The sequence below is a fragment of the Ranitomeya variabilis genome, chromosome 1, assembly GCF_051348905.1.
Source record: "Ranitomeya variabilis isolate aRanVar5 chromosome 1, aRanVar5.hap1, whole genome shotgun sequence".
NCBI classification, from domain to species: domain Eukaryota; kingdom Metazoa; phylum Chordata; class Amphibia; order Anura; family Dendrobatidae; genus Ranitomeya; species Ranitomeya variabilis.
This window is the reverse complement of record NC_135232.1, coordinates 1,107,416,114-1,107,488,202: the sequence shown is the minus strand read 5'-3', so window position 1 is coordinate 1,107,488,202 and position 72,089 is coordinate 1,107,416,114. Positions and strand designations below refer to the sequence as shown.

The window sequence follows — 72,089 nt, the reverse complement described above, 5'->3', positions numbered from 1 at the left end:
ACATGACCGCAGCGTCTCGGCGGCACAGGGAAGCATCGCGCAGGGAGAGGGCTCCCTGCATGCTTCCCTGAGACCGTTGGAGCAATGCGATATGATCGCGTTGCTCCAAGGGTCTCCTACCTCCTCCTCCCTGCAGGCCCCGACTCCAAAATGGCCGCGGGGGGACTTCCGGGTCTTGCAGGAAGGTGGCTTTCAAGCGCCTGCTCAGAGCAGGTGCCGGGAAGCCTCCCTGCAGTGCCTGTCAGATTGCTGATCTGACACAGTGCACTGCAAAGTGCCAGATCAGCGATCTGTTACTATACAGTGATGTTCCCCCCAGGGCAATGTAAAAAAGTAAAACAAAAAAATGTGCATGTGTAAGAAAAAAATAAAATTCCTAAATAAATAATATATATATTGTTCCAATAAATACATTTCTTTATCTAAATAATAATAAAAAAAACAATAAAATTACACATATTTAGTATCACTGCGTCCGTAACGACCCGACCTATAAAATTGTCCCACTAATTAACCCCTTCAGTGAACCCCGTAAAAAAAGAGGCAAAAAACGCTTTATTATCACACAAACAAAAAGTGGAATAACACGCAATCAAAAAGACAAATATAAATAACCATGGTACAGCTGAAAACATCATCTTGTCCCACAAAATACGAGCTGCCATACAGCATCATCAGCGAAAAAATAAAAAAGTTATAGTCCCCAGAATAAAGCAATGCAAAAATAATTATTTTTTTATACAAAATAGTTTTTATCGTATAAAAGCGCCAAAACATAAAAAATGATATAAAAGAGGTATCGCTGTAATCGTACTGACCCAAAGAATAAAACTGCTTTATCAATTTTACCAAACGTGGAACAGTATAAACCCCCCAAAAGAAATTCATGAATAGCTGTTTTTTGTTCATTCTGCCTCACAAAAATTGGAATAAAAAGCGATAAAAAAAGTCACATGCCTGAAAATGGTACCAATAAAAACGTCAACTTGTCCCGCAAAAATCAAGACCCACATGACTCTGTGCACCAAAATATGGAAAAATTATAGCTCTCAAAATGTGGAGACGCAAAAACTTTTTGCAATAAAAAGCGTCTTTTAGTGTGTGATGGCTGCCCATCATAAAAATCCGCTAAAAAGCCCGCTATAAAAGTAAATCAAACCCCCCTTCATCACTCCCTTAGTTAGGAAAAAATAATAAAATTTTTTAAAAATGTACTTATTTCCATTTTCCCATTAGGGTTAGGGTTAGTGTTATGATCTGGTGACATTGGACGTACTCTGGAGAAGGGTATCTATACTGACTGCGGACCCTGAACTTAACACCGCAACTAGAAGTAGCCGTGGGATGTACCTACTGATCCTAGACACCTCAACACAGCCGGAGGACTAATTAACCCTATAGATAGAAAAGGGAAAACTATCTCGCCTCAGAGAAACTTCCCCAAAGAATAGGCAGCCCCCCACAAATATTGACTGTGAGAGGAGAGGAAAAAACATACACAGGCTGAAAACAGGATTTAGCAAAGGAGGCCAATCTAGCTAAATAGGAAAGATAGGACAGAGAACTATGCGGTCAGTATTAAAATACTAGAAAATATCCGCCACAGAAAATACTAAAAACTCCACATCTAACTAAAGATATGGAGGGTATATCTGCCTCTCCAGAGATTCCAGCTTGACTGCATAAATCCTTACACAGATTAAGCTGGACAAGAAAAAACATGAAATGCACTGAACAATGAGGCCCACAAAATGTGGGCTGCAAAACAAGCAGAACTTATCTTGGTGAAAAGACCAGGAAGCAGGAGAAACCATGAAGGGATGTGAATCCTCCAGAATACAATGGACAACTGGCACTGACTAAAGGGTGAGGCCAGACTAAATAGCCCAGTCCAGAGTGGAAACACCTGATAACTGCTGTGAAGGACAGACAGCAGCGCTACCACTTATAACCACCGGAGGGAGCCCAAGAACAGAATTCACAACAGGTTAGGGTTGGGGCTAAAGTTAGGGTTAGGGTTGGGGCTAAAGTTAGGGTTAGGCTAAAGTTAGGGTTAGGGTTGGGGCGAAAGTTAGGGTTAAGGTTGGGGCTAAAGTTAGGGTTTGGATTACATTTATGGTTGGAATTAGGGTTAGGGGTGTGGTTAGGGTTATGGTTGGGATTAGGGTTAGGGTTGTGTTGGAGTTAGGGGTGTGGTTAGGGTTGGGATTAGGGTTAGGGGTGTGTTGGGGTTAGGGGTGTGTTGGGGTTAGGGGTGTGGTTGGGATTAGGGCTAGGGGCATGTTCAGGTTAGGGGTGTGGTTAGGGTTATGGTTAGGGTTGGGATTAGGGTTAGAGGTGTGTTTGGGTTAGGGTTTCAGTTAGAATTCAGGGGTTTCCACTGTTTAGGCACATCAGCGGCTCTCCAAACGCGACATGGCATCCGATCTCAATTCCAGCCAATTCTGTGTTGAAAACAGGGGTTTACCCCAACATATTGGGTATCAGCCTACTCAGGACAAATTGGACAACAACTTTGGTGTCCAATTTCTTGTGTTACCCTTGGGAAAATACAAAACTGGGGGCTAAAAATAATTTTTGTGGAAAAAAAAAGATTTTTTATTTTCACGGCTCTGCGTTATAAACTGTAGTGAAACACTTGGGGGTTCACAGTTCTCACAACACATCTAGATAAGTTCCTTAGGGGGTCTACTTTCCATAATGGTGTCACTTGTGGGGGGTTTCAATGTTTAGGCACATCAGGGGCTCTCCAAACGCGACATGGCGTCCCATATAGGGTATTGGCGTACTCACGAAAAATTGCACAACAACTTTTGGGGTCCAATTTCTTCTGATACCCTTGGGAAAATAAAAAATTGGGGGGGAAAAGTTCATTTTTGTGAAAAAATATGATTTTTTATTTTTACGGCTCTACGTTATAAACTTTTGTGAAGCACTTGGTGGGTCAAAGTGCTCACCACACATCTAGATAAGTTCCTTAGGGGATCTATCTTCCAAAATGATGTCACTTGTGGGGGGTTTCAATGTTTAGGCACATCAGGGGCTCTCCAAACGCAACATGGCGTCCCATCTCAATTCCAGTCAATTTTGCATTGAAAAGTCAAACGGAGCTCCTTCCCTTCCGAGCTCTGCCATGCGCCCAAACAGTGGTTTACCCCCACATATGGGGTATCAGCATACTCAGGACAAATTTCACAACAATATTTGGGGTCCAATTTCTCCTGTTACCCTTTGGAAAATAAAACAAATTCAAGCTGAAGTACATTTTTTTTGTGAAAAAAGTTAAATGTTCATTTTTTTTTAAACATTCCAAAAATTCCTGTGACACACCTGAAGGGTTAATAAACTTCTTGAATGTGGTTTTTGAGCACCTTGAGGGGTGCAGATTTTAGAATGGTGTCACACTTGGTTATTTTCTATCATATAGACCCCTCAAAGTGACTTCAAGTATCATGTGGTCCCTAAAAAAAAATGGTCCAAAATTGTGCTGATCTAAAGTAGACATGTGGGAAATGTTACTTATTAAGTATTTTGTGTGACATATCTCTGCGATTTAAGGGCATAAAAATTCAAACTTTTTACCACTATCATGAAGTACAATATGTCCCGAGAAAACAATGTCAGAATCATCAGGATCCATTGAAGCGTTCCAGAGTTATAACCTCTTAAAGGGACAGTGGTCAGAATTAAAGGGGTTAAAGTATTATCATAGAATAAGATTGGTTGACAACCTATAAATGACAGTGAAAAAAATAAAATAGCTAAAAGAAGGGTGTAGGGTTAGCTTAATTCTGTGAGATCTCCATTAATAAATATTAATGATATTCTTGAATTGACTATTTAACCCTGCTGTTCTGTTCCCAGTGGCTATATACCTGTACTGCCTATTAAAATCTGTTACTCTCAGGGTATTATTTTAATACCAGTTACATTATTTAACTATATGTGAACATGGGTGGTCAAAAACAAATGAAAAATAAAAATCAAAACTTTAGTTTTATTTTCTTTAGATAAAGCTTGTACTTGTTCACGTATTGCTATATTCAGGCATTCTACAAAGAAATAACTTACATGTCCTTTACATGAATATTTACCACAACTAGAACTTATAATATTTGTTTTATCACACAACAATAGACAAATGCTGCATCTTTTCCTATTGTTCCTTTTTAGTCTTTTTCCAGAGGCCGTGGGTTCACAACATTGTTGACCATGGTGCGTGACACAGTTTACTATGGCTGCTGCTCCTTCATTTTGGGATCTTATTTTTCTTCCTGAAATAGATGGCATAACAAGTGATTTTCCTTATGCTTCCAGAAAGAGTTTATTTATGCAATTTATTAGCCTTCCAATCGGGGTTTATTTCACGCCATAAAACAAATGCGTTGTAGGCCGATACATCAACAATGTTATAAAATATTATCATTGGCCACCGATAACTTTTGCGTTTGCTTGTGTACGTAGCTATTAGCTGATCTCGTGTCTCAACTGCCCCTTTCGTTGAATTATAATCTAATATCATCTGTGACTTTTTGTCATCTTGAATGTTTAGTGCATTGTCATGGAGCATCGTGGTCATCAGTATAACCTATTTCTCTTTTTTGGGAATGTAAGAAACCACGGTCGTATTTCCAGAGAAGTAAAACGTTGAACTAAGAACATTTATTTTACTAACGACACGTTGTGGCAGTTCAGGCTTGCTTTTCCTCACAGTGCCCACCATTGTAAATTTTCATTTTAGCATCAGCTGCCCCAGTTTGGTGCGATGTAAAAAGTTGTCACATTTTGTCCTCTTAGTCCATGTTAAATCTGAAACTCGTATACCCTGATTCTTTTCAGGTTTTTCTCCAAGCTTTCTTCCTGCTTATACCTGAGTGTATGAACGGCTGTCGACAGTGTCCATATCTTGATGCCGTATTTTACTGGCTTACTTGGTATATATTGTATGCTCGGGCACCTACCTCCAAATGCCAAAAGTCATTCATCCACAGTTACATTTTCACCAGTGTTGTATAATTTTGGAAAAATCTCTATTCACTTATCCCAAACGTCTCTAATAGCGCCTAGTTATTAGAGAATTATCTGATGCTATCAGAGGACAATTTTCATGCATGTCAGAAGGCTACAAGTTCCAAATTACATTTTTGTTTTTAGACTGAATTACTTACATCGGAATCGTTGACTGGGTCTCGTGCCTCATCAGATGCAACTTCAGAATCAGAATTCTCGTAATCACTTTCCCCACCACTTATGTGGTCCTCATCTTCGGACACTTTCTCCAGTTGGAGATCTTCTTCAGAATCCGAGGCGCTGGCAAGCTTTTCCAATTCAGTTTCACTCAATGTACGTCTTTGCCACATTTTTATCCAACTTTCCAAATAATAGACACTCACAACTTTTAAGTGGTAAAATCAGCGCTGTGGAATAAATTAGCACGATATGGATAAACAACAATAATAGTAACAATAATAATAATAAAACTGCAGCAAACACTAACCAGTGTAGCAACAATAAGAGCTTCTACACTACAGCGAAATAGACCTGCACAGATCAGTACTCAAAGCCCATCCATCTACAGTAACTCACAAATATATCAAGCGCATGGACCAGCAGGAACTGGAGAAATCGATAAACAATAGTAGATGCAATAAATAATCCACAATGATACTATAAACTATTTGTGACTGAAAATATGTCAGGAGAACTGTATAAAAAAAACCATTCATAATAACAACAACTATCCATAAACAAACTCACCTAATCACGATTTGCAGATCCTCATCTGCAGCTTCTTAAAAGGGTCAAATAGATGCGACGGGTACAGCAGGGTTAAAAGGAGCACTAAATAGGTGTGGAAAGTAGTAAAATTGTTTTCTAAAAGTTCCTTTAAGTGGAATGCATCAATAGAATGAACCCTCCTTTTCTGGGGGATGGCCCACAGAACCTCAACTATCGAACCAATCAAAAAGCAGGAGAGACTGCTGCATGACTTGGAGCTCAGACTGCTTGACTTATTTACAAGGGCGTGAGGTGGAAGCCTAATGACCATGGTCCTCATGTGCCAACTCTGCACTTTCTTCAGGGGATTGGGCCAAAGATAATGAGAAGCAACTGGAGGCTCTCTCAGCCATCCAAACTAATACCACCTCAACATGTTCTGGCCTCTCTATTCGTTTAGCAATACTCGGCCCTATGAAATTACACAGAACTTTCTGCCGCATGCACCAGAGGAAGGTGTTACATTTGGGCACATAGCAGGAGAGAACGACCACGTCCTCTCCTTGCAGCAGCTCTAAAACTACCACCAGCAGCAGCTATGACAGCACCACCATGGCCACAGCCACGTGTCCTATTTGAAGCTATCCTCATTTTTGGAAATGTTTACTATGCACACTGCTCACACAGACATGGTTGCAGAGTAGAACAATTTGCTTTTACGAATACTACTCCCACAGACTCTGCTGCAAAGTATAAAAAATTGGTTAGACACACTACTCCCACACCCATGGGTGCAGAGTATAAAAACTGGTTAAGTACATTACTCCCACAGATGATGCAAAGTATAAAAAATTGGATAAGCACACTACCTCCACAGACTTGTGTGCAGAGTATAACTATTTGTTAGGCACACTACTCCCACAGATATGATTACAGAGTATAACAAATTGGTTCAGCACATGAGTTCCACAGACACGGTTGCACAGTATAACAAATTGGTTCAACACACTACTCCCACAGACATGGGTGCAGAGTATAACTATTTGTTAGGCATACTATTCCCACAGACACAGGTGCAGAGTACAACAAAATGGTTTGGCACATTACTCCCACCGATACGGGTGCAGAGTTGAAAAAATAGGTTGTAGGCACACTACCCCCACAGATACGGGTGCAGAGTCCACACAGAGAGGCTTTTTTGAAAAATACACATGCACTAAACCTAATATGTCCCTCACTCCAGCTTCGTCCTCTCCCTATGCTAAGCAGAGTGGAATGTCGGCGGCACCTGTGAGCTAGAATTTATACTGTCCGGGTCACATGGTGCACCGACCATTCACAGACATGCCAATACTTGTCATGATTGTGATAGCTCCGGAAGTGCCCACAGCCTAAAAGTTTGTTAAAACATGAGAAGTCCAGCTCGACGAACTTACAAACAAACCTTCTTTATTCACCAAAAAGTGCTCATGATTAAGGGTGCGTAGTCACCTGAAACACATCGATGTTGCATATCATGTAACTGTCATCGCTGATGTTGTTTTATCCTCTGCTGAGCACTTTTTGGTGAATAAAGAAGAAGTTTGTTCACAAGTTCATCGAGATGGACTTCTCATGCTTTCTCCCTGCTCCGGACACCTAAGGATGTCTACTACGTTGAGCTGGACTTTTTTCTATTCAAAAAAGTTTGTTTATCAACAAACTTTATTTGATATCCGAACTTCATGTAAAAAGTCAGTGTTCTGGGTTTGAGACCGGACACTACAGTAGATGTTCGGTATGAACCCCAAACTTTATAGTTCGGGTTTGCTCATTCCACGTTACTGGGTATCTATAGCTTATCAGCAACTAACTTCACAATATTGCAATTATATGGCTATGTTCACATGTTGCTTTTTTGCTGTGTTTTTTTCTGCATTTGCTGCGTTTTTGGTGCAGATTATGTGTGTCATTTATCTGCAGTTCATGTTTAATAAAGTTAGTTTCATTCACCATAAAAAGCTGCAAAAACACATGATTGCGTTTTTTGCAGCATTTTTGCACTTTCATTGCTTTCTATTGTAAAAAAAAACACTGAAAGAATTGACATGCTGCAGTGTTCCAATTCAGTCTGGAAAAAAAAGCAATCGTGTTTGTGGGATCTCATAGGTTTTGTTGTTACTGCAAAAACTAGATTTTCATTTGCATAAAAATGCTAAATTAAATGCGCAGGCAAAATTGGCATGCTGCAGACTAATAACTCTGCAAAACAGGTTAATACCTGGCCTGAAGGTAAAACTAAATTTTGGATTTTATTCTTATATCCAATGCTTGCATAAATCTTGATCACATGCCAAGTGCTGCTGCGCCTTTGTGTAATTTTGCTTATGCATTGCAGTCATTGATTTACACCTGCCCATAGATTACACTTTGTTGGGATCTTTTTATTTTGCAAGTATGAAAACTTAATAGAAAGTTCAGTGTTGCCATGATATTCCTCTTTTGCTGCCCAGGATGGAAATTTATTTTACACTACTTTTGTTTTTGTTTTGAAATTCATTTTTCTATCGCCAGAGTAATTATATTTGAAAGTATTGTAGTTGTTAAAAAGATTGTGTCATCAGAACATTACCTGTTGTTTAAATTATGTTTTTATGTTAAATAAATGTAATTTTTTTAATGTTTATAATTTTTTTTTTCCATATCGTTATTTATAAAAAAAAATGAAAATCTTCATATTGGCTACAAGGCCTAATTTAACGGGAACCTGTCGTCTCAGAAAACACAATTTAACTTCAGGTTCATCTGCAGGTAAATAAAGTTAAAACCCAAGAAAAAAAAAAACCAAAAGAAAAAAAAGACAAACAGAAAATGAGTATATACCCTACAGCAAGTAAATAGTAATAATGCATGTTTATAACATAGGGTACTTAGTTAACCCATTACTTGCCAAATTAAAATTTTTTCAAGTACGGATTTTTCTGAAAAAGGGCGTCCCAATATTTAATTAAAAATGACAATGGCATGATTTCCTATTTTGAAAACATTCATTTTACAAACGCAACACAAAAAATTGGACCTAATTATAAAATCTTAGTTGCTAGAAGCTAAAGATTCGGCGTCCCAAAAAAATGACAAAAAATTCGGTCAAGTCTACTTACGACTACCGATTACAGTAAAGTAAGCTGTGATTGTAGCCCCATGGCAAAAGCAGACAGCTCCCAGGAGGAAAGATGTTCATTTTCTCCCAGTAGCCGCACTTTCAGTAAAGAGGCAATTCACGCTATTTACCCCTACATCGACCGTATATCTGCAGGTAAATAGTGATTTCCGATGTGACAGAATCCCTTTAAGGCCACGTTCACACCAAAGTATTTTGGTCAGTATTTCACATCAGTATTTGTATGCCAAAACCAGGAGTGGGTGATAAATACAGAAGTGGTGACGTGTTTCTATTATACTTTTCCTCTGATTATTCCTCTCCTGATTTTGCCTTATAAATACCGACGAGGAATACTGACCAAAATACTGCCATGTGAATGAGGCCTAAATCTCTTACTTTTGGGCACAGCGATATTACCACCGATAGACTGACTCAGACCCAATTTGCTTGGCTTATTAGAAACCATATCTGTAATGATAATGAGACTTCTGAAAACTTAAAAACAGGTTTGTGTGGCTCTATTATTTTCTTATAATGTAGCTGTGTTAGGGTTTATTTTTTGGTCATTTTTTAATCACAATTATTCTTCAGGCACTTTTTAGAGAATTTGGGGAAAGTAATAAATGAGGGGAAAATTTGGTATAAACTTTTAAAAACATCATATTATTATAAACAAAGAAGTAACCTGGAAGGAAAAACCTTCCAACCTGCACACTTCAGATAATGAGTCTCCATAGCAAAATGAATTTCTAAAGTTACAGAAAACAATATGAAATTATCAGCAGGAAAACGTCTCCACAGCAGAACATTGTATTGTGTTTTGCATTTCAGGAAGGAGGTTATTAGAAATAATTCCAAATCATTCTTTCTAATTATCAGCGTTTCGAAATTCTGTGGCTTACTGGAGTCAGTCTGTATCTTACCTACTTTATTTCTGTCTGTAATTAAAGTCTTGGCAAGACTCCCAAACAGGACACAAAAAAATACAAAGAGCAATATATTTTCTTACAAGAATATCAATCATTTTTTTAAATGTAAGAAATATTGTTTTTATTTAGTTTGAATAAAAGATTAAAAAATACATTTTTTTGTGTTGTTCCAATACACATAAAAAGAAATGAACATGTTTATTACAAAATATGCGTAAGGCCGGGGTCACACTTGCGAGAAACTCGCATGAGTCTCGCACCTCAATACCTGGTACTGCCGCCGGCACTCGGGACTGGAGTATTCAGCTGCATAGAAATACCTGCAGCCGCACACTCCAGTCCCGAGTGCATGCAGCAATACCAGGTATTGAGGTGCGAGACTCGTGCGAGTTTCTTGCAAGTGTGACCTCGGCCTTATTGCAATAATTTTCACGGAGAAATGTTTAATTTTCTGGGACAATTTCAAGGGTGCCAACACTTTTGTCCATGACTGTATATATAGCTGCTTCAAATTTAGAAGACTGAATTGCAATCAAATACTACTTGTCAAACGCAAGACAATAATACACAGTCAATGGTTCATATTAGTCACACAGTACATGCAGGGACACCATCAGGGCATTACTACCCTTATGTAAAAGGAAAAAAAAAGCTGAAAACAGCCATAGCCAGCTCACCATCCAGACCACAGGCACGGAGCAAAGGAGTTCGTCCTGATCCTGACGTCCAGCAGTAGCGATCCAAAGAGAAAGTGGTCACTCCAGCTCCAGTAAAACCAGTGAAAACTTTATTAGTCCAAAATATTAAAAATAGTCCTTACATGCGGTGGACCACATAAGTGTCTGTACATATGTAACGGCAACACGTTTCAACCTATGCAGGTCTTACTCATGCCACATACAATTTAAAATGAGAGTCATACATATAGTACTCACAGACCCAAGCCACTCCCCTATTTCGTCACATGACTCCAGGAAAGGTCCTGTGAGTATATAGTGCACAAACATGTAAAATACACATAAAAGCAATGCCAATTTTTAGCAATAATGATACATCATTTCATTTCTTTTATTTAGCTCTAGTGGGGAACCAGGCTACCAATTTTATATGAGGACGAATCCCTAAGGGAAATTTTGAGGGATGGTATTAATGTGATAGCGAGAAGAGCACAAACAATCGGTGATGTCATTTCTCCAAATAGAGCTTTACCTAAATCTGGCTCAAAGACATGGTTGGACTGCAAAGGTTTTCATAAATGCGGTACTGCAGGCTGCAGCACATGTGCACATGCACTGATAGGCAATGTATTTACAAATTCGGACAAAACTAAAAGTTACAATATAAATAGTTTTATCAATTGTCATACAAAAAATGTAATATATAAGATAGATTGCACATCTTGTCAAGTTTCGTATATAGGCTGCACATCGCGCAAATTAAAAACACGCATAACAGAACATCTTCGTGATGTAAAAAATTGTAACAACTTAAATAGGAATGTATCGATGGCAGCGAGACATTTTTATCTACATCATAATGGGAATACTGCAGCTCTTAGGGTTCATGGTATAGAGAAAATTCATATGTCTGGTCGAGGTGGAGATATTAAGAGATGTTTACTTACAAGAGAGGCTTTCTGGATTTTTAACCTCAACACTCGTTCCCCACTAGGGCTAAATAAAAGAAATGAAATGATGTATCATTATTGCTAACAATTGGCATTGCTTTTATGTGTATTTTACATGTTTGTGCACTATATACTCACAGGACCTTTCCTGGAGTCATGTGACGAAATAGGGGAGTGGCTTGGGTCTGTGAGTACTATATGTATGACTCTCATTTTAAATTGTATGTGGCATGAGTAAGGCCTACATAGGTTGAAACGCTTTGCCGTTACATATGTACAGACACTTATGTGGTCCACCGCATGTAAGGACTATTTTTAATATTTTGGACTAATAAAGTTTTCACTGGTTTTACTGGAGCTGGAGTGACCACTTTCTCTTTGGATCGCCATTACTACCCTTACTGGTGTATGGGGCCCGGTGAGTAGAAGCAAAAAATGGGGCCCAGACCCAGTCCAGGCCCCTTCCTCTTTTGCTTCTACTCGTCAGGGCCCAGGGCTAGTGATGGGGTAAAGCGCACATCTCGTTGGCGCAAGAAGTTTTACTGGAGCTCCATGGCCATCAAAACTGAATGGCAGCCCAGCTCTAGCGGGGGCTTCCTCTGCTTTTTCTGTGACATGGCCTATATGATGATGTCAGCACGCAGGCGCCGGCATGTATGTGCACTGCTGACTACCAGAAATGGAGCTACAGGGGATCATATGATAAATAAATATAAAAACCTTTTTTTAAAATAAAGTGAATTAAATGAGTGTGGGGGGAGCAAATGATGATGTATCGAGGGTTGGTTACAGGGGACAGTAAGCAAGTAATGATGTATTGAGGGTGGGGAAAATGGGACAGTCAGCAAATGATGCATTGAGAGTGGGGAATGGGGTACAGCCAGAAAATCATGATGAATTGAGAATGGGGGTGGGGGAGAGCAAATAATGAATTGAAGGTGGGGAGAGCAACACCTACCTGTATTAGACCTCTTTCACACATCCGTTTTTTTGATGGATCTGTTGAAGTAGCTGCAGCTGGAATATAAAGAAACAGAATTCTGGGAGAGAGAGAGATTTTGTGCCTGAAAGGAAAAATGGGTTAATTTAAAGGAATAGAAATTCTTCTGGGCTTGAGCGGTTTCAAAAAATGGAATCCGTCACTAGATTCCGTCTTCTGACAGACAGCGACGGATCCTGCGTCCATAGGCTTCCATTACAGCCAACGATGGATGGCACAGGATCCGTTGCTGTCCGACTTTTCGACGCACACAAAAAACGTTACTATGTCCGTTGTCTCCGGCCGACGGACAAAGACTTTACGATAGATTTGTCACAATCCATCGCTAATACAAATCTATGGGATAAAAACGGATCCAGCAGCAACATTTGCTGGATCTGTTTTTTTCTAAAAACGACGGATTGTAACTGATTCAAAAAAACGGAAGTTTGAAAGAGGCCTTACCTGAACACTATATACAGAGCTCCTGTGTATAATATCACTGGTGATTAGTGTTGAGCATTCCGATACCGCAAGTATCGGGTATCGGCCGATACTTGCGGTATCGGAATTCCGATACCGAGATCCGATACTTTTGTTGTATCGGGAATCGGTATCGGGATTAATATCAATGTGTAAAAGAAAGAATTAAAATAAAAAATAGGGATATACTCACCTCTCCGGCGGCCCCTGGACTTTACCGCCGTAACCGGGAGCCGTTGTACCTAAGAATGCGCGCTTGAAGGGCCTTAGATGACTGTTATGATCCTTGTGGCTTAGGATCACAAATCTGACCAGCTAAGTAGGAACATAGAACGAGCTCTGGGGATGTGGTAACTAGACTGACCGCAATGCTGATCCTAACCGCACACACTATAAGCAGCCGTGGAACGTACCTAGAAATCCTAGACGTCTCTTCACAGCCTGAGAAACTAACTACCCCTAAAGGGAAACAAAGCCTCACTTGCCTCAGAGAAATAATCCCAAAGTATAGAACAGCCCCCCACAAATAATAACGGTGAGTAAAGGAGAAGGCACAAACGCAGTAATGAAAACAGATTCAGCAAAGGAGGCCTGCTAATCACTAGATAGACAGAGGACAGCAAAGAGTCTATGCGGTCAGTAAAAAACCCTATCCAAAAATATCCACGCTGAGGATGCAAGAACCCCCACACCAACTAACGATGTGGGGGGAGCACCTCAGCACCCCAGAACTAACCAGCGAGCAAAAAATCACATAAAAGCAAGCTGGACTGAACTCATAATATACTGAGAAACGTTTTCAAGGAAATCATGAGCAAATAAACAAGCAAACTTAGCTTCTCCTAGCAGAAGACTGGTCACAAGGAATATTCAGGAGAGCAATGAATCAGGACTGAATACACCGACAGCAGGCAACAAGTAAAGGTCCAGCTGGCTTAAATAGGCCCCGCTTAGCAGCAAAAATGAAACAGCTGAACCCAGCCAAGACCAGCCATAAAGCTAAAGACCACCAGAGGGAGCCCAAGAACAAATTCACAACAGAGCCCAAGAACAAATTCACAACAGTACCCCCCCTTAAGGAGGGGTCACCGAACCCTCACCAGGGCTCCCAGGCCGATCAGGACGAGCCAAATGAAAGGCACGAACCAAATCGGCCGCATGGACATCGGAGGCGACAACCCAGGAATTATCCTCCTGACCATAGCCCTTCCACTTAACCAAGTACTGAAGCTTCTGTCTCGAAATACGAGAATCCAAGATCTTCTCCACCACATACTCCAACTCCCCCTCGACCAAGACCGGAGCAGGAGGATCAACAGAAGGGACCACAGGCACCACATATCTCCGCAACAATGACCGATGGAACACATTATGAATGGCAAACGATGTAGGAAGGTCCAAACAAAATGACACAGGGTTGAGGATTTCCAAAATCTTATAAGGACCGATGAAACGAGGCTTGAACTTAGGAGAGGAAACCTTCATCGGGACATAACGAGAAGACAACAATACCAAATCCCCCACACGAAGTCGGGGACCCACACAGCGACGGCGGTTAGCAAAGCGCTGAGCCTTCTCTTGGGTCAAGGTCAAATTGTCCACCACATGGTTCCAAATCTGCTGCAACCTATCCACCACAGAATCCACCCCAGGGCAGTCAGAAGGCTCAACCTGACCCGAGGAAAAACGAGGATGAAAACCAGAATTGCAAAAGAAAGTTGAAACCAAAGTAGCAGAATTAGCCCGATTATTGAGGGCGAACTCAGCCAATGGCAAAAAGGTCACCCAATCATCCTGATCAGCAGAAACAAAACATCTCAAATAAGCCTCCAAGGTCTGATTAGTTTGTTCGGTTTGACCATTCGTCTGAGGATGGAAGGCCGACGAAAAAGACAATTCAATGCCCATTTTAGCACAAAAGGACCGCCAAAATCTAGACACAAACTGGGATCCTCTGTCAGACACAATGTTCTCCGGAATACCATGTAAACGAACCACATTCTGAAAAAACAATGGCACCAAATCGGAAGAGGAAGGCAGTTTAGGCAAGGGTACCAAATGGACCATTTTAGAAAAATGATCACAAACTACCCAGATGACAGACATCTTCTGAGAGACAGGAAGATCCGAAATAAAATCCATGGAAATATGCGTCCAAGGCCTCTTCGGGACAGGCAAAGGCAAAAGCAATCCACTGGCACGAGAACAGGAAGGCTTGGCCCGAGCACAAATACCACAGGACTGCACAAAGGAACGCACATCCCGCGACAAGGAAGGCCACCAAAAGGACCTCGCCAGGATGACCCGCCAACACCGAAGAATGTACCTCGGAAATAACTCTACTGGTCCATCTGTCCGGAACAAACAGTCTCTCCGGTGGACAACGGTCAGGTCTATTGTCCTGTAACTCCTGCAACACCCGTCGCAGATCAGGAGAGATGGCAGACAAAATCACCCCCTCTTTGAGGACACCAGTAGGTTCAGAAACTTCCGGGGAGTTAGGTACAAAACTCCTAGAAAGGGCATCAGCCTTTACGTTTTTCGAACCCGGAAGATATGAAACCACGAAATTGAAACGAGAGAAAAACAGCGACCATCGAGCCTGTCTCAGATTCAACCGTTTGGCAGACTCGAGATAAGTCAAATTCTTGTGATCCGTCAAAACCACCACACGATGCTTGGCTCCCTCAAGCTAATGTCGCCACTCCTCAAATGCCCACTTCATTGCCAACAACTCTCGATTACCAACATCATAATTCCGCTCAGCAGGCGAAAACTTTCTTGAAAAGAAAGCACATGGTCTCATCACAGAGCTATCAGAGCTTTTCTGCGACAAGACAGCCCCAGCTCCAATCTCAGAAGCATCAACCTCGACCTGAAAGGGAAGAGAGACATCGGGCTGGCGCAAGATAGGAGCCAAAGAAAACCGACGTTTCAGCTCCTGAAAGGCCTCCACGGCCGCAGGGGACCAATTCGTCACATCAGAACCCTTCTTGGTCAAATCCGTCAAAGGCTTAACCACACTAGAAAAATTAGTGATGAAGCGACGGTAGAAATTAGCAAAACCTAAGAACTTCTGAAGACTCTTCACAGATGTAGGTTGAGTCCAGTCATGAATAGCCTGGACCTTGACCGGATCCATCTCAATAGCAGAAGGAGAAAAAATAAAGCCCAAAAAGGAAACCTTCTGGACTCCGAAGAGACATTTAGAGCCCTTCACAAACAAGGCATTGGCACGCAGGACCTGAAATACCATCCTGACCTGCTTCACATGAGACTCCCAATCATCAGAAAAGACCAAAATATCATCCAGGTACACAATCATAAATCTATCCAGATACTCTCGGAAGATGTCGTGCATGAAGGACTGAAACACAGAGGGGGCATTAGAAAGCCCAAAAGGCATCACCAAGTACTCAAAATGGCCTTTGGGCGTATTAAATGCTGTTTTCCATTCATCGCCCTGCTTTATGCGCACAAGATTATACGCACCTCGAAGATCTATCTTGGTGAACCAACTGGCCCCCCTAATCCGGGCAAACAGATCGGACAACAGTGGCAAGGGGTACTGAAATTTGACCGTGATGTTATTTAGAAGGCGATAATCTATACAGGGTCTCAGAGAACCATCCTTCTTGGCCACAAAAAAGAACCCCGCACCCAAAGGAGACGAGGACGGGCGAATATGTCCCTTCTCCAAGGACTCCTTAATATAACTCCGCATAGTGGCATGTTCTGGTACAGATAAATTAAAAAGTCGTCCCTTAGGGAACTTACTACCAGGAATCAGGTTTATGGCACAATCACAATCCCTATGAGGAGGTAGGGCACTGGATTTGGGCTCATCAAATACATCCTGGTAGTCCGAAAAAAATTCAGGGACTTCAGAAGGAGTAGAAGAAGCAATTGATACCAAAGGAGCATCGCCATGAATTCCCTGGCAACCCCAACTTGACACAGACATAGCTTTCCAATCCAGAACTGGGTTATGAGCCTGCAGCCATGGCAGGCCCAATACGACAACATCATGCAAATTATGTAGTACCAGAAAGCGAATCACCTCCTGATGTGCAGGAGCCATGCACATGGTCAATTGAGTCCAGTACTGAGGTTTATTCTTGGCCAATGGTGTAGCGTCAATTCCCTTTAGTGGAATAGGGAATTGTAAAGGCTCCAAGATAAAACCACAGCGCCTGGCAAATGACAAATCCATCAAATTCAGGGCAGCACCTGAATCCACAAAAGCCATAACTGAGTAGGATGACAGAGAGCAAATCAAAGTAACAGACAAAATGAATTTAGGTTGTACAGTACCAATGGTGACAGACTTAGCGAAGTTTTTTGTGCGCTTAGAGCATGCTGAGATAACATGAGCAGAATCACCACAGTAAAAGCACAACCCGTTCTGACGTCTGTAGTTTTGCCGTTCAACTCTGGTCAGAATCCTGTTGCATTGCATAGGCTCAGGTTTCTGCTCAGAAAATACCGCCAGATTGGGCACAGGTTTGCGCTCCCGCAAACGCCGATCAATCTGAATGGCCAAAGACATTGACTCATTCAGACCCGTAGGCGTGGGGAACCCCACCATAACATCTTTAAGGGCTTCAGAAAGACCCTTTCTGAAAATCGCCGCCAGGGCGCACTCATTCCACTGAGTGAGCACTGACCACTTCCTGAACTTCTGGCAATAAACCTCTGCTTCATCCTGACCTTGAGAGAGAGTCAGCAAAACCTTTTCTGCCTGGTCTACTAGATTAGGTTCCTCATAGAGCAATCCAAGCGCCAGAAAAAACGCATCAACATTTAGCAGTGCAGGATCTCCTGGCGCCAGAGAGAATGCCCAATCTTGAGGGTCGCCACGTAACAAAGAAATAACAATTTTAACTTGCTGAACAGAGTCACCAGATGAGCGAGGTCTCAAAGAAAGGAATAACTTACAATTATTCTTAAAGTTCAAAAACCTAGATCTATCTCCGGAGAACAGCTCAGGAATAGGTATTTTAGGCTCTGACATAGGACTGCGGATTACATAATCCTGAATGCCCTGTACCCTTGCAGTGAGATGATCCACACTAGAAGACAGACTCTGAATGTCCATATCAGTAGCTGCATTCAGAACCACCCAGAGATTAAGGGGAGGAGAGAAGCTGAACACAGTGCAGAGGAAAAAAAAATAAAAAAATGACCTTAGGATTTCTCTTCTCCCTCTTCTGCTGCATTTAACACTTTCGGGCCTGCTGTACTGTTATGATCCTTGTGGCTTAGGATCACAAATCTGACCAGCTAAGTAGGAACATAGAACGAGCTCTGGGGATGTGGTAACTAGACTGACCGCAATGCTGATCCTAACCGCACACACTATAAGCAGCCGTGGAACGTACCTAGAAATCCTAGACGTCTCTTCACAGCCTGAGAAACTAACTACCCCTAAAGGGAAACAAAGCCTCACTTGCCTCAGAGAAATAATCCCAAAGTATAGAACAGCCCCCCACAAATAATAACGGTGAGTAAAGGAGAAGGCACAAACGCAGTAATGAAAACAGATTCAGCAAAGGAGGCCCGCTAATCACTAGATAGACAGAGGACAGCAAAGAGTCTATGCGGTCAGTAAAAAACCCTATCCAAAAATATCCACGCTGAGGATGCAAGAACCCCCACACCAACTAACGATGTGGGGGGAGCACCTCAGCACCCCAGAACTAACCAGCGAGCAAAAAATCACATAAAAGCAAGCTAGACTGAACTCATAATATACTGAGAAACGTTTTCAAGGAAATCATGAGCAAATAAACAAGCAAACTTAGCTTCTCCTAGCAGAAGACTGGTCACAAGGAATATTCAGGAGAGCAATGAATCAGGACTGAATACACCAACCACAGGCAACAAGTAAAGGTCCAGCTGGCTTAAATAGGCCCCGCTTAGCAGCAAAAATGAAACAGCTGAACCCAGCCAAGACCAGCCATAAAGCTAAAGGCCACCAGAGGGAGCCCAAGAACAAATTCACAACAGAGCCCAAGAACAAATTCACAACAGATGACGTCACGGTGCTCTGATTGGTCCGTAGCGGTCGCATGACCGCTACGCGACCAAACACAAAGCCGTGACGTCACCTAAGGTCTTTCAAGAGCTTGAAAGACCTTAGGTGACGTCACGGCTTTGTGATTGGTCGTGTAGCGGTCACGCGACCGCTACGTGACCAATCATAAGCTGCGGACATCTTCTAAGGTATTTCAAGCGCTTGAAAGACCTTAGGTGACGTCACGGCTTTGTGATTGGTCGCGTAGCGGTCACGCGACCGCTACGGACCAATCAGAGCGCCATGACGTCATCTAAGGCCCTTCAAGCGCGCATTCTTAGGTACAACGGCTCCCGGTTACGGCGGTAAAGTCCAGGGCGCATCAGAGAGTGAGTATATCCCTATTTTTAATTTTAATTCTTTCTTTTACACATTGATATGGATCCCAGGGCCTGAAAGAGAGTTTTCTCTCCTTCAGACCCTGGGAACCATACAGGATACCGTCCGATACTTGGTGTCCCATTGACTTGTATTGGTATCGGGTATCGGTATCGGATTAGATTCGATACTTTGCCGGTATCGGCCAATAGTTTCCGATACCGATACTTTCAAGTATCGGATGGTATCACTCAACACTACTGGTGATCACAGTACACTATACACTATATACAGAGCTCCTGTGTATAATGCCACTGGGGATCCCTGTATTACATGTGCACTGATACTATACACAGAGCTCCTGTTTATAATGTCACTGGTGATCACTGTAATATGTGCACACTATACACTATATACAGAGCTCCTTTGTATAATGTCACTGATGATCCTGCATTACCTGTACACTGACAATATATACAGAGCTCCTGTGTATAATGTCACCAGTGATCACTGTATTACCTGCACACTATACACTACATGCAGAGCTCCTGTGTATAATGTCACTGGTGATCACTGTATTACCTGTACACTGGCATAATATACATAGCTCCTGTGTATAATGTCACCAGTGATCACTGTATTACCTGTACACTGACATTATGTACAGAGCTCCTGTGTATATTGTTACATAAAAAAAAAAAAATCAGGTTCCTCTCATCATGTTCTCATACACTTTATGCAGTTAATAGCACTCTGTGTCTGTACTGCTACATACTTAGGCAGTTAACTGGTTCATGCAGCTTTACATGAACACCCGAGCCTTACACTATGGCTGATCCAAATAACTAAAGCAATTGTTACCATCCACCTCTCGTGTCTCCCCTTTTCCTCATAGTTTGTAAGCTTGCGAGCAGGGTCCTCATTCCTACTGGTATCTGTTTTGAACTGTGATTTCTGTTATGCTGTAATGTCTATTGTCTGTACAAGTCCCCTCTATAATTTGTAAAGCGCTGCAGAATATGTTGGCGCTATATAAATAAAAATTATTATTATTATTATTACTGGTGATCACTGTATTACATGTACTCTACACACTATATACAGATCTCCTGTGTATAATGTCACTGGTGATACCTGTAATACCTGTACACTGACAATATATACAGAGCTCCTGTGTATAATGTCACTGGTGATCTCTGTATTACCTGTACACTGACACTATATACATACAGTAGCTCCTGTGTATAATTTCACCGGTGATCACTGTACAGTATAGGCTATATACAGAGTTACTGTGTATAATGCCATTGGTGATCCCTGTATTACCTGTACACAATATACAGAGCTTCTGTGTATAATGTCACTTATGATCACTATATTACCTGTACACTATACACTATATACAGAGCTCTTGTGTATGATGTCACTGGTGATCACTGTATTACCTGAACACTGACATTATACACTACATTATACACTGTATACTATGTACAGAGATCCTGCATGTAATGGCGTTTATGGTAATATTAGTATTGTGGCTTTTTACATATATATAATCTGTATTGTAGTACTCCATCACTATGTCTGGGTAATTTCTGATGTGGTCATGGTGTGGCGGTATTTGTTCCTTGTATGTGGTATTACTTGATCACTATGTGGTCATAATATGTGGTCTGGCCATGGGGTGATGGTATTTGTCACTTGTATGTGGTATTACTCAGTTACTATGTGGTTGCAATATGTGGTTTGGTCATGGTGTGGCGTTATTTGTTCCTTGTATGTCGCATTTTTTGATCACTATGTGGTGGTAATATGTGGTCCGTCCATGGTGTGGCAGCATTTGTTTCTTGTATGTGGTATTATTCAGTCACTATGTGTTTGTAATATATGGTCTGGTCATGGTGTGATGATATTTGTTCCTTGTATGTGATATTATTGGTCAACTCGCATCGACATTTGTTTTAATGAGTGAAGGTTGGAGTGAGCCCAGTGTAGGCAGAGGTTTCAGCTGGCTCCCACCTTCGCCAAACCTCTGGAATCTCCGGCCTAGGCGTCCGAGCCACATGAGGCCATGGAGGTGTCACGAGCGGGATCTAAGTCCCGGACCGCTCATGCACTTAAGCTCTGTCATGTCTGCCAGCAGTCAGGACATCTTGCCTCCAGATGTCCTCAGCGGTCAGGAAAACATCCCCATTTAGTGACCGTAGGAGGTGGTTCACTAGAAACAGCGGCATTTTCCTCCAAACTGTCCTTCAAGGGGACAATAACCATAGGCCCATACACTCATACGGTAGAGCTTTGTGTGGATTCTGAGGCGGAGGGCAACTTCATGTCATCTGCCTTTGCCCAACGGCATGCAATACCCCTGGTGATGCTCGCCAAACCAGTGACCCTACGAGTGGTAAATGGGTCGACACTGCCCTCACAGATAACACATGAAACCATCCCATTTACCCTTTCTATGTCACCGTCCCATCAGAAAATAATCTCCCTGCTTGTCATTCCCGAGGAAATTGATGAGTTCCTGTTAGGGATACCCTGGTTGCGTTACCACTCCCCTCATATAGAGTGGTCCACAGGGAAAATTTTGGGATGAAGTGAATCCTGTGAGGGAAGATGTCTGAGGAAGTGCATTCAGGTTGCTACTACAGAGGTACCTGCAGATCTTTCCTCTCTCCCCAAGCACTATTGGCCCTATGCGGACGTGTTCTCCATGAAGGCTGCGGAGACCCTTCCGCCTCACCGCCCCTATGACTGCCCTATTGACCTCTTGCCTGGTGCTGAGAGTCCCCGGAGTCGAGTCTATCCACCATCTCTCCCGGAGACAGAGGCAATAACGCAGAACATCCAAGAGAATCTGACCAGAGGATTCATTAGGAAGTCAGTGTCACCTGCAGGGGTGGGGTTCTTCTTCATGCAGAAGAAGAACAGAGAACTACATCCATGCATAGATTACATGGGTCTTAACACCATCACCATTAAGAACACATACCCTCTGCCCCTGATATCTGAGTTGTTTGATAGGTTGCGGGGAGCGAGGGTTTTTACTAAACTTGATCTGCGGGGTGCTTACAACCTGATTCGCATTTGTGAGGGGGACGAATGGAAGACGGCATTTAACACCAGGGATGGCCATTTCAAGTTCCTGGTGATGCCCTTCGGGTTCTGTAATGCCCCTGCCGTCTTACAGGACTTTGCAAATTACATCTTCCGGGATATGCTCTCCACCTCGATCATAGTCTATCTGGATGATATTCTCATCTAATCTCCAGATATAGACTCCCACTGGAGAGATGTTTGCAAAGTCTTCCATCTCGTACGGGCAAACTCCCTCTATGCCAAGTTGGAGATGTGTGAGTTTGAGCAGGAGTCTTTGTCTTTCCTGGGCTATATCATCTCTGCCCAGGGATTGGCTATGGATCCTGACAAGCTACAGGCTGTGATGGACTGGCAGGAACCCCATTCTCTCAAAGCGGTGCAGCACTTTATGGGGTTCATTAACTATTATCGCCAGTTCATTCCCCACTTCTCAACTTTGGTAGCTCCCTTGGTAGCCCTCACCAAGAAGGGAGCAAATCCCAAATTGTGGTCAGAGGAGGTCTCCAAGGCTTTCCTCTCTATTAAGTCCCATTTCTCTAGCGCTCGCATCCTATATCTCCCTGATGTAGATAAACCATTTATAATTGAGGTGGATGCCTCATCCGTCAGTGCTGGAGAAGTCCTCTTCCAAAAGGATGCTCAAGGTCGGAAGCATCCTTGCTTCTTTTTCTCCAAGACCTTCACACCGACAGAGAGGAATTATTCCATCGGAGACAGGGAGTTGCTAGCTATGAAGTTGGCCTTCTTGGAGTGGAGACACCTCCTGGAGGGGGCTCGTTTTCCCTTCCAAGTGTATACCAACCACAAAAATGTGGTTTATTTACAGACTGCTCAGCGGCCAAACTCTTGCCAGGCTAGATGGTCCTTGTTCTTCTCCTGCTTCCACTTCACCCTCCATTATCTTTCTGGGGAGAAGAACATCCATGCTGACTCTCTCTCCCGCTCTGTAGTGTCATCAGTGGAGGAGGAGGAGGAGCCTTGGCTAATTGTCCCCTCGGAGAGCCTAAGAACTGTGGCCCCGGTCTCCCTAAAGTCTGTGCCTCAGGGCAAGACTTTTGTACCACCTAATTTATGACCAGAGGTTCTCTCTTGGGCTCACTCATCCAGGGTGGGTGGACATTTTGGGACCAAGAGGACATCTGAGCTCCTGGCGAGGACGTACTGATGACCGCATATGGCCCGTGACGTCGGAGACTATATTCGGGCGTGTGTCTCCTGTGCCAAAAACTGGTCTCCCCAGCAATGGCCTGCTGGGCTACTTTACCTCCTGCTGGTGGTAGATAGGCCCTGGGAAATGGTCAGGATGGACTTTGTGTTCAGCTTTCCTAAGTCTCGCAGCTGCACTTTATCTGGGTAGTTATAGACCATTTTTCCAAAATGGTGCCCTTGATGCCTCTCACGCGGGTACCTTCTGCAAGGGCCTTGGTGATGTTGTTCATTAAGCACATTTTCTGCCTACATGGCATGCCTGACAAAATTGTCAGTGACCGGGGTCCCCAGTTCGTGTCTCTGTTCTGGAGAGAGCTTTGTCGCTTACTTAGCATTGAGTTGAGTCACTCTTCAGCTTACCATCCCAAGACGAAAGGGTTGGTAGAGAGGGCCAACCAGACCCTGGTCACATACCTGCAACATTTTTTTGGGGGCTAGGCAGGATGACTGGGCATCCTTGCTACCGTGGGTGGAGTTTGCACTGAATAACGCCATGGCAGACTCCACTGGGCAGACCCCTTTTCTCCTTAACTATGGCCAGCAGCGGCGAGTTCTCGTACCTATGCCGTGTCTTCCACCGACTTTAGGGTGGCAGACTGGGTGGTGGAGGCACGTGAAATTTGGGACCGCACACAGGATGCCATCCGGGCCTCCAAGGAGAGAATGAGGGTTTTTTGCCGATGCACACAGGCGTCTGTAACATCAGGCTGCGAGTTGAGTCCGCTAAGTTCGCGCCTCACCACATAAGTCCTTCAAGGTCCTGGAACAAGTCAACCCTGTGGTCTACTGGTTGGCCTTTCCTCCATGCCTAGGTATCACCGACACCTTTCATGTATCCCTCCTTCACATATCCCAGTTTTCCGGGTTATCTGCCGGGGCATCTGGCTCGCCCACGGACGATTATGAGGTGAACGCTATCATTGGGTGTAAGGTGGTCCGTGGCAAAAAGTATTATCTGGTGCATTGGAAGGGTCATGGCCCAGAGGACAGGACCTGGGAGCCTATTGAGCACATTCGGGCTCCTCAGCTCATTGCTGCCGTTGAGCGTAGCGAGGCCCAAGGAGGAGGGATAATGTTAGGTGTTGAGTTCCGGCCGCTGCACAGGGGGAATCTCGAACCATGTCCTCTGCGGTCTCCCTTTTTTCCCCAGACACAGGGGAGCCTGTTCATCAGAGACGCCAGTCCCAGCATCTTGCTCAAGTTGATGCTGTGTGTCTGGTTATTACTGTCATGCCTGGTTCTGCTATTATAACCAACAGTGGTAAGTGGCGAGCAGATGTTCCTGGGACTAAGTCCTGCTTTTTCTCAACTGAGCATGCTCGTGGGATGACCTTCCTTTGGAGGTCGGGGGTCACACGCTCAGGTCCTGAGGTGGCCAAGATTGGACCACTGGGAAGGTCCTGGAAGGATGCCGCTATAAAAGGTTTGCATGGCCGCTCGGCCATGCGCTAGTATAAAACTAAAATCGTGTGTGTGGATGAGTGTTTGATATCTGGTGAAAGCTCCTAATCAATTCCCTCCCTAGCATTGTTGTATGTGGTTTGGGTATTGGAGCTGACTAGAGCCAGTTTGTGCCACCCTGCACAAGGCATGATCATACTGCGTCATTTCAGCAGCACCAGCCAGTGCAGCACTGTGGGCATCTAGTGCGCTTTCCGGTCCCTAGCTAGAGCGGTTAGTGGCGTCCGCTAGAGCGGCGATGTGTTCACTCAGTGTGCCGAATCTTTATTTAGGTTTCTCCCTGGCACCGCAATTGCGGCGCCGAGCGCTAGTGGGACTCCTACCCTGTGCCCTAGGGGCAGAATCCAGTGACCTAACACTAGCGTTCACTCAGCGGTATTGCGGCCCTGTGAAGCAACAGAGTTTGCCTCCTTACATACCGGGTGAAGTTAACAGGTGGGTGTTCACATTATACCGCCATATTGTCCGCCATTACCGAGTAGCAGGTGTCATCTCTGTATGGTGGACCCCGGGCTGTGAATGCACCATATATCTTCCTTTATATTACTTGGCGCGTTCCGCCAGCCCTATCATCAAAAATACCCCTGGTCATTAAGGGGTTAAAGCAAAAACTGTGTTGGCAGGAAAAACACTGTGCATACGCTGCAGGTGTTTGGGAGCTGATTTTTTAGTGCTTTTTTTTACCATTCATTCGATTGGGTGAAAAACACTGCAAAAATGCTGACGAATTGACACGCCGAAGAATTGAAAAAACATGCTTCTATGGTTCAAATTTGCAATGAAAAAATAATCAGCATGTGCAGGAGATTTCAGAAATCTGATTCAAACTTTGTTGGTACTGAAAAATGCTGTTTTTTTTTTCTGCAAGGAAAAGGTGCTACATCTGATCAAGACCTAAAAAAATGGATTTTTAGGTGCTGGCAGATTTCCACCACTGGAAATGTAATGTACATCTTTCCAGTCGTTGTGAAATCACAGCGCCTATTTTTGATGGAAATTCCCAGTGACAAAGATTACACTTGTGTTCCTCAACAGAGCCCAGTCCTCACTTGAATTTACAAACTTTCAAGTGTCTGAGCAAGCAGGTTTGCACTGATGTCATATTCAGATACTTATTTAAGCATTTGGTGGAATTTACATTTTAAGGAGTGGACAATAATTGCCCACTCTTCAATAAAAACCCTCAACATTTCCAGCATGTCACTTTAACCATCAATAAGCCATAATGGCGTTCACCAATTGTCAGTCCTCTAAGAAAAAGTGAAACTGACACCAGAAAAACCTCATTTGTTAACCCCTTAAGCCCCGAGGGTGGTTTGCACGTTAATGACCGGGCCAATTTTTACAATTCTGACCACTGTCCCTTTATGAGGCTATAACTCTGGAACGCTTTGACGGATCTTGGCGATTCTGACATTGTTTTCTCGTGACATATTGTACTTCATGATAGTGGTAAAATGTATTCGATATAACTTGCGTTTATTTGTGAAAAAAACGGAAATTTGGCGAAAATTAGATGAGGTCACTGCGCTCTGATTGGTCCGTAGCGGTCGCGTGACCGCTACGCAACCAATCACAAAGCCGTGACGTCACCTAAGGTCTTTCAAGCGCTTGAAATACCTTAGAAGACGTCCGCAGCTTCTGATTGGTCGCGTAGCGGTCACGTGACCGCTACGCGACCAATCACAAAGCCGTGACATCACCTAAGGTATTTCAAGCGCTTGAAAGACCTTAGGTGACGTCACGGCTTTGTGATTGGTCGCGTAGCGGTCACGCGACCGCTACGGACCAATCAGAGCGCAGTGACCTCATCTAAGGCCCTTCAAGCGCGCATTCTTAGGTACAACGGCTCCCAGTTACGGCAGTAAAGTCCAGGCTGCGTCGGAGAGGTGAGTATATCCCTATTTTTTATTTTAATTCTTTCTTTTACACATTGATATGGATCCCAGGGCCTGAAGGAGAGTTTCCTCTCCTTCAGACCCTGGGAACCATACAGGATACCGTCCGATACTTGGTGTCCCATTGACTTGTATTGGTATCGGGTATCGGTATCGGATTAGATCCGATACTTTGCCGGTATCGGCCGATACTTTCCGATACCGATACTTTCAAATATCGGACGGTATCGCTCAACACTATCAACAATATTAAATTTGCAGATGATACTAGATTGATGGCAACAAGTGTAAATGGAATGAAGAACTTATTAAGGAGTGTCACGATGGAAAGCTCAAACATGGGACTGCTACTCAACACAAAGAAGACAAAGGTATTGACTACTGCCAGGTACGACCAGGACACATTTGAGATGGATGGCGATTAACTGGAAGTGCGAAAAGACTTCACCCTACTCGGATCGATGATAACTCAAGATGAAGCGACAACAAGGGAAGTCAATAGGAGAATGGGCAAATCAGCAATGAAGTCACTGGGCAAGGTCTTCAAGTCGAGGAAAATTTCACTAATGACGACAGCTCGTGTATAGTTTGGTTTTTTCTGTGGTAACATATGGAAGCAAAACCATGGAAGGCAAGAAGAACAAGCAAATCGATTTTGGATCAAATCAAGCCAGACATGTCACTCAAAGGAGGGATCACCAAGCTATGACTTGCCTACTTTGGACACACCATTCAAAGAGAGCAATCACTGGAGAAGGACATCATGGTTGAAAGGAAGAAGGCAAAATGGAAGTCCAGCAACTCGATGGTTTGATGCTATCAAGATAGCGTTGGAGAAGACCTTGGTGGACCTATATAGGCTTGCACAAGATAGATCTTCCTAAGATCGTTCATCCATCAAGTCGCTATGGCTCGAGATCAGGCTGAAGGATGCTAAAAAAGAAAAAAATCTTGAATGCTGCAACTGCAGTTCCATATGGTGTACTGATGGCCACAGGAGAACCTGCTAACACGATTGGTGGGAATGTCATGTGTCGGGTGCCCAGTCATTTGATATTACCGTTATATGAAAAATAAGTAATCAATATCTTAGTCCTGGACAACCTACTTAATATCAGAGGTTCATTGTCGATGAAGTTATTTCAATTTATTTTCTGAAATTACAAAGAAGGGTGGGGAGGCAGAATTTACTGTCGTCCATAAATACACTTTTCCATCTCCAATTTGGGCACAGGGAATTACTTCTAATAGAAATATGTAAAATAGAAATTCTATTTTTTATAAGTTATGTTCTACATTCTATGTTTTGGATCCAAATTTCACAAAACTATGAGTTCATCTATATATATATAATTACCTAAGGGGTACTTCCGTCTGTTTCTAACTTCCGTCCGTCTGTAACAGAAATCCTGGGTCGCTGATTGGTCACGGCCGGCTGGCCGCAACCAATCAGCGATATTGGGGCAGGATTAAACACCGCTTCACTTTTTACTATTGATGCTGCCTATGCAGCATCAATAGTAAAAACATAGAATGTTAAAAATAATACCAAAAAAACAAAAAACATTATATTCTCACCTTCCAAAGTCCGCTGCAGCCTTTCCCGCTCCTCGCGCTCCGGTCCCAAGAATGTATTGCGGCAATGCCCCGAGATCACGTGGCGGTCTCGCGAGACCGCTACATGATCACGGGTTATTGCCGCTAGGCATTACTGGGAACGAAGCGTCGCGAGGAGCATCGGTAAAGGCCTGAGCTGGATCCAGGGGCTGACGGAAGGTGAGTATATAACTATTTTTAATTTGAATTGTTTTTTTAACAGGGATATGGTGCCCACATTGCTATATACTACGTGGCCTGTGTTATATACTGCATGGGCTGTGTTATATACTGTGTGGGCTGTGTTATACACTACGTGGCTGTGCAATATACTACGTGCCTGTATTATATACTGCGTGGGCTGCGCTATATACTACGTGCCTGTGCTACATACTACATGGCTGTGCAATATACTACGTGGCTGTGTTATATATGTCGTGGGCTGTTATATACTGCGTGGGCTGTGCTATATACTACGTGGCTGTGCAATATACTACGTGGGCTGTTATACACTACGTGGCTGTGCTATAAACTACGTGGACTGTGCTATATAATACGTGGACTGTACTATATACTGCATGGGCTGTGCTATATACTGCGTGGCTGTGCAATATACTACGTGGCTGTGCTATATACTATGTGGGCTGTGTTATATACTACGTGGCTGTGCAATATACTACGTGGCTATGCTATATTCTACGTGGGCTGTTTCTGTGTATTTACTACGTAGCTGTGCTATATACTACGTGGACTGTGCTATATAATACATGGACTGTGCTATATACTGTGTGGGCTGTGCTATATACTACGTTGCTGTGTTATATACTACGTGGGCTGTGTTATATACTATGTGGCTATGCATTCTAGAATACCCGATGCGTTAGAATCGGCCCACCATCTAGTTAACAATAATCATTATCCAAAATGGAAGAAAAGATCACTTTATTCTAAAAATTCTAAAAACGTAAAAAATGAATAAAAAAATTAGACATTTGACAAATTATTTTATTCAACATTTAAAGTGTAAAATATTAAGGTATGACAATATGATAGCATGAAATGCAATAATCAAATACTCTCAATAAATACAATAACATATGTTGATTATTGCTAATCTCACATAATACAACTAAACCTGGTATCATTCATGGATGTAATAATACTAATAACATTAGGAAAATATAAATTTAACAAAATACTAGATAAAAATAAACATTCTGGAAATAGATGTAGGATTAATTAGATAGATAGATAGATAGATAGATAGATAGATAGATAGATAGATGATAGATAATCATTTTTTTCACATTAATGTGCACTCTGCACCCCATCTTGACTGAACCCCCCCCCCCAGAAATGTAGAAATTTTTGCAAATTTATTAAAAAAGAAAAACTGAAATATCACATGGTCATAAGTCTTCAGACCCTTTGCTCAGTATTGAGTAGAAGCACCTTTTTAGCTAGTACAGCCATGAGTCGTCTTGGGAATGATGCTACAAGTTTTTCACACCTGGATTTGGGGATCCTCTGCCATTCTTCCTTGCAGATCCTCTCCAGTTCCGTCAGGTTGGATGGTGAACGTTGGTGGACGGCCATTTTCTGGTCTCTCCAGAGATGCTCTATTGGGTTTAGGTCAGGGCTCTGGCTGGGCCAGTCAAGAATGGTCACAGAGTTGTTCTGAAGCCACTCCTTTGTTATTTTAGCTGTGTGCTTTGAGTCATTGTCTTGTTGGAAGGTGAATCTTCAGCCAAGTCTGAGGTCCAGAGCACTCTGGAAGAGGTTTTCATCCAGGATATCTCTGTACTTGGCTGCATTCATGTTTCCGTCAATGACAACCAGTCATCCTGTCCCTGCAGCTGAAAAACACCCCTATAGCATGATGCTGTCACCACCATGTTTCACTGTTGGGATTGTATTGGGCAGGTGATGAGCAGTGCCTGGTTTTCTCCACACATACCACTTAGAATTATCACCAAAAAGATCTATCTTTGTCTCATCAGACCTGAGAATCTTATTTCTCATAGTCTGGGAGTCCTTCATGTGTTTTTTAGCAAACTCTATGCGGACTTTCATATGTCTTGCACTGAGGAGAGGCTTCCGTCGGACCACTCTGCAATAAAGGCCTGACTGTTGGAGGGCTGCAGTGATAGTTGACTTTGTGGAACTTTCTCCCATCTCCCTACTGCATCTCTGGAGCTCAGCCACAGTGATCTTGGGGTTCTTCTTTATCTCTCTCACCAAGGCTCCTCTCCCACGATTGCTCAGTTTGGCTGGATGGCTAGGTCTAGGAAGACTTCTGGTGGTCCCAGACTTCTTCCATTTAAGGATTACGGAGGCCACTGTGCTCTTAGGAACCTTGGGTACTGCAGAAATTCTGTTGTAACCTTGGCCAGATCTGTGCCTTGCCACAATACTGTCTCTGAGCTCCTTGGCCAGTTCCTTTGACCTCATGATTCTCATTTGGACTGACATGCACTGTGAGCTGTGAGGTCTTATATAGACAGGTGTGCGCCTTTCCAAATCAAGTCCTATCAGTTTAATTACACACAGCTGGACTCCAATGAAGGAGTAAAACCATCTCAAGGAGGATCACAAGGAAATGGACAGCATGTGACTTAAATATGAGTGTCTGAGCAAAGGGTCTGAATACTTATGGTCATGTGATATTTCAGATTTTCTATTTTATTAAATTGGCAAAAATGTTCTACATTTCTGTTTTTTTTTCAGACAAGATGGGGTGCAGAGTGTACATTAATGAGAAAAATGACCCTTTTTGAATTTACCAAATGGCTGCAATGAAACAAAGAGTGAAAAAATTAAAGGGGTCTGAATAGAAACATAGATTATAGATAGAAAGATAGATTTATAGATATATACATTGATACATAGATTATAGCTAGATATATAGATAGATACATAGACAGACAGATGACAGATGCTTATAATAACATACATATGTATAGCCTTCTTCTGATAACTCTTTCATCCCCGGGCACAGAGCTCCCACCGTCTCCATCCGGCAGGTCTGCTGCCTCACAGTGCACCTGTATCCGGGACATTACGGTAGTAGAGGAGGACACCCCGCAGAGATCATATAATAGGGGCTCAGTGCTGGGAAGTGACTCCGGAGTTAGCAGAGCAGGCGGAGGAGGCAGCAGCACATGGGCAGAGGAGGCTCCGGCGGCAGCTGAGCGCCCACACACCTCACCTGTACATTGCAACACGAGCATTTCGTCAGCAGCAGCAGCGGTGGCACTCCTAGGGGAGGAGGACGGCGGCCATAGGGTGAGAGTTATGGGAGAGGAGACCTGCGTCACCGAGCAGAGGCTACAAGACTGCAGCCAGCTGATCGCGTCTGCCCGGGGCACCTGGAGGGTGACGGAGCCGGGGAGAGGAGCCAGCTCCGGCTGTGAGGGCAGCGCTGAGCCCGAGGGTAAGTGTCCTGCTGGCCGAGTGTCACCTGCCCGTGTACAGGGGGCATTCATAGCAGCCTCCCCTAGGTATAGTGTTCTTCCAAAGGTAGCTGCTGCAGAACATCTTCGTAGAGCTGTCCGCTCACAGATGACTGTACTTCCATGTTAATTGAATATTCGTATATTTATTCCTTGCTGCTAAACTAATTCCTGGCACTAGAAATGATTTTTTTTTTGTATTACAGAAAATATTATTTCTGTAGTCCAAGATTTATTTTATTTATTTATTTTTACTTTTTTGGTGTGTTGCGTGTGGGGTTTTTTTTTTTTTTTTTTTGTTTTTTTTTTTAAGTTTCGTTTTCCATGCAATAGATGCTGATCTTAATATCCCATCTCCAGCAGGACAGAAATTGGATGATGATGATGATAATATTATTATTTTACTTTATATTGGCCATTAATGAACATTAATTAGGAGGAGACGTCTGTGTAATAATCGGTGTATTTGGCAGTCGGATGAATCGGTAACAAGGATCCACTGTGCTGCACGTTCCACATCCTTTTCATCATCCTCATAGCTGTCAATAATTAATTATGGGGCACATGGATATCTGGGAATTATTATTATTATTATTATTATTATTATTATTATTATTTAGATTTTTTTTTTTTCTTATCTTGTGACCTGCACTAAATGAATCTCAGGCAATAACTCTCCAGTGATTGACGGCTCCAGTTCTTCCTCGGGGGCCACAACTTCTGCATCTTTGCTCCTTGTAGGCTGACGTCCCGGTCTCCTCCTAGCCGTGTGGCTTTTCTTGCGTCCGTCCTCCACATGTGAGCAGCAGTTGTAATAAGTGTATCGGTCGAATAATGTGTGGAAATGTTAAGCTGAATTCTGGATTCTCCAAAATTCTTCTCATAGTTTTAAGGCTGAAGGGAAAACACAAATCCATCAAGTTCAAGTTGTAACCCCACGTGGCTGTAGAAGCCAATTGCCCCATATTAGGGGAAGTTTCCTTCCCGAGTCCATCTAGTTCCCTGGATCATCATCCTCTAAGCTAAATTTGGTTCCCAAAACCTGTAATATTTAAAGGGACATCTGCGTCCTCCATCAAAACCAAAACATGTTTTACATTTTAATTAGTTTGAAGAGATCTCTCACTAGGGACATCCATGTATGCATGGACTATGCTGTAAATGTCTGCAGGTTTCCTTGGAGACCATCATTCATTAGGAGAACGTCTGTCCCGTAACTGCTGCGTCCTAGAATAGACTGAAGGAAGAAGTGGACGTCCATTCATAGTCTATAGGAGTAAATGAAGCAGCTGAGCATCAAGTTCAGAAGGAGACCGTTGGGAACAAAATCATACTAAAAGGGGTGTTCGGGTCCAAAACTTCTGTAGCATGTGGGATAAGTTTTGGTGGTGTGCCGCCATGGACCTGAGTCCTCGGCTGAAGGGATCAGAGGTTGATCATGCGCAGTACGACGCCTTAATGGGCACGTTGGCGATTGCTGAGTAACGGGTATCCAATTAATGAAAATTAAGCCATCTATTACAATTCCATGTCCTCTCTTCTCCCTCCTGCAGCCCCTAATTCATTACACTTTAATGTCCATCTGCTCCATTGGCGCCTGTTCTGTGATGTCAGCGATAGTTCGTCACCTACCATCTCTGCCTTCTCTATGGGGAGTGTGACTTTCTGACACATGGCTTTAATCTCTGTGCATCCGCTAACTCTAATCTTCTGAAAAATCATTTGAGATTAAAAGGTGGACCACCCTTAAGTTTCAAGTCTTTGGGAGGTCCACTAGCGGCAAAGGATTCATCTTACTGCTGACCATTAGGTCTGTTAGTGATGAGCGAGTGTACTCGTTGCTCGGGCGGTCTCCAAGTATTTGTTAGTGTTCGGAGATTTAGTTTTCATCGCCGCAGCTGAATGATTTACAGCTACTAGCCAGGCTGAGTACATGTGGGGGTTGCCTGGTTGCTAGGGAATCTCCACATGTAATCAAGCTGGCTAATGGCTGTAAATCATTCAGCTGAGGCGATGAAAACTAAATCTCCGAACACTAACAAATACTCGGAGATCACCCGAGCAACGAGTACACTCGCTCATCACTAGTCTATATAGCTTGTTTTCCCTAAAAATCTTTATCCCTTCCAAAAATATCTTGCTGAAATTGTGTCCAACCATGTGACCCTGACTGATCAGCAGATTGGAGAATTTCTATCCCCGTTACAAAATGGAGCAGCGGGTTGAAAGCCTGATCACTGCTCCATTCATTCTCTACGGGCCTGATTGAAGAAGCCGAACACAGAGCTCAGCAGTACCATGGTGAATAGATGGAGCGGCCGGACGCACACATTCACTGCTGCTCTAATCTGACGGGGTACAAGATTCCTATTCTGCCGATCAGTGAGGGAACCCCCACGGAGAACATGTTGTCGCCTATCTGATGCGTAGGCAATAACAATTTTTTTTTTTTTTTTTTTTACAATGTTTGTGTGGTTGTATATTAACACTGAAGCAAGGAGATCTGATACATTTATGACTGTGACCTTTGGTCTCACATTTATGTATGTGAATGTTTCTGGAGAAATAGGAGCCACAGTAAAGGGTTGAGTCCTTTGTCACCTCTTCCCCTTCCAGTTAGAAATGGCGGATACCGGGGAACAAAATCCCATTTGTATTGCCGGCTAAGGGTGTGTGTCCACGTTCAGGATTGCATCAGGATTTGGTCAGGATTTTTCATCAGTATTTGTAAGCCAAAACCAGGAGTGGAACAATTAGAGGAAAAGTATAGAAACATATGCTCCACTTCTGCATTTGTCACCCACTCCTGGTTTTGGCTTACAAATACTGATGAAAAATCCTGACCACATCCTGATGCAATCCTGAACGTGGACACATTCCCTAAGGCTACTTTCACACTAGCGTCGGGAAAGACCCATCGCTGTGCGTCGGGCCGACGTTCCCGACGCTAGCGTGGTCTCCGCCGCACAACGGGGGCAGCGGATGTATTTTTCCAACGCATCCGCTGCCCCATTGTGAGGTGCGGGGAGGTGGGGGCGGAGTTCCGGCCGCGCATGCGCGGTCGGAAAAAGCGGGCCGTCGGGAGCAAAAAACGTTACATGTAAGGTTTTTTTTCTCCCGACGGTCCGCTAACACACGCCCAAGCGTCGCAAAACGGACGCGACGTTTGGCAATGCGTCGCAAATGCGTCGCTAATGTTAGTCTATGATGAAAAAACGTATCCAGCAAGAACTTTTGCTGGATGCGTATTTTCGGCAAAACGACGCATTTGCGACGTATTGCAGTTAACGCTAGTGTGAAAGTAGCCTAAGACTTTAATCTGTACAGTTTAGATTTTGAATAGTAGTAATACTGACTGGAGCAGATCAGTGGCTTCTGATTGGCTGCAGGGTTCAGGTGACATTATGTCCTATGACCACCAGGAGTCAGTAATGAGGAAGGAGTAGGAAGTATGTGGGGCGTTTACTCCCCATGTGTTACACGGGCAATTTTAGTAGGGGGTTGAGTAGAGTACTGTGATTCCCTTTAAAATAAGACTGTCTTGTATTATATTTTTGTTCTGGAAGATGGGTTAGGGCTTATTTTCAGGGATGTTTTGTTTATTTAATTTTTTTCCCCTTTAACAACGATCCACACTTATTCTTAACAAAAAGGGGGAAAAAATAAAAAAATCAACATTTATTCAAATATAATTGTGTATCTATATCACACACCTGTGTGCATACTATACATATCAGCCTGTCTCCAGTTTCCAGTTCCTCTAGACTCCCACAGTCAGAGGACCTTTGACATCATGGTCAATGAACATGATGTCACCAAAGGTCGTTAAGCAGTCTTAACTAGAGATAAGTGAATTTGCTCAGGTTCCCTCTTATTCGGAAAGCTAGAGCACTTACCGAATAAGCTGTAGAGGGAACCCGACTTCCTGGATCGCGCCGGTTGATCGATGCCGCAGCTGTGTGACAGTCACAACACGTGCATGGAGAACCCAACCAACAGGCTCTCCATGCATGGGTCGTTACTGTGACACATTCAGCTGCGGCACCGATCAGCCGGCGTGATCCAGGAAGTCGGGTTCCCTCTGCAGCTTATTCGGTAAGTGCTCTAGCTTGCCGACCAAAAGGGAACCTGAGCAAATTCGCTGCTCATCTCTAGTCTTGACATTGAAATAGAAACGGTGTGGGCTAGGATCAGTCCACAGATCGTGACAGATCGATCACTGACTTGCTCTTTTTATTTATGACATTGAAAAAATGTCATCCTTTCCAGACAACTGTAAAGAACTGGTGGTCCGAGCTCATCAATGGTTGTCCGACTTTAGGTTTAGTTCTCAGCTTGATCCGAGTTCAATTACTGATCTATTTTCCTTCCCACAGAACTTGCCATGAGGCTTCTGTTACTTTATGGTTATGCTCTTTATTTTATTTTTATTTTTTTCCGTTTTTGTTACATAATTGAAACCTAGAAATGTAAAAGTATAACACTTCAGTGAGTAAACCTGTCTGTGTAGTTTGGACACATTGCAACCTGGGTTCTTCTAGGTATTACAAGCTCCAGGCTGGAATGCATGTGACATTCCTACATTGACGGCATTCCTGGTGGGGGGTGTACTGACTTTATTGAATTTTTGTTATAAACACAAGAGGGGGTATTGGAGGAGAAAAACACTTTAAGTTCTAAGAGCAAAAACCTGGGTAGAATAAGAGTTTTTTTTTTTTTTTACTTGCAAAAGGGAAATTTGATAACTCCCATGAACATGACTTTGATTTCTAGCTGACGGCACATGGAAGTCATTCAGTGCTTGAGCGATCTACATGTGTTTCTACTTCAACCAATTGCACTAATTAAACACTAAATAGATGGAATCCATCTGTTTACCTAGGAGATTGAGGCTACATACACATTACGTGTTCTTGCTGTGTTTTTTTTTTTTTTGCTACAATCCCATATAACATGATGATGGCTTTCCCGCGGAGCTGCCTGAAGAATGGTGAGGCCACTTTCATTTAGACACCAGATGGCTTTTGAAGCAGTTAAGAGGGGTGACAAAAGCCACTAACATTGCACCGCAAGTAGTTTTCACATTGCTGTGCATAGGTTCATTCTTACTGGTGTTTCACAAGTGCTTTTTCAGGTGGGTTCAAGGTGTAAACCTCCTGAAAAGGACTCCATGTGCACATGCAGCACCCCAGAGTCCTGGTCGTTGCAGTAGCATGGTTCAGCCACTAAGGGGGGCCATGCTGCGTTCGATGGCACGGAAGGAGTTCTCTGAGCAGGTATCACAGTCACCAAGACATTTCACAGCTGGGCCTCCGGGGGGGGAGCTAAGGGTGCTATTCATTAGGCCACTCCCCACCATAGTGGGTAAACTGGGGGTCAGGCAGGAAGTTAGAGAGAACGCTGACGGGATTGAACGGAGCAACACCTGGTGGCAGAGGGTGTTGTGAAGGGAGAGACTGTAGGGTCTCTGCCAGGGGTGGGATCCTGGCAGAGGCTTGGCATGGAAAGAACGTAAAGGGACCGTGCCTGCTCAGCATAGCGGCGGTGCCCAAGGAAGGACTAAGAAGCGAGATAGATTGTGCTGAGTGAGAAACGAAATCAAGCGAAAGGAGAGACCAGTGAGGGTTGTGCTGAAAGAGGCAGCACCTTACTGAGGCGCACTACCGGTGGCCGGAACGCCGAGGAGGTAAAGAGTTTCAAGCCATACCTCAGACCTACGGCAGGGCAGTTAGCTTGAGGCGGACTGTCTCACGCATCACCCAGGAAGGCAAAGGGGGGTACCAACAGGAGAGGGGCGCAGATAGAGTCCCGGAAGATCTCCGAGCCTCCCCGTCATACGGGTGCGTTCCTACCATAGTATCTGGAGGGACGAGGAAGATCATTGCGAATTAAGTTGTTGTGAGGGAACACGAGAAACAGACACAACAGTTGTGGGGTACTTTCCGTAAGCACAGCAGGGAAGGACTGCAACACATAGCGCTAGAAGGAAGGCACCGATTTCCACCTGCAAGGAGAGCTCTGGAAGTGCCATTGGACCGGCCGGACTTGCGCAGCCTGGTGAGCCGTATTCCGGACTGAGGACCCAGAGAGCTTCAGTAAAGAGGTAAAGAGACTGCAACCTGGTGTCCTCGTTATTTACCGCGACCTGCACCCCACAACTGCACCGCTACAACATCACTTATTGCACCGGACGTCCCCCACTGACAGACAGGGCCACGGACCGGGTCTAGCCACCGTGACAACCCCAGGACTGAGACCTAGAGGCCCGGCTCCGGGTACCCCTCGGCCCTGCGGCGGTGTGGGGGCGCTCCAACTTGGCGTCACGAACAGGATCTACTTAAGCCTGAAGAATCAGGTCATGTGTGCCTAGAGACTGTGATTTACTGTGCTTGGACTGTACTTTATTGTAAGACTGTGCTGCGCCATTAGCCGCCAAAAGTTCCCGCCAAAAGGCGCCGCCATTGCTACACCCAAGGGGAAGGAGGGCGTGTTATGGGCGGAGACTCCCAGTGTGGCGCGAGAAATGGCTACCGCCCCCTGCACTTCTGGCTGCAGAGGAATGACCTGCCCCAAAGCAGAAGAGAAACACCCCTTGATATGCAACGGCGAGTGCCTGAGCGAGGAAGAAGCGGTTCAGGCCTGCCTTTCTTCACCGGAGATGGACCGGAGGCCTGCGGATCCGATAGCGGAGTTACGTCCACCAATCCCGACCTCGAAGTTAGAGGAGGAGGAACCACAGCCAGCGGAGCCGAATCCGAGCATCCCATTGGAGGAGCCCCGGTCCGGGCTGCAGCAGACTCCAGCGTCCTCGTTAACGGACCAGAGCGACACCGATGGAACCACATTAGGCGCAGGTATGGCCGACGTCCCTGCTCCCCTCCGCGAGCCCGCTTCCATGACCCACCTCTATCGCAGTAGGAGCGACTTATCACGGCAGGGCTAATGGTGCTATCCCCCGATGACCTGGGGAGGATGGTGCCACCGCTGTCGACTGGAGTGGGGGAGCCTGTAGATGTGAGCTTAGATGGAGTAGTTCTTCGGTGGGACACCCCCTGGTTTAGAGCAGATGGATCCCGGGAGAACGGGTCCACTCTTGCGGTGCTTACATGGGAACAATATAGACAGTGCTTGATTATGCAGTGGAAAGGACGGAAAGGAGCTGAGTCGATGGGCTCATCGAAAGTACAACAACCCCCCCCCCGGCATGGGATGACAGAGACGTGACAAGGCGGGGCACTGTGTTGGCCTACCATGCAAGAAGAGGGTGGGGCCTCATACACGAGCCAGGATTGGATACTGACGTTTTTGTTGCGCATTGTAACGTGAGGGCTCCCTGCTGTGGCCGAAGTGGAGAACCATTGCAAAAGGGGGATTCGGTGACCTACAGCCGCCACCAGAACCCGCTCGGGTGGTATGCACGGAATGTTCGGCGGTGTATGTCTGGAGCCGCGACCCTTACCGCCTCGGACCTGGTCCCAGGAGCACCCGATCTTGTCACCATCGCAACGGTGCGCCTGGTTGCGGCCACCGAGTTGGCCAGTCGAGTTCATCTTCACGTTCGAACCGCGGACGCTGGCACCACGGTGGCTGGGGGGCAGGAGCCCGAGCCGCCTGAAAAAGAATAAACCTCGATACCATGAAAATGTAAATAGTTACTGTTTGTTCTTTTAAGTTGCTGCCAAACCCGCCCAGGGTTAATGGATCCCTCTGTTGACCCGGGATCCCCTTTGTTTGTTTTCCTTTTTCTGAAGTTTTTGCACAAAGTGATACAAACTGCAGTAATCATGGACTGTGCATGATTCTAACTTCCTTTGTAAATAGTTTGCACCTTCTTAAAGGTGCTCCCTACTGGTTTTAGTCAAAAGACACTTTGCGAAGAAACCGTTCCTACTGGTCCTAGTTAAAGACACTTTGTGAAGATACCGGACCGGAACTTTGCATGAGACTGGTAGGCTGAGAAGACGAACTACCTCAGAGAGACCTGGTCCCCTCTTAAAGGGGATGTGAAGAATTGTACTTGAAAGCGATACTGTTACAGAACAGTAATGTGGTAATGATGCCTTGAAAAGAAAATGTAACTGTTTTACATGCCGAGTTATATGTGTTGAATTTGTTAAAATGTGAAATTTGAATAATGTTTTGAAGACAGGAAGGATGCAGAGAGCCCGTAGGGGTAGAAGTGGAGGTCTGCATAGTTGAAAGTAAGAGAAGTAATAATGAGGGTGAGGATAGAAGGTAAACCCTGCGTCCCCATTGAAAAGTTACTTTGTTACTAAGGACAGAGTGAACCCGTAGGGGTTAGAGAGTGAGTCCTTAAAGGGGCCGAGTAGAGCTGGCTCAGAGTTCTTCAACCGAAAGGAATGTTATGTCTATACTGTGTATAGTAGCGAAAGGCAGTAGGCCCTGGCTGAACAGGGCGGTCCTGTAGAAGAAAGGAGAGGCAGTAGGTCTGGTGCCGTAGGGACAGGCGGTCCTGCAGGTTCACAAGAAGGAGAATGTAAAGTTGAAATGCCTTATAATGTGATTATAGGAAGGCCTTTGATAGACTAAGAGTGTGAGTTTCTTAAAGGCAATGTTAAGTTATTATTTCAAAAATTGCACTAAATAGAATACCCGGTTGGGTAACAGAAGTTATTTATACTCTGTAAATTATAAGGTTAATTATGTTTGTAACGTTACAAGTGTCCTCACCTCCCATAAAGGGAAGCCTACTTAAGTATACTTATTGTTATTTGCACTCAACAAAATTGTATGTCTTTTTGCTAACCTGTATTGTTGTTTTTCTTCCCAGTCCCGGAGTACTGTGTTTAACCAGGGGGGAGTGCAGCGCCCCAGAGTCCTGGTCGTTGCAGTAGCATGGTTCAGCCACTAAGGGGGGCCATGCTGCGTTCGATGGCACGGAAGGAGTTCTCTGAGCAGGTATCACAGTCACCAAGACATTTCACAGCTGGGCCTCCGGGGGGGAGCTAAGGGTGCTATTCATTAGGCCACTCCCCACCATAGTGGGTAAACTGGGGGTCAGGCAGGAAGTTAGAGAGAACGCTGACGGGATTGAACGGAGCAACACCTGGTGGCAGAGGGTGTTGTGAAGGGAGAGACTGTAGGGTCTCTGCCAGGGGTGGGATCCTGGCAGAGGCTTGGCATGGAAAGAACGTAAAGGGACCGTGCCTGCTCAGCATAGCGGCGGTGCCCAAGGAAGGACTAAGAAGCGAGATAGATTGTGCTGAGTGAGAAACGAAATCAAGCGAAAGGAGAGACCAGTGAGGGTTGTGCTGAAAGAGGCAGCACCTTACTGAGGCGCACTACCGGTGGCCGGAACGCCGAGGAGGTAAAAAGTTTCAAGCCATACCTCAGACCTACGGCAGGGCAGTTAGCTTGAGGCGGACTGTCTCACGCATCACCCAGGAAGGCAAAGGGGGGTACCAACAGGAGAGGGGCGCAGATAGAGTCCCGGAAGATCTCCGAGCCTCCCCGTCATACGGGTGCGTTCCTACCATAGTATCTGGAGGGACGAGGAAGATCATTGCGAATTAAGTTGTTGTGAGGGAACACGAGAAACAGACACAACAGTTGTGGGGTACTTTCCGTAAGCACAGCAGGGAAGGACTGCAACACATAGCGCTAGAAGGAAGGCACCGATTTCCACCTGCAAAGAGAGCTCTGGAAGTGCCATTGGACCGGCCGGACTTGCGCAGCCTGGTGAGCCGTATTCCGGACTGAGGACCCAGAGAGCTTCAGTAAAGAGGTAAAGAGACTGCAACCTGGTGTCCTCGTTATTTACCGCGACCTGCACCCCACAACTGCACCGCTACAACATCACTTATTGCACCGGACGTCCCCCACTGACAGACAGGGCCACGGACCGGGTCTAGCCACCGTGACAACCCCAGGACTGAGACCTAGAGGCCCGGCTCCGGGTACCCCTCGGCCCTGCGGCGGTGTGGGGGCGCTCCACACACAATCTTAGGAACCTCAAGATAATTTAAGTAGATGCTGAGGGGGTCAATATCCCTTTTTGGAAGGACTGGGGTCCCCTCCCCTGATCAGACACAAGTGGCAAGGTAAATACCTATTGTCCTAGTTGTCCTGCAATAGTATAACCCCATTGAGGTCAATAGGCTCCCACTGACTTCGATGTATGAGGATGCCCGAGAGAATGATTGGAGAAACCCCAATAACACGGCGAGTTGAGAGTTTTGTTCAGCAATGACAAAAAAAATAAACTTGCAGAATTACAGTAAAGGTGTACATTATTTAATTTTTATTCACATTTCTTATCGCACAATATGGTTGGACAAGACGACTTCTTTCTGGTAGTAGGTCTTCTTGTCATTGAAACTTTGCAGACATCAAACCTGACTCTCGGAGTGTAGGACACTACCCTGCATAACGCAATAACCACAGAGGAAAATTGGAAATTTATTTGCAGAACATCCATTTCATAGCGTGGGAAATGGAAAAGAGAAACTGTCATAGACTGGAGCACAAATCAATATCTGTGTTTTAGAAGTAGGATCTCTGCTCCTGTGTAATCAGACCTTCTTGTCTTGATCTTTTTGTATGGTGACCTTCAAACATGACCCATCACAACGACAATGCAGCTCAGTACAGAGAGGAACGCTGGAAACAACCGGGCAATGACGGGCTGAACTGTATCGTCTGTTAACTTAGCAGTAATGCAAGAACAAATAACTTGTCTGCAGCTCCTATCTGATGTATTTTATATTTCAGTCTTATCTTTAGATTGACAATGGCCCAAACTATTTTTTTTTTTTCCCCAGTCCTGTAAAACTAACATTTATTATTTTCTACATTTTTTTTTTTTCCCCCATTGCAAAAATAAAACTTTACATATATCTATATAATGTATTTTTTCAGTTGTACAACATTTAGACACCATATGGTAACACATAGACACAAATCTGCTCTCTTGGTAGTAAAAATGCTGCATTTTATTTTTTTTCCTGCAGGTTAGTTGTGTAGTTTGTCTAGAATAGATGTATAATGAATAATAAAGTTGGTTTTATTCTCCAAAAAAATGCTGAGTGGACATGCTGCAGTTTTCTAAGCCAGTCAGAAAAATAAAACCAGGCATGAGATTTCTAAAAGGTCAGCCTTTTGCTGCTACTATATTTGCAGAAACATATGGTGTGAACATGGCCCTAATATGCTGTGATCACTGACTGCACATCTACAGTAAAGTAGTAAGTTGTCAGAAACTTCCAGCAGGGCTGGCTCCAGGTTTTAATGGACCCGGGGCGAAAGAGTCCCGGTGGGCCCCTTTAACACATACCACAATTCATAATGTACGGATATGGCAGAGAAATATAGGTATAGTACAATGCCAAAGATTTCACTTCTTATATTACATGAGTGATATCTATTGTGCATTCTACATTAGCTCAGAAACCAGACAGTATAGTCCTCTATACAGAATAATGAGCCCTATATATTGCTCCATACAGTATAATGGGCACCACAGAGTGCTCCATACAGAATGAGCCGCATATAATGCTCCATACAGTATAGTGAGCCACATATAATTCTCCATACAGTATATGACGGGCCCCATCTATTGCTCCATATATGAGCCTCATATAATGCTCCATACAGTATATGATACATACAGAATGGGCCCCATATAATACTCCTTACAGAATGGGTCCCATATAATGCTCCAAAAATAATTGGCCCCATAAGATGCTCCATGTATAATGGGCCCCATATAAGGCTCCATATATAATTGGCCATATAAAATGCTCCATATATAATTAGTCCCATAAGATGCTTCATATATTATTGGCCCCATATACTGCTCCATATGTAATTGGCCCTATAAGATGCTCCCTATAGAATTGGCCCCATAAGATGCTCCCTATAGAATTGGCCCCATAAGATGCTCCCTATAGAATTGGCTTCATAAGATGCTCCATATAGAATTAGCCCCATATAATGCTCAATATATGGGCCCCTTGTGATGGTCCCCATATATTACTCCAAATATAAAAAAATGAAATACTCACCCCTCGTTGCTTGATGCTGCTCTGGACTCCTCACCGTCGGCGTCTTCCTGCTCTGCGCTGTGACTGCTCAGGCAGAGGGTGCACACTGTTGACGTCATCGCGCCCTCTGACCTGAACGCCGCAGTCAGAGGATGGAAGACGCTGGAACCGGGAGAGGTAAGTATCACAAGTGTCAGGGCCCGGAGCAGGTGGGGGGTCCAATCAGGGGGCCGGCACTATAGCACGCCAGTGTCCCCGACGGCGAGTGGGCCCCCTGCCTGCTCAGTGCCCCGGCACTTGCCCGGGTGCGCTGGGTGCGGACGCCGGCCCTGACTTCCAGGGTTGTCTACTAGTGATTGAACATGCTGGGATAAGGTGTCTCAGGGCTGCTAGGCAGCCGCAACACATGGAGGGATAGCCTAAGGGGAATCCCTGTATGTGCTGCAGCTGTTGAACAACCGTGAGACATACAGCCGCGGGGACTCCATTTTTGCCAGAGCTGTATATATTAAGAGATCACTGCAAAATGTTCAGTTTGTCTGATTTTTCTGTCTCCGAAGTTCCAAGCAATACATTTTGCATTTATTTTCTGAAAATGAGAAATGGTCCAAATGGCAAAAAATGATTACTGGCATACCTCAAATAATGCAAAAAAAAAAATTCATAATCATTTAGAAACAACAATACTAACGTGTTTTTTTTTTTTTTTTTTTTTTTTTTAAATTCAGGAAGAGTTCATAAATCAATATTTTGTGGAATAACCATGATTTTCAATCACAGCTTTCATGCTTCTTGGCATGTGCAACACCCGCTAGGGCTGTGGGGTACTTGGAACTTGGTTGGATGGCTCTTAAAGAGATGGTCACCGCAGCAGTGTCCCAGTCCATGGCCCTGGGTGCGCAATAAAAGGGATGAGGGAAATGTTTGTAGGGAATTACTAGTGACGCCACCTGTGGTGTTCGATTAGCGATTGCTGCTTAAGGGAACCGCTGGGGCCGGTGGTGTTGCAGCTGAGATGGTTTGACTTTCCACAGGTGGAGCAGGGCTACAAGAACAGTCTGAGGGGTTGTGGTCGTTGGGATGCAAGAATAATTGGGGCACACAGGGACTGTAGTTTTTTTACCTTTAATTGTAGGTGCAGTCCGGAGCACAGGTTACAGGTGGTATTAGAGATCTGGGCAGTTTAGAATTCCCCAAGCCAGGTGGGGTGGAAGCCTCCCTACTGCACTGCTCTCTGGGTTCCTGATGCTTGTAGTTCTCCTCAAGTCCTCTCTATCTACTTAGTGAAACGCTACATGCATGGAAGGCGGCTTGAACCTTTTCCAGGTCTCACTCCCTTGTGGTGACTCTGGGCTCTGGTATGCGGCTGTGCCTTTGGGTGGCAGTTGTGGCCAAAAGACCTGCAAACTCCTGTCCTTGGGATTTGGCTGTAGGGCGTGTCGTTCCCACACAACCACGGACTCCGGTGTCTGCTCTGTCGAGCTCAATTCTGGGGTGAGCTCAGTCGCAGCTCCACTCCCAGGCTCTTCTCACATGCTTCCTCTCTCTTCACTGTCTCACACTGAACTCCCTAACCCCACCTCCAGGCCAGAACTTATAGGGAAGCTACCCTGAAACCGGGTTTAGAGCTCCACATTCTGGTCTGGAGGAAAGATGTTGTATGCCAGTGGTACCTGCTAAGGGAATCCCTTCTTGCTTTCAGGCATGGCATTACCCTCTGTGAGGGAGGCAATGCCACTGTGGCAGCCGGACTCCTGGGGTGCCACACATGCTTTCCACCAGTCTTTCACATGGCTTTTGGGTGACCTTTTGCCACTCCTGGTACAAAAGTGTAAGCAATTCTTCTTTGTTTGATGGCTTGTGACTATCCATCTTCCTCTTGATTCTGTTCCAGAGGTTTTCAATGGGGTTCAGGTCTGGAGATTGGGCTGCCAATCACAGGGTTTTGATTTGGTGGTCCTTCATCCACACATTGATTGACCTAGCTGTGTGACATGGCGCATTGTCCTGCTGGAAAAACCAGTCCTCAGAGTTGGGGAACATTGCCTGAGCAGAAGGAATCCACTGTTTTTCCAGGATAACCTTGTATGCTGCTTGATTCATACTTCCTTTGCAAAGAATAACCTGCTCAATTCCGGCCTTGCTGAAGCATCCCCAGATCAACACCTGGTCGTCTAATGGTTAGATGGAGACCTAGAGAGGCGTACAAGCCAGTGTCTTGCACCATTGTGAAATTTGGTGTAGGATCGGTGATGATCTGGGGAAAGCTTCAGCGAGGCTGGATTTGGGCAGGTTGTTTTTTTTTTGCGAAGGATGAATGAATCAAGCCGCATAAAATTGCAAAAGTGCTAGCAGCGTGGCAGCAGGTGCAGCGATTTCAAAAAGAGACATGACAGACAAGGAGCCTGTCGCGGTTAATTTGCGCTTCCACTGGTCCATTAGAAGTGTGAGACATTCGTTGTCCGTCATGTCTTTTTGAAATCGCTGTACCTGCTGCCACACTGCTAGCACTTTGTCAACTGTAAATTAAAATTAAACAAGGACTGAATTATCTTCAATAAGGGCGAGTACTGACTTTGTTCCTTTTTGTTACTGTGATTATTAATAGTCTCTTGTGTATTCACCACTCTGAAGATTGATTAGTGGCGGTTGTAGCATCGATGTAAGGTGTCTTTGCACTGGCTTTCTATTGGTGCTTCAACACTACTTTATAAATATAATCAAATAAAAAAAAAATCACTCTTTCTTGAGAATGGAGAGGTCAGAGGGTAGGTTCAGAACGCAAGTAACCTTCCGATAACCCCATATCTGTGTTTGTGTGTGTGTGTGTGTTTTTGTTCCTTGTCCTGTAGAAGCTTACAATTAGATCTAATCTCCTGCGACGGTCACTTTGGGGTGGTCACCATGTTTTCCATTCCTGTTGTAAATAAAGAATCACTTACAATTTCCACTTAACCGGTCACAGGACGACCCGTGTGCCAGTGACTTGCGCAAACATTCCCATAAATCAATCTGTCCGCATTTATTTCTTTTGGAGTGATAATTGCGCACCTGCAAGTGGCTCATGCCCGGTGTAGAGCTTCCATGCCAAGTGTGATAATCTATTCCAGCTTTGGGGTTTTATTTCTTACGAAAGGGAATCTCTTTATCTCAGGAAAATTGATAAAAGTAAACGCTGTCTGCAAGAAAGTCCAGATGGTGAGGAATCTTCTATAACTTCACTACCAACATTTTAATACATGAATGTTGTCCTACTTCAATCTCCATAGTAGTTGGAAAACTATCCATGCAGACTGGTCCCTATTACCTGGCCGTGCTGGATCTGTGACCACCAATTTTTGCATCAGTGCTAGGAAGCATCGTTCCTTACATTGTTTTGTTTCTGTTATTCTCCTGGAAATGTAGTCATAAATTGACTGAATTTTATCAGTTTATTGCCTCTACAGACTGTCACTGCCTGGTCAATTCTGATAATAGGAGATGGGCGAATCAATTGAAAGCAAATAGAATTTGCTTCTAATCTCTCCAAAAAATAAGTGGCGTTTGAATCCTTATATGTATGATTTTGTTTTTGTTGTGTTGTTTTTTTAAGTTTAACTTTTCAATTCTTTCACTTATTAGTCTTGAGAGGCCTCAATGCATACAGGGTACTCTTTTCCAAATATGAATTCCATCAGATTTGCTCATCTGACAAGATCATCTTTAACCACATGTGTGGGAACACCCAGTTGTCAATTTGTTCATGCATTTCTAGGACTAATAACAAGGGGACTCAGCATGGTCGGCTTTCAGGAACAAAGTGAATTAAGGAGGACTTGTTTATAATTAGACAACCTGGTGGCTGCAGCAAATGCAGCAGATCATAATGTGGGACATTGTGCACCTTGTACCTTAATAATGGTGCCATGCCTGCTGGATATACTTGCATCAATATACAGCTCTGGCAAAAATTAAGAGACCACCACATCAAAACCCTGTCAGGCCTGTTTCACACGTCGGTGGCTCCGGTACGTGTGGTGACAGGTTCCTCACGTACCGGAGACACTGACACACGTAGACACGTTAAAATCAATGTGTCTCTGCACATGTCAGTGATTTTTTGCGGACCGTGCGTCCGTGTGCAAAACACGGAGACATGTCCGTGTTTCTCCAGCAGCACGGTCCACAAAGCGTCCTGCACACGGAGAACTGTTATGATCCGGTGACCTTGGAGCCGCATGAGACTTTCTCAGGAGTAGGTGGAACCTATACTGACCGCAAACCCTAAACTGACACCGCAACTAGAAGTAGCCGTGGGGTGTACCTAACAATCCTAGACACCTTGACACAGCCGGAGGACTAAATACCCCTATAGATGGGAATCCTATCTTGCCTCAGAGCAGAACCCCAAAGGATAGGCAGTCCCCCACAAATATTGACTGTGAATATTAGAGGAAAGACACACGCAGGCAGAAAACAGGGTTTAGCAAAAGAGGCCACTCTAGCTAAATAGAAAAGGATAGGACAGAATGCTAAGCGGTCAGTATTAAAACCCTGAAAATATCCACAGCAGATAATACAAAAATGCCACCATCTAACTAAAGACATGGAACGTATATCTGCGTCTCCTGAGAATCCAACTTGACTGGAAAAATCCTGACAGTCTAAGCTGGACAAGAAAATACAATGAATAGCACTGATCTGTAAAGCACACAGCATGTGTGCTGCAGAAACAAAAACCAGACACTTATCTTTGCTGACTTGGTAGCAGGGCAGGAGGACCAGACTGAGATCCAAAACTTCCAAGAACAATGGACAACTGGCAAGGACTAATGAATCCAGCAACCTTAAATACCCCAGTCAGCACTGCAATCAGCAGGGACACCTGCCCAGGATTGCAAGCCAGGGACAACTGCATTACCACCAACAACCACCGGAGGGAACCCAAGAGCAGAATTCACAACAGAGAACAGTGTGCACTCTCCTCCATGTGCACGTACCGCCCGCAGGAGAAACAGTGCTACAGTAAGCTCTGTCCCCCCCCCCCCCCCCCCCCCCTGCTTGTGGTGCTGAAGAAGGCATTCATCCCTTCTGTCCTGCTCGGCTGAAAGCAGCGCTTGCGGAACAGAAAAGATGAAAAATGACGTTTTGTTTTTTTCCTTTAAAAATAAAGTTTGGGGGTCACCTCCCACCCCCTTGTGTGCCCGTCCGCTTGCAGAAGAAATACTCACCCAGCTCCCACGATGCCTCCTCAGCGCCGGCTGCTTGTCCTGTGTGAGCGGTGACGTGGTACCGCTCATTACAGTGGTGAATATGCGGCCTCATCCCTATGGGAGGTGGAGCCGCATATTCATCACTGTAATGAGCGGTACCACGTGACCGCTCATACAGTACAAGCTGCTGGCGCTGAGAGGAAGCATCGTGGGAGCTGGGTGAGTATTTTAATGCAAGTGGGCGGGCGCACAGGAGGTGGGAGGTGACCAGGAACTTTATTTTAAACACAAAAAAAAATTAAAAAACCTTTTTTTTTTTTTTTTCTCATTCCTTCTCTCCAGCGAACACTGCTGGGGAGAAGGAATGAATGCCGGCTTCAGCACCAAAAGCAGGGGACAGCTTTTAACTCTAGCGCTGTCTCCTGCACGGTCCGTGTGGTCCTCAGTCGGCACACGGCTGCCCCACTTGTGCCACACTGATGTGCCACGTGAGGACACGGATAACTCCGGTACCAATTTTTCCGGTACCGGAATTATCTGGACGTGTGAGACTGGCCTCATGGGCAGCCCAATCTCCAGACTTGAAAACCTCTGGAATGTAGTCAAGAGGATGATGGATAGTCACAAGCCATCAAACAAAGAAGAACTGCTTACATTTTTGTGCCAAAAACCGTGTGAAACACTGGTGGAAAGCATGCCAAGACACATGAAAGCTGGGATTAAAAATCATGGTTACTCCACAAAATGTTGATTTCTGAACTCTTCCTGAGCTAAAAAATTAGTATTGTTTCTAAATGATTATGAACTTTTTTTTTTTTCCTTTATTTTGACCATTTCTCCTTTTCAGAAAATTAAAAAATATGAAAATTGCTTGGAAATTCGGAGACATGTCAGAAGTTTATAGAATAAAATAACTAACCTTTTACTCAAATATACCTATAAAGAGAGGAATCAGACAAACTGAACATTTTGCAGTGGAGATATATACCATATATTTTTTTTCTCTCCCTTGTCTTAGTCCACGAATAATCACTGACCTTGGATAAAAAGGGCAAGAGATACTTGCAGCGTCATTGCACTTATTCTTGGAAATGTTGTCTCTTTTCATTTTAAATTAATCAGAATGGATTCCTATGTATTTATTCCTATTCTTAATAATTTTTTGAAGATAAAAAGCAGTTTTAAACACTCACCAAGCCATGCAGGCGTATGTTCACACAATCTAGATACCCAGAATTGTTCAACTGTATTTTTAGATGGAAGCAGATTTGCACAAATCACATTTGTGTACTGTAGAAACTTCAGTGCAGAATATAAAATATATATTCCACAAATGGTTTACTATAGACGCACAAAACCTCTTGCAATTATTAGGTTGACGTCTAATTCCCCTGGTCCAGCTGCCAAGGAAGACCAAAGTGGACACCAAGCCAAGATATTGTTTTTCTCTAGTTCCAGATTACTAGTAGATCTGCAGCAAAATGTGAAGATTCAGACAATTGAGAAAAATTAAAACAAAATTCTTCCAAGATCTTTGTTATAAGAATTTCCTGCTCCCACCAGAATCTTTGTATCCTGGGCCTCCAGAAATTGGGACATGTGACTTTTCCAACCAATCACAGGTTGCAGTGGTTTCATGGTTGGAGGTGGGATACACCCTCCAGTGGGAGACCAGATATGCGTTACTATGGGATCAGATGGGAAGGTAAATAGACAGATATTATATTTTTTTAATTTTTTTTCTATTCGCAGCACGTAAATGTCACACAATATGATGTAGATTTGCTGCCTAAAATTCCCACAGTAAATTTGATGTGTGGACATGCCCTTTAAGTCCATCCAACGGGTAAAGATATTTCATGAAAACTACCCTTACCTGGCCCTGGGCATATCGCCATCATATTTTGCTTCGAACCCCCTTCTACAGGCCACAGGGTAAAAGCATTACCCACTCTGTGGACATGACTTGTCTGTGCATTGGTCATCCACTCACGTGGGTACCATGTAAAACTGGGCTCATTGCTGAGATGCATGTCCTTCATGACCTACTGCTTTGTCAAGGCCGGGCATGGGTGTATGGTGCAGGCTTAGAAGGGAAGTCTCCTACGTGCAACAGATGCCAGCAGCTTTACACAGCCAGCACCTGCCTTTAACAGCTTGGATTGGGGTGATCTCTGATTGCCACCGTTTATTTCCATAAATGTCACGATCAGTCTCTGACTGCAGCATTTACCTGGCAAGATCCTCGTGACTTATTACTTGGTACCACTGGGTTGCTATGACAGCCAGGTCCTTCTGAAGGCCCCAATTTCCACCTTACATCTTGGTTACTCCACTGGGCTTCGTAGGAAACCATCCTTTCCTTTTTATATACAGTGATACTATGCTACTGCAGTATATAGACTAAGCAACCACAGGTTCTAGTGAAAATTTCCAGTGTCTGCTGAGAGCTACCCATAAGCTCCTGCTCAAGAGAATGGCCTCTGAAGATGATGGCTGATCGGGGTGTTGAGTGTCACTGGTATCATTTGCCGGGAGAGACCTCAATAATGTTGCACCCTGCTTTTCCTGGTGCAGGCCATTATAGCCCTTCTTACTCCATAATAAAGGCAAACTGTTCCCTTTGGCTGATTTATGGAGGCCGCACTCTCCATAGGGAGGAATGGAAAAGTGGCCACGCTTCGTCTTTGTCCGCTCTACTAAAGGGGTGAACAACTGCAGTGATATCCTCACGATGGGTCATCGGCCCACTTGTACAGAAGCTGTTCACCACTAAAAGGTATATGCAGCAATTCTATCCCGCTCCACACAGTTTACATCCAACCCCCTGCTGGAGCTGATGACCACTAATCGGTGGGGCTGCTAGGGGTCCTACCCCCTACCGATCTGATATTGCTCATATCTTGAGGTGGACAAACCCATTAAAGTGAGTACAAAGACTGCAACTGAGGTTCATTCGGGAGTGCTGCCTCCATGAAGTGGTGAACAGGGGCCATTTTTTTTCAACTCTTGGACCGTTACCTTTCTTGCATATGGAATATTATGTGGATATAAAAAAAAAATATCTCTTCAACTAAATTTAAAAAAAAATATATATGTTTTTATGAATAGTATTCCATGGCCTTTAAATGACTGGTTATTTGTAACCCTATTTAACAGGTGGCTCACTATTATATGTGGAGATTAGCAGTACATTGGAGTCATTCGTCAATCAATTTTGAGATTCAATCCAGTAAAGCACTGGCAACATTTCTCCAGTATTGATTGTCTACATAGTTAAAGGAAATGTGAAACTATGGAGGATGTAGAGCGTTAGGAGAGGTCAGAGATCTAAATGCAACTCATTCAGGTATTTCCTGATTATGTAAAAACCAGTGGGACATCAGTAATGTAACCCTACAGCTCTACAGTTTATGCTGTAGTCTAGGCACAATAGGGAGAATCTTTTATTTATTTTATTTTTTTAGACCTTTGGCAAATTTTTGTTTGCGGTGCCTTGCTACAATTGGGAAATGGTGTGTCCAGTCCATGCCATATTAACTTCATCATATTCTAAAGTGGCTTATATTATCACTGACCTCATTAAGAACTCGGAGCACCTTTGTTTTAAGGATGGTGTAAGTCTTTCCCCCATGTGTGCACCCATCCATATGTGGCGCTTGGATGCCCACAAGGTTTTTATATCAAAACGGAATTAAGTTTATTGTCCTTAAACTTTACAGCTCCAGAAATGGAACTTCTTCTTTTCAGTAAAAATGAGTCTTCTATATATGAAAGGCAAAGTTAGTCAAACTGTCTCATCAATTCGGTATTACCGGAACCTCTCAGGCTGCAGTACAGACTATCCACTAGTTCAGGGCCCACTCCAGGTTTTCATGGGCCACTGACGATAGTCTCAATGGGCACCTTTTTAACACTTGCCAAAATTCATGATGCACAGATATGGCAGAGAAATATAAGTATAGTACAGTGCCAAAGATTTCACTTACATTACATGAGGGATATCAATGGCTCAGAAATCGGACAGTATAGTCCTTCATACAGTATAATATACACCACATAGTGCTCCATACAGAATAGTGAGTCCCATATAATGCTCCATACAGAATAATGGACCCTGCATATTTCTCCATACAGATGGAGACCCATATATTGGTCTATACATAATGGATCCCATATAATGCTCCATATAGTATGATGGGCCCATATAATGCTTCATACAGTATGATGGGCCCCATATAATGCTCCAGTATATGATAGGCCCCATATAATGCTCCCTATATAATGGGTCCCATATGATGTTCGAGTATATGATAGATGCCATATATTGCTCCAAACATTTAAAAAAAAAAAAAATGCTCTCCTTGCTGTCTGCTGCTCTGCTCCGTATTCCTCAGTGTCAACATCTTCCGGCTCTCTGCACGTCATCGCGTCCTCTGACCTGAAACATCAGTCGGAAGACGCAACAGCAGAGGAAAGGGGACAGATAAGTATCGCAAGTACCGGGGCCCTGAGCAAGCAACGGAGGGGGACACAGGTACTGAGCCCCCATAGTGAGGGGCAGGGTGGGGGATCTGCTCAGGGCCCTGGCACTTGCCCGGGTGCTGACTCTGGCCCTTCACAAGCAGTCTTTTTCTAGCCTGAGCACAATACTACTCCCTCAGCTAAACCAGGTGCATTTTATCAGGCCGGAAACGCCCAAACTGGAGCATGGGGGTGACCTTTCCCATCCAGGCTCTTTGGTCATTCCTTAATCCCAGACCCCAAATCCAGTCAAAACCTTGCCTCCTACTTTCTAATAAATACAATGTATACATGTATTCCAATGGTACGCACAATCTAAAGGGAGTATTCACTACTGAATACTTTTGAATGACCCCAGTTTGCTGACAAAGTGGGTGAATGTAATACCGTAAATGAAATACAACTACGGTGTATATATAACATTTCTATTTTCTCCTTACCTCCTGGATTGGCTTTCTGCATTGCATCCTCCAGTGATATTTTGCTTCTCCCTAGTTAAACTATAAGATGTTAATTTCATACAATGAGAATCTTGTTTGCACCTCTATTATGGGACTCGACCTGCCTGACTCATGAGCTTTTAATACAGTTAAGAACATGAATGTGATAATAAATTTACTTGCAAAAAGCACTCTAAATATTTTATTTAGAACACCAGAGTGCACTTGAGGTAGCATTTCTATGGATTATTGCCCAATATTTGAGCTAGTTAAGTGCATTTATATTTACTTTTTTTGTTGACTGCAAATTAAATTGTCATGAGAAAATATGGAATATAGTGGTCTATTGAGCAATTTTTACAAGTGAGTAATAGTTTAAAGATTCCAAATATTAGTGGATGGTATGTGGAGTGGGTAGGTGGTCTTATGATGTTACACCATGATCATGTACTACAGTCTTGATATCCAATTACCTCTGGGTCTTCACTAAGTTTCTACAGGGTAAAAATCTGCACTTGCAAATATTAAAAGGGAATCCGTGTTGTTCCCCGGACATATATGACCTATTAATATTGGACATACAGGTCATAGAAATGTAAAGCTTGTACTACCTGTATGCTTCATATTGGCGGTCTTGTTGTGGAGAAATGCTATGTTCTGTCTTTATTTCTTCCAGGCTCTGGTGCGTGCGGTGCCTTGAAGAAATCCCTGCCTCCTGTCTTCATTATAATACCCCCTCCCGTCAGCACCAGTTACATCCCAGGAATTCCCTCAAATACATACCTCATCCTCCCTTCCATGGTCGGTGCATTCAGGGATGTTCTGTGCAGGCGCCGGTAAATCTCTCTGACCTTCGATGTGCGCTCCGATAAGATTCTCTCCCCACTTCCTCTCTGCAGTCATTGCTAGGAACCATGTGTACATAGCGTTGACTGCAGAAAGGAAGTGTGGAGAGCACCTCATCAGTACACACACTGGAGGTTACTGGAGTGGAAGTCACCTGCACAGAATGACCCTGAATGCAATACCCAGAATGGAGGATGAGGTATATATTTCTGAGAGTGTAGGCGCGGGATTCCGGGGCCGTAACTGACGGTCATGAGACGGGAGTAGTTGTAATGGGAAGAGTAGGCAGGAATTTCTTTCAGGCATCGCACACCCCGGAGCCTGTAAGAAATCATTAACCTAAAGACAGACTATAACCTTTCTCCACAACAACACCCTTAATGAGACATACAGGTAGGACTTGAGGAAATATTGACACTTTGTTCAGGGGTCCTACTTTTGGAACCTCTATTAGCCATAGAAAAGACAAAATGTAAAAATATTGCTGTAGAGGTCACTATAATACCGATTTGTGGCCAGATAAAACTTCCCGTAACACAACAGTGGGCACTCAAGCTCCAATATTTTGGTTCTTGAGTATAAATTGAAATTATTGGTGATCAAGACTATTTCTGTTGGAAATAAAGAATTGGCTCCAAGGCCTATAGAACGTCGACTGAATATATCTGCAAGACATTCTGTTAAATTTAAGTGTACAGTATAAATGGGGTACCAGAAAAATAATAAAGTGAAGGTTCATCCTGATATAGAGCAGTAGTAATGTAGAGGCGGTAGATGGCAAATCTGTGCCAACAGGGAAATAATGCAGATGTTTTATTAGTAAAATGACCAAATAAACTGGCTGGATTTTTCTGTCCCCGTGTTAAACATCAGTTAGGACTTTTGCATTTTACGCTGAATGTGCTGACCACCAGCTTGGTGTAGCTAACCATCAGATGAGAGAACGCACGGAAACGCCAGGTATAACTGGAAAGCAACAGGGTAGAAACCAGCGTTCTTTTGTAAAGTTTCATCTTTTATTAAAATGCACACCGGTAATTTTCTTCTGACGCATTTTCGGCAAACAGTTACTTTTAGTCCTAGAAACAATGTGTGTGGATTTTGACTGAGCTCAATAACAGATGACATTTTAATGCAAAGGTTGATTCTTTCGTGTTTTTAATTATCAAGTAACACTGACCCAAAAACCATTGTATGACGAAAATATGGTAACCTGAGAGCAGTGTAATTCAAGGAGCTACTTTTGAGTGCAGTAACTACTTTTAGTGAGCGGCTTCCTATAGACATAGGGGCCGGCTCCTCATTGCTTTTGCGCCTTCTTTTTCACATTGTGGATAAAGTTTACTCTTTCCTGATGTTTAAATCTGTTTCATCATTGGCGTCTCTTCAAAAATTTGCCAAATTTTTCACAAATTTGTGAAGCCCCCTTGAACCTTCCAAAGTGATTTTATAACAAAGGTGATTTTTGACTGCGCAGAATTCATGAACCTTTTGCGTAATTGCAACAAATTGGGTGCAAAAAAGTCAACTAATACCGTAAGACAAAGAAAAGCAACACTCTCAGAGACCTAATTTAAGTCACTGGGGACACAGCCTCATGGGAGACCAGGTAGATCCCTGGCAGCTTTTCCCGACCCTCTATTTGGGAGTGACAGGTCTTTCTATATGTGCGCTCGGGTAGAGACCCGTCACTCCAAGGTCGCAGGCGGGGAGGAGCTGCTGAGACCGGTCTCTGACTAGTCTCCTATGCTGCTTGGTCCCCAAGATACCAATCTGGTGTAAAGGTAGTTAGGGGTGAATTTTGTCTACTGCTGGGCTAATGTAGAAATACTGTGGATTAGAACACAACTGCTACCTCTGTTATGTTTTGGTCAAATTGTTCTGCAAAAGCGAGCATCATGCTCATTAAAACTTCCCAGTAAGTAAACAAGTTCTAAAATCATAACTGCTGAAAAGTCAAAGCCAGGAGTTCAGCTCTGAAGACTGAATCAATTACGTGATTAGAAAGTTATGAAAGTTCAGATTTTTTTTTCGTTGGTGCTGAGGCATAATGAGCTTTCTTCACTAGGGGGTTAAGGTTTGGACATACTGTATAGACGTGGTTAACTTGGTAATTTAAACTTTTACTTGTAGGGATTGCATGTATTTAATTGTAATGCAGTCTAAAATGAAGAACTTCAATTGCTGTGGTGTCTTCCATCTTTTTAGGCAAAGCTGTGTATATAGCGATTCATGTCTCGGAGATCAGAGCAGTGAAAGTTTTCAAATATTTTATAAAAGGCAAATTATTCTGATTCCTGAAGCTGACTTTTTTTAAGGTGTTTGCGGCTTTGTAGGATTTCACATATTGCAAATAGTGACTGTTCTGATAGTTTTTACACTTTTTTATGATCATTTTTTGCTATTTCAAAGCACAGACCTTAACCCCTTCCCGACCCATGACGCCTATGTGGCATCATGGAATGATCGCATCCCTGCAGATCGGGTGAAAGGGTTAATTCCTATTTTACCCGATCTGCAGGGAGAGGGGGAGTTGTACTTCAGCCTAGGGGGGGTGGCTTTGCCCCCACGTGGCTACGATCGCTCTGATTGGCTGTTGAAAGTGCAACAGCCAATCAGAGCAATTTGCAATATTTCACCTATGAAAATGGTGAAATATTGCAATCCAGCCATGGCCGATGCTGCAATAGCATCTGCCATGGCTGTAAATCATGTTCTGGCCCCCCCCCCACCGCCCCCGATCTCCTCCCCAGTCCTCCGTTCTGTCCTGTACCCCCTCCATCCCCCTGTCCGCTCCCCCGTGCTCCTGTCCGCTCCCCCCGTCCTCCGATCCCCCCCCCCCCCCCTATGCTCCGATCCACCCCACCACCACCCCCTCATACTTACCGATCCTCCCGAAGTCGGTCCGTCTTCTCCCTGGGCGCCGCCATCTTCCAAGATGGCGGGCGCATGCTCAGTGCGCCCGCCGAATCTGCCGGCTGGCAGATTCGTTACAAGTACATTTTGATCGCTGTGGTAGGTTCTACCACAGCGATCAAAATAAAAAAAATAAAAATAACCCCCCCCCCCTTTATCACCCCCATAGGTAGGGACAATAATGAAAGAAAAAAAAATATTTTCTTTATTTTTCCACTAGGGTTAGGGTTAGAACTAGGGGTAGGGTTACGGTTAGGGTTAGGGGTAGGGTTATGGCATGTGCACACAGAGCGGATCGGCCGCGGATCGGCAGCGGATCGGCCGCGGATCGGCAGCGGATCTGCAGCGGATTGGCCGCGGATCCGCAGCGGATTGGCCGCTGCGAATTCGAAGCAGTTTTTCATCAGGTTTACAGTACCATGTACACCTAAGGAAAACCAAATCCGCTGTGCCCATGGTGCGGAAAATTCCGTGCAGAAACGCTGCATTGTATTTTCCGCAGCATGTCAATTCTTTGTGCGGATTCCGCAGCGTTTTACACCTGTTCCTCAATAGGAATCCGCAGGTGAAATCCGCACAAAAAAACACTGGAAATCTGCTGTAAATCCGCAGGCAAAACGCAGTGCCTTTTACCTGCAGATTTTTCAAAAATCGTGCGGAAAAATCTCACACGAATCCGCAACGTGGGCACATAGCCTTAGGGTTGTGGTTGGAATTAGAGTTAGGGTTGGAATTAGGGCTAGGGTTTGAAATAGGGTTAAGATTAGGCTTGTGGTTAGGGTTAGGGGTGTGTTGGGGTTACAGTTGTGGTTAGGGTTAGGATTAGGGTTGGAATTAGGGTTACGGGTGTGTTGCGGTTAGGGGTGTGTTGGGGTTAGGGTTGTGATTAGGGTTATGGCTACAGTTGGGATTAGGATTAGGGGTGTGTTGGGGTTAGTGTTGAAGTTAGAATTGAGGGGTTTCCACTGTTTAGGCACATCAGGGGTCTCCAAACGCAACATGGCGCCACCATTGATTCCAGCCAATCTTGCGTTCAAAAAGTCAAATGGTGCTCCCGCCCTTCCAAGCCCCGAAGTGCGCCCAAACAGTGGTTTACCCCCACATTTGGGGTACCAGCGTACTCAGGACAAACTGGGCAACAACTGTTGGGGTCCAATTTCTCCTATTACCCTTGCAAAAATAAAAAATTACTTGCTAAAGCATAATTTTTGAGGAAAGAACAATTATTTTTTATTTTCACGGCTCTGCGTTATAAACTTCTGTGAAGCACTTGGGGGTTCAAAGTGCTCACTACACATCTAGATAAGTTCCCTTGGGGGTCTAGTTTCCAAAATGGAGTCAATTGTGGGGAGTTCCTACTGTTTAGGCACATCAGGGGCTCTGCAAACGCAACCTGACGCCCGCAGAGCATTCCATCAAAGTCTGCATTTCAAAACGTCACTACTTCCCTTCTGAACCCCGACGTGTGCCAAAACAGTGGTTTACCCCCACATATGGGGTATCAGCGTACTCAGGAGAAACTGGACAACAACTTTTGGGGTCCAATTTCTCCTGTTACCCTTGGGAAAATAAAAAATTGTGGGCTAAAAAATCATTTTTGAGAAAAGAAAAATTATTTTTTATTTTCATGGCTCTGCGTTTTAAACTTCTGTGAAGCACTTGGGGGTTCAAAGTGCTCACCACACATCTAGATTAGTTCCTTGGGAGGTCTAGTTTCCAAAATGGGGTCACTTGTGTGGGAGCTCCAATGTTTAGGCACACAGGGGCTCTCCAAACGCGACATGGTGTCCGCTAATGATTGGAGCTAATTTTCCATTCAAAAAGCCAAATGGCGTGCCTTCCCTTCCGAGCCCTGCCGTGCGCCCAAACAGTGGTTTACCCCCACATATGGGGTATCATCGTACTCAGGACAAACTGGACAACAACATTTGGGGTCCAATTTCTCCTATTACCCTTGGGAAAATAAAAAATTCTGGGCTAAAAATCATTTTTGAGGAAAGAAAAATTATTTTGTTATTTTCACGGCTCTGCGTTATAAACTTCTGTGAAGCATCTGGGGGTTAGAAGTGCTCACTATGCATCTAGATAAGTTCCTTGGGGGGTCTAGTTTCCAAAATGGGGTCACTTGTAGGGGAGCTCCAATGTTTAGGCACACAGGGGCTCTCCAAACGCGACATGGTGTCCGCTAACGATTGGAGCTAATTTTTCATTCAAAAAGTCAAATGGCGCTCCTTCCCTTCCGAGCCCTGCCGTGCGCCCAAACAGTGGTTTACCCCCACATATGAGGTATCAGCGTACTCAGCACAAATTGGACAACAACGTACGTGGTCTAGTTTCTCCTTTTACCCTTGGGAAAATAAAAAATTGTTGCTAAAAGATCATTTTTGTGACTAAAAAGTTAAATGTTCATTTTTTACTTCCATGTTGCTTCTGCTGCTGTGAAACACCTGAAGGGTTAATAAACTTCTTGAATGTGGTTTTGAGCACCTTGAGGGGTGCAGTTTTTAGAATGGTGTCACTTTTGGGTATTTTCAGCCATATAGAACCCTCAAACTGACTTCAAATGCGAGGTGGTCCCTAAAAAAAAATGGTTTTGTAAATTTTGTTGTAAAAATGAGAAATCACTGGTCAAATTTTAACCCTTATAACTTCCTAGCAAAAAAAAAATTTGTTTCCAAAATTGTGCTGATGTAAAGTAGACATGTGGGAAATGTTATTTATTAACTATTTTGTGTCACATAACTCTCTGGTTTAACAGAATAAAAATTCAAAATGTGAAAATTGCGAAATTTTCAAACTTTTTGCCAAATTTCCGTTTTTTTTCACAAATAAACTCAGAAATTATCGACCTAAATTTACCACTAACATGAAGCCCAATATGTCACGAAAAAACAATCTCAGAATCGCTAGGATCCGTTGAAGCGTTCCTGAGTTATTACCTCATAAAGGGACACTGGTCAGAATTGCAAAAAACAGCAAGGTCATGAAGGGGTTATAATAAGTGTGTATTGTATATAATGGCACATGTTGGAAGCTGGTGTAGGGAGTGGGCTCCCTGTGTATTACAGCCAGGACTTACCCTAACAATTGTGGGTGGAGTGGTGCTCAGCCTGCTACTGTTAACTTTTTAATTTGCACTGTCAATGTGACAGCAACATTTTAATACTCACCAATGTGCGTGCATCATTATCCTCCCATGGGGGTGATCTGCAGGAGGATTTATATCATGCATGAGTGGAGCAGCAGCTACTGGCAGAGTACAATTTTATTTTTTTATTTTATTTTTTTTCTCCCTGCAGCCGATTTACTTCCTGTAATTGGGTGGAGCCAGGAAAGGTTACAGCCATCACTCTCCAGCACATTGACAGGTTGTGCCAAGGAATGATGACAGCCTCCTGCACAATTCTAACTACTGGAAGTGAGTGACTGAAATATAACTATTTTCTCCCTGTAACCTCCAGTAAGGCAGCCTGACATGATATAAATATTATTTACCTGCAAGTTCTCCCTATATCTGCAGGTTAATGGCTGTTATGGTGGTGATGGCTATTTCCTTGCAAAAATTAAAGGGAACCTGTGTCACCTGCATTGCCTGGTCGAAATGTCCCCATAGTTTTACAGCTGAAACGGCTAATTTGCTTGTGTTTCAGGGAAATGGTGTAAACCACAGTGGCACATGGCTGTTGCATTTTTCAGCCACAGAATGACTGCTGCTTATGAATATAGCCTAAAGCTGAAACGCACTAGATTTTGCCAACAACTATTATTACACGGAGTTCTTTCTCTCCCGACTCTTCCATGCACAGGCATACATGCCTCAGCTGAGCTTTCTTGTGTTCTGAGAGATCTACAGTAAGACTCCTCTGGCAGAGGCTTGGTTTCACACTGAACAAAAAACAGCCATTGAAATTCAACAGGATGGACCCCTCTCCTGACATCTGTTGGAGTCGTAGCCCGTCCACACACTCTAGACTGTCAGCAAATTCTTCCACAATCGGCATGTTCTGTTGACTTATGTGTATGGGGGCCTTTAAGGATTACACTGTCAGAGTAGTGTGCTCCAATATTAGAATTTCATTTGATAAAACTTGAGGTTCCCCTATAACTTAAATGGAAGTCTGCCTACCCAGTGATTAAGGCCCTCAGGCAGTGTCTAATATGTATGAGGGCCTCCAAAATAAATCCCCAACTGATGGATTTGAGCGAGGGAAGGATCCAGAATGTTTAATAACAACCAATCTTTTTATTATGGCAGATAATCTGCTGAAAGAACCATGACGTCAGCTCTCTTGAATGTTCTGCTGAGCTGAGCTTTCCCATCTCTAGGCAAGTTGGGAGAGAAAAAAAAAATCTGATGGGCTAGGGTTTTTTTGTGTTTTTTTTTTTTTTGTTTTCTTGTCCCACCTCCAGACCCAAACAAAATTTGAGTATAGTGGTATTGGGAGACCATAGTTGCTTATCTACATCATTTTATACATAAATTGTCAAGATTTCTTTTTTTTTTTTTTTATTTGAAATATTAATTTTTTTTTTTATTTTGTTTGTCTCTATAGATCACTAATAAAACGATTCTAGGCACGGCAAAGCAGGAAGTTATTCCTTATTCAACAGTTCCACACCAATGGAGAACCATATTTCTAACTGAAGCCACCTTCTCGAAATTAGTCATGGCCTTGCTGCTTTTTGGAGTGTGTTTTTTCTTTATACAGCCTCAAGGGGTGCCTTCTCGACCAACCTCAGGTGATGTAAGGATTTTCACCTCTCCATCCCCGGTTTATGAGATGAAGGATGTGCCTCATCCTAATGGCACCTACCAGTATTTGCCACACACCATTATCATTGGTGTACGTAAAGGGGGAACTAGGGCTCTCTTAGAAATGCTCAGTCTCCATTCCGATATTGCTGTGGCTGAGAGTGAAATACATTTCTTTGACTGGGAAAACCAGTATGGAAAAGGTCTACAATGGTACTTGAGCCAGATGCCTTTCTCATACCCTCACCAACTTACAGTGGAGAAAACCCCAGCCTATTTCACATCAACTCAAGTATCTGAACGTGTATACAATATGAACAGCACCATAAAGATCTTGCTTATCTTAAGAGACCCTATCGAAAGAGTCTTATCGGACTACACCCAAGTCTATTATAACCACTTGCAGAAAAATAAAACCTATCCTCCGGTGGAGAGCCTACTTCTAAAAAATGGAGAACTCAATACTGACTACAAAGCAATAAACAGGAGTTTATATTACCATTACATGGAAAACTGGCTTAAGTTCTTCCCGCTCAAAAACATTCACATTGTTGACGGCGATTACTTAATTAAGGATCCATTCCCTGAAATGCAGAAGGTGGAGAGGTTTCTGAACCTTTCTCCTCAAATCAACGCATCAAACTTTTACTTCAATAGGACCAAAGGATTTTATTGCTTACGGGACAGTGGTCGGGAGCGTTGTTTACATGAGTCCAAAGGACGGGCTCACCCACACATAAGCTCCTTTCTCTTAGCAAAGCTGCGTGACTACTTCTATGAACCCAATAAGAAATTCTTTGAGCTGGTTGGGAGGACATTCGATTGGCTGTAAACATAGTTGGGTTGTAACATGAACTTTTTGGAATGTTAGCTTGTATTTAATTAAGAATATATTTAAGCTATAAGTTATTTATAACTGAAATCCTCTCTAAAGGACAAGGATATGAAGAAATAAGCTAGCTATATTTTTATACTGTACTGTGAATATTCTTTGTATAGATTTTCATGGATAATAAACATTTTTAGTATATACAAAAATATTTATGACACTCTGTTGCTGATACTACTCTTGTTTGACTTGCTAATACTGCAAAACTTAAGTCCAAAAAGTGCAAAATGAGCGGGTAATAGTTGTAGATTTTCAATTACTTTGCACTTCTAGATGTTAGAATATGGGGGCCAATTAGCCAGTTTTTGGGGACAATTTGTAGTGTATGGAATATGCCATGGGCCAATATTGTACCTCTACCCATGCTGTAATGAAAGTGCGCTTCCTGAGGAGCATGGCAATGCACATGTGGACCCGTAAGGATTCTGTTCTCAAACACGGGCTGTGTGCAAAATACATTGGGAAGTAGACCAACTCGACCATTTAATCTGAGCAGTGATCATCAAATTGGGGAGACCTATGCAGCAGGTACTTCAAAACTCATCAGGCACATTTTAGCAGTGTATTTATTTCTTAACCAAGGAATCAAACCATTTCGCTGAACACCATTTCGTTCAAGACCTCATTCTTTCTCCCGATAAGTCCCATATATATTCATTGCATTTATTTATTTTTTAAAGATGAGGGATTATCCCATTGTAGTTAAAAGGGGTTGTCTGTTGTGAATTCTGCTCTTGGGCTCCCTCCGGTGGTTATAAGTGGTAGCGCTGCTGTCTTTGGATCGCAGCATTCATCAGGTGTGTCCACTTATTGCAATTCTGACTGGGCTATTTAGTCTTGCTTGACCCTTTAGTTAGTGCCAGTTGCCCATTGTTTCCTGGAGGATTCACTTCCCTGCCTGGTCTCTCTTGCTTGCTGTTCATTTCAACAAAGAAAAGTTCTGGCTTTGTTTTTTGCAGTCCACATGCTGTTTGCCTGATCGTTCAAGTTATTTTCCATGTTTTGTCTTGTCCAGCTTGGTCTGTATAAGGATTTGTTCAGCCAAGCTGGTATCTCTGGAGATGCAGATATACCCTCCATGCCTTTAGTTAGATGTGGAGATTTTGTATTTTCTGTGGTGGATATTTTCTAGTGTTTTAATACTGACCGCATAGAACTCTGTCCTATCCTTTCTATTTAGCTAGAAGTGGCCTCCTTTGCTAAATTCTGATTTCAGTCTGCGTATGTTATTTCCCTCTCCTCTCACAGTCAATATTTGTGGGGGGCTGTCTATCCTTTTGGGGATTTTCTCTGAGGCAAGATGGCTTTCCCTCTTCTATCTCTAGGGGTATTTAGTCTTCCGGCTGTGTCGAGATGTCTAGGGAGTGTTAGGTACATTCCACGGCTACTTCTAGTTGCGGTGTTAAGTTCAGGGTCTGCGGTCAGTACACGTACCACCTTCTCCAGAGTACGTCTCATGCTGCTCCTAGGCCACCAGATCATAACAGTTGTCCCACTTTCAATCTCAGTAGCACACCAGTCCTCTGCTTCACTGCTTGGTGGGGGCACTGCACTCTTTATGATTGTTTTGGCCGGCAGCATGATTGAGCAGCCGTGTCAAACTGATGGTGCCTCTGGTCAAAGAATCGATGGTTACACAAAGGACTGCAGGAGATCTCAAACTGACTACAGCAATGATGCCCAGTTAACTTTTACTATAAGGTGGAGGTCACACTATGGTATATCCTTTCTGCGAGAGAATCAGATCGATTTATGTTAATGATGCTCTGCTCCCTGTCTCAGCTCACTGTGATATGATTCTCTCAGATGAGAAAATCTTAGTCTTCTGGCCAAACAGAACAGCTTTTCTCCATTCTGTGTGCGTGTAAATCTGATTGCAGGCCGATCTTTTACACGCATACAGACTTGTATGGCTGTGCCTCAGCCAATTGGGGAATCCACTCGGCATGCTGCAATTTATTTTATTTTTTTTTTCTTAATTCTTTTCTCCTCATGTCCAAGTCAGCATGATGGGAGGGGATCCACACTTCTCCATAGTATAACATTGGGCCAAGTGCTATCGGCTAAATCATCGGATAGCACTCATCGGAGCTATAGGCTCATGTGAGTGAGCCCTATATAATAATATAATAATAATAATGGTTTAACCTTGCGCTATTTTTTTTTTTTATCAAAATCAGTAAAAATAAGCAATAGATATATGGAGATATTAGGAAACCCAATGTTTGTATGAAAATTATGCTCTACAAAAGTTTTGAGAATACACATGCAGATCTTTAGGGACTTCCACATTCCCAGGGGTTATCCTATTGTAGTAGTCACTAGTCAGCAGACACAATTAACTGTTACCTTGAATGTTCTTCATTCCAGACATGAGCTGTCTTGGTCTCACTACATCACCATAGATCGTCTGTAGTGCAGAAGGACATACCCTCCATCTTTGAAAGACTGAGAGGGACAAGTAATGTTGCCTCATGCACAGTAACTTTGCCCCTACTGTGTGATGCGCTAACTGTTCCCATATACACAATAAGACCCCTGTGGCTGCAGAAACCATTGTGTTCTAGAATTCTTACTGGTGGAAGGGGTGACTGAGCCAGATCTCCCAATTCACAGGGTCCATACAGTCTGCGGCTGGCAGCGGTACACCACTGGCTCCTCATAAGGTACCTTCTTATTTCTAACAGTCAACCAGTAATTAGGAGTTATGATATTTATTAGTTCATTCATTTCCTGATCTACAATCCAATAGTCTGAAGCTGGGTTTAAGATGAGTTTGCCATTGTGCGACTACTACACAGGTTCCTTAATGACAGCCAATACGTCTTTTAACTGACCTTAGATATAAGAGAATAGCCTCCCCATACAGGTAGCAATCCCACAGCTGTCGGCTGTACACTATAGCTGACAACTTGCTGCATCAGACAGGATCAGTGTTTGCACCGTCCAAATCTGTTTAACCCCTTAGATGCTGCTGTCAATAGTGACTATATCATATAAATGATTAACAGAGTGTGGGGGTTTCGTCTTTATCCCAGTCGGTGCCCTCAGATCATGATTGTGTTGTCCTGATATTTGCCATAGCAATTCATGACCAAATAGCGGCCTTAGAGTCTGCCGGCTGTAGTAATCTGTTCAGAAGTTAGTGGCATTTAGGTGGTAAAAATACACATTTTCATTTCTGTCATGCAACTTTGCATTAATTCCTGAACATCACCTGAAGGGTTAATAAACTATCTGACTACAGTTTTCAATATGTCAGGGGGTGCTGTTTTTAAAATGGTATAACTTTTGGGGGTTTCCCAATATATAGGACCCCTAAAGTCACTGCAAACATGGATAGGTCCCTAAAAAAATAAATTTTGTAAATTTCCTTGAAAAATTACTGCTACACTTTTAAACCTTCTAAAATGCCAACAAAATAAAAGAACATTTTACAAATGGTGCTGATGTAAAGCCGACATGTGGGAAATTTTATTTATTAATGTTTTGCTGTGGTATGACTCTGGATTAAAGGGATAATCATTCAGTCTCAAAATTGCTAATTTGTTAAAATTTTTCTAAAATTTCTGATATTTTTTATAAATAAACACAAAACATATCAACCTAAATTTACCATTATCATAAAGGATAATGTGTCATGAAAAAACAATCTCAAAATCACTGAAATTTGTAGAAGCGTTCCAGAGTTATTACCACATAAAGGGACACTGCTCAGATTTTAAAAAATTGGCTCTGTCACTAAGGGGTTAATAGTATATCCATCCCTGATCAGAATATTGATTTATCTCAAGGTTATGCTGCTTTCACACATCCATGAGCCTGAAGTTGTCAAGTTCAGGCGACAAGACCTGCACCCTGTCTGAATAGAGACTGCGATTCATGGACTAAGTAAGGCTAAGTTACGTCTTTACAAGTGATGAGTGAATATACTCATTACTTGAGAATGATTTCTCGAGCACGCTCGGGGGTCCTCCGAGTATTTTTTTAGTGCTCGGAGATTTAGTTTTTCTTGCCGCAGCTGAATGATTTACATCTGATCTGGTCTCCTGGAAATCTCTATGGTTGTCACTGCCAGATTGCTATGAGCGCCACCCGGTGGTCAGCACTTATAGCAAGTGAGGTATTCTGCTACACTATGTTCCAAATTATTATGCAAATGACATTTTTCTCGGATTTTCCTAAATGGTCAGTGCACATGAGTCAGTCTAATAAAAGTCATCACCCATTAGAGTATACATCAAATTTTATTGAAGAAACCTCCCAATGATAACAGTATAATCTCCAAAATGAATAAAAACTCAAAATGCACTGTTCCAAATTATTAGGCACAGTAGTATTTCTAAACATTTGATATGTTTTAAAGAACTGAAAATGCTCATTTGTGGAATTTGCAGCATTAGGAGGTCACATTCACTGAACAAAAAAGCTATTTAACTCCAAAACATCCTAACAGGCCAAGTTACATGTTAACATAGGAGCCCTTCATTGATATCACCTTCACAATTCTTGCATCCATTGAACTTGTGAGTTTTTGGAGAGTTTCTGCTTGTATTTCTTTGCATGAAGTCAGAATAGCCTCCCAGAGCTGCTGTTTTGATGTGAACGGCCTCCCACCCTCATAGATCTTTTGTTTGATGATACTCCAAAGGTTCTCTATAGGGTTGAGGTCAGGGGAAGATGGTGGCCACACCATGAGTTTATCTCCTTTTATGCCCATAGCAGCCAATTACTCAGAGGTATTCATTGTCTTGCATGAAGATGATTTTGTTCCTGAAGGCACGTTTCTGCTTTTTAGACCATGGAAGAAAGTTGTCAGTCAGAAACTCTATTTACTTTGCTGAGGTCATTTTCACACCTTCAGGAACCTTAAAGGGCCCTACCAGCTGGTTCCCCATGATTCCAGCCCAAAACATGACTCCTCCACCTCCTTGCTGACGTCGCAGCCTTGTTGGGACATGGTGGCCATCCACCAACCATCCACTACTCCATCCATCTGGACCGTCCAGGGTTGCTCGACACTCATCAGTAAACAAGACTGTTTGAAAATTAGTCTTCATGTATGTCTGGGCCCACTGCAACCATTTCAGCTTGTGAACACTGTTTAGGAGTGACCGAATAGTAGGTTTATGCACCACAGCAAGCCTTTGAAGGATCCTACACCTTGAGGTTCGATGGACTCCAGAGGCACCAGCAGCTTCAAATAACTGTTTACTGCTTTGTAATGGTATTTTGGCAGCTGCTCTCTTAATCCAATGAATTTGTCTGGCAAAAAACTTCCTCATTATGCCTTTATTTGCATGAACTCTGTCTGTGCTCTGTTTCAGTCACAAATCTCATCAGAGTATGATGATCACTCTTACGTTTTCGTGAAATATCTAATTTTTTCATACCTTGTCTAAGGCATTGCACTATTTAACGCTTTTCAGCAGCAGAGAGATCCTTTTTATTTCCCATATTGCTTGAAACCTGTGACCTGCATAATAATGTGGAACATCATTTTTGAGTAGTTTTCCTTTAATTAGAATCACCTGGAAAACTAATTATCACATGTGTTTAAGATTGATTTCAGTGATTCATTGAGCCCTGAGACAAATACCATCCACGAGTTTATTTGAAAAACAAAACAATTAAATCTTTATGACACTTAAATCCAATTTGCATAATAATTTGGATCACAGTGTACATGCAGGCGATCTGATCATTGCCTGCATGTAACAGAGGTGATCGTGTTATGGCAGTTTCTAGTCTCCCATGGAGACTATTGAAGCATGCCAAAAGTGAAAAAAAAAAAAGTTTTTATTGAGGAATATTAAAGTTCAAATTGCCCCACCTTTCATCCCATTCAAAATAAAACAATTAAAAAAAAAAAAAAAAAATACACGTATTTGGTATTGCTGCGTTGAGAATCACCCGATCTATCAATTAGATCTGATTTCTAACGGTGTATTGAAAAGGAAAAGTGAAAACATCAGAATTACGTTTTTGTTTTGTTTTTTGGTCACTGCGGCATTGCATTAAAATGCAATCAAAAGATCGTATCTGCACCAAAATGGTATGATTAAAAATGTCAACTCAGCGCGCAAAAAATAAGCCTTCACCTGACCTGATATCGCGAAAAATAGAGACACTACCACTTGGATAAAGAACCTAGACATGTTTGGTGTCTATGAACTCATAATGACCTGGAGAACCATAATGGCAGGTCAGTTTTAGCATTTAGTGAACCTAGTAAAAAAAGCAAAACAAACTGTGGGATTGCCCTTTTTTTGCAATTTCACCGCACTTTGAATTTTTTTTTTCCCATTTTCCAGGACATGATATGTTAAAACCAATGGTGTCATTCAAAAGTACGACTCATCCTGCAAAAAAAACAAGCCCTCACATGGCCATATAGGCAGAAAAATAAAAAAGTTATTTCTCTGGGAAGAAGGGTAGGAAAAAACAAACGCAAAAACAAAAATACCTCTGGTCATGAAGGGGTTAAATAAATTATTTATATGGGGTGGGGTTCCCCATTTTTTTTTTTTTTTTTTTTTTACAACCAGCCTGGCTAAAGCAGACAGCTGGGGACTGGTATTCTCTGGTAAAAAGCCTATGGATAATGACCCCCCACAGCCTAAAAATAGCAGCCCACAGCCACCGCAGAAAAAGCACATCTATTACACGCACCAATTCTGGCACTTTGCCCGGCTCTTCCCATTTGCCCTGTAGCGGTGGAAAGTGGGTTCATATTTGGGGGGTTGATGTCATCTTTGTATTGCCTGGTGACATCAAGCCCATGGCTTAGTAATGGAGAGGCATCTATAATCCATTACTAATACTATAGCTACATGGTAGATAAATACATATCCAGAATAAAGTCCTTTGCTTGAAATAAAACAAAACACACTTTTCTGTTCTTATTTAAAAAATAATAGTATAATGCCTAATTCCACTCCGTCATCACTTGTAATAAAAGAAAAATGAAAAAAACACTGTATCCCTCACCTGTCCGTCATTCTGTTCCATGCCGTAATCCATGTCTGGGGGATAAATCATGTTCAACCTGAATGGTGCCAAGATGCAACTGTCCAGGCTGAGAACCACTGATGAATGTACTGCTGTGAGCACAGGATCATGACCAGCGACGGACGAGTGCAATCCAATAAAAAAATCGGATTGCACTCAGACCAATGTTATTCAATAGGTGTCTTTTCATTTGCGATTTTTTTTTTTTTTTTTTTTTTTTTTCTCAGCCGAAATCGGACTGAGAAAAATCTGGATCGGCTGAGAAAAAAAACGCAGCATGCTGCGTATTGCTGCGATTCTCGGACGAGACTCGCCAATGCAAGTCAATGGGTGCGAGAAAAAAATCGCACAGCACTCGCACCATGCGAGTTCTGTCCGATTTTTATGCACCGGTGTCCTTTGAAAAGCCGGTAATTCAGCACGGTGTACAGTAAAATCACACTGACAGGTTAGAATAGAGTAGATATATACACATAGAATAGGTATATATACATATACATATGTCAGTAAGACACCTATATATGTATATTTATATTTAATGCAGCGCTAGATAGCATAAAAGCCGCTAATTCAATTGCCGGCTTTTGCCCTCTCCTTCCCAAACCCGACAGGATATGAGACATGGTTTAGATACAGTAAACCATCTCATATCCCTTCTTTTATTACATATTCCTCTTGACTAATGTAAGAAGTGTCTGTGTGTCAAATTTGGGGGCTCTAGCTATGAAATTAAAGGGTTAAATCGCGGAAAACATTGGCGTGGGCTCCCGCGCAATTTTCTCTGGCAGAGCAGTAAAGCCAGTGACTGAGGGCAGATATTAATAGCCTAGAGAGGGTCCATGGTTATTGGCCCCCCTAGCTACAAACATCTGCCCCCAGCCACCCCAGAAAAGGCACATCTGGAAGATGCACCTATTCTGGCACTTGGCCACTCTCTTCCCACTCCCGTGTAGCGGTGGGATATGGGGTAATGAAGGGTTAATGTCACCTTGCTATTGTAAGGTGACATTAAGCCAGATTAATAATGGAGAGGCGTCAATTATGACACCTATCCATTATTAATCCAATTGTATGAAAGGGTTAAAAAAACACACACACATTATTAAAAAGTATTTTAATGAAATAAACACACAGGTTGTTTTAATATTTTATTGCTCTCTCAATCCAACAGAAGACCCTCGCTTGGCAAAATAATAAACCAACAATATACATACCTTCGGATGAACTGTCAGGTCCCACGAAGTAAATCCATCTGAAGGGGTTAAATCAATTTACAGGCAGGAGCTGTGCTAAAGCACTCGCTTGTGCCTATAAACCCCGGGTACTGAAAGGAAAGCTGGGTGATCTGTACTTACATTGAGTTGTGGTGAGGCGCCCTCTGCTGGATGTTCTCATGAACTGCAGCCTTGGAAAAGTTCCCACGCTCGAGTTCATATGAGTTCATCCTGTACACTGATTTTACTGTACACAGCACTGATTTGCCGGCTTTTCAAAGGACACCGGTGCGTACAAATCGGACAGTAATACGG

General features: G+C 43.5%; 1 protein-coding gene across 2 annotated transcripts; it reads left to right on the top strand.

Moving 5' to 3' along the window:
* The first annotated feature begins 31,585 nt into the window (after positions 1–31,585).
* Positions 31,586–63,698, top strand: HS3ST1 (heparan sulfate-glucosamine 3-sulfotransferase 1). Of its 2 annotated transcripts, XM_077280158.1 has the most exons (3): positions 31,659–31,968; positions 61,207–61,325; positions 62,461–63,698. In XM_077280158.1, the coding sequence occupies exon 3, from the start codon at positions 62,575–62,577 to the stop codon at positions 63,490–63,492; it is 918 nt and encodes a 305-aa protein (XP_077136273.1). In that variant the 5' UTR covers positions 31,659–31,968; positions 61,207–61,325; positions 62,461–62,574; the 3' UTR covers positions 63,493–63,698. The 2 variants fall into 2 exon arrangements, with proteins under 2 accessions (XP_077136272.1, XP_077136273.1); XM_077280157.1 differs by lacking the exon at positions 61,207–61,325 and having other exon boundaries at positions 31,586–31,968.
* The last annotated feature ends 8,391 nt before the right edge of the window (positions 63,699–72,089 follow it).

Coding starts and splice junctions, on each gene's coding strand:
- HS3ST1 (XM_077280157.1), top strand. CDS start 62,575: ATGGCCTTGCTGCTTTTTGGAGTGTGTTTTTTCTTTATACAGCCTCAA.